The 72,089-nt window shown below is 40.3% G+C and overlaps 1 protein-coding gene across 2 annotated transcripts; it reads left to right on the top strand.

Annotated features, from left to right (window-relative positions):
* Positions 1-13,531: 13,531 nt before the first annotated feature.
* On the top strand, positions 13,532-65,272 carry Smpx (small muscle protein X-linked). Of its 2 annotated transcripts, XM_040744152.1 has the most exons (6): positions 13,532-13,847; positions 14,385-14,453; positions 17,519-17,575; positions 30,706-30,792; positions 36,140-36,291; positions 64,844-65,272. In XM_040744152.1, the coding sequence occupies exons 3-5, from the start codon at positions 17,537-17,539 to the stop codon at positions 36,272-36,274; spliced, it is 261 nt and encodes an 86-aa protein (XP_040600086.1). In that variant the 5' UTR covers positions 13,532-13,847; positions 14,385-14,453; positions 17,519-17,536; the 3' UTR covers positions 36,275-36,291; positions 64,844-65,272. The 2 variants fall into 2 exon arrangements, with proteins under 2 accessions (XP_040600086.1, XP_040600085.1); XM_040744151.1 differs by lacking the exon at positions 14,385-14,453 and having other exon boundaries at positions 13,537-13,847.
* Positions 65,273-72,089: the final 6,817 nt, after the last annotated feature.

Genomic DNA, 72,089 nt, shown 5'->3' with positions numbered 1-72,089 from the left:
ACAGGGCCCTAATCCATTTGTGAGTAAGTCCGGAAAACTGTTCCAGATGCCAGGGTGTGGAACTTGCCCTGAGCTCCCAGTGCTGTCACTGTGGCATGCTTTGAGCTTGGCTTTTATTCCTTTTTGTCCTTGTTGTTTATGAGTTTATTGACTTGTGTGTTCATATATTTCATTAATTCTTTTTCCTAAAAAGGCTTTCCCGGGCAGGAGGGAAAAAAGACTGGAGACGTTGCTCTGCATAGTATACATTACAGCTGAGAATCTCTTTGGTTTTACATATCCTCACCTTGAGGAAAAAGAATTGTTCAAGGATACATAGCTTTCAGTAATGTTTCTGGCATATTCCAGATTTTTGGTAGCTACTGTTATGGTTTCAGACCCTGCAACAAGAAAGATCCCCTCTTATTGTGTCTTCTGTATGTTACCAAAGGGACTAGAATTACTTCAGGTCTGAAATAAAGACAGGTTTTAGAACTTTTGTGGTGATATATTATTTATGATTTAATAAAGCTTGCCTGAGGGTTCAGGATGCAAAGCCAGCCACACTAGTTAGCTGTAGAAGCTAGTCTGTGGTGGCACACACCTTTAATCCCCGAACGCATGAGACAGAGGCAGAAGATCTTTCTGAGTTCAAGGCCACCCTGTCCTACGCAAGAGTGAATCAGTCTAAAAGAGAATTAGAACTCACACCTCTAATTCCAGCCCTAGAGAGGTGTCTGGATGCATTCTGAGATTTTTTTTCATTTTTTATTTTAATTTTAAATAGCTTGTTTTACATGTCAATCCCAGTTCCCTCTCCCTCCCCTCTTCCCGCACTCCCCTTCCCCCCCCTCCCACCCTATTGCCAAATCCTTCCACATAGGGGTTATCTAGAGTCTGTCATTTTACTCTTGGTAGGGTCAAGGCACTCCCCTAAGAGTCCAGGCTGAGAGAGCATCTCTCTTTGTGCTATAGGCACATGAAGACAGTTTGTATACCAGGGATAGACACTGATCCACAGCTCAGGGCCCCATAGGTTGCCCAGGCCTTCTCGCTGACACTCACATTTGGGGGGTCCAGATCAGTCCCATGCTGGCCTCTCCACTGTTGGTCTGGGGTCCAAGAGCACTCCCTGTTCAGATCAGCTGTCTCTGCTGGTTTTGCCAGCCCATTCTTTGCCAATTTGCTCATCACTCCTCTCTGTCACTGGGTTCCTTGGGTTCAGTTCAGTGATTAGTTGTGTGTTTGCCTCTGCTTCCATCAGTCACAGGATGAAGGCTCCCGGATGGTTATAGACATCAAGTTCATTATCAGGAATGGGCATTCGAGGTGGTCCCTCCACTATTGCTTAGCTTGCCAATTGATGTTATACCTTTAGATCACTCGAGGTCACTCTGGTGCCTGATCTGTCTTCGATCCTATGATTCCCTCTTCCCCCTATTCTACCCCCACCCCCTCAACTTCCTGTTCCCCCATGACCAACTCCCTTCCTCTTTACCCCCTCTATTCTTCCCAGGTCCCACTCCCCCTCCCCTCGCCGTGTTCCCTATCCATTCAGAGGATCTTGTCTCCATCTTCTTCTCTTGGGTACTATGCATATATGCATATCTTTTAGGTTCTTTCCTGTTTCCCAGACTCTCTATCTGTGGAAGTGCAGACTGGCACTATCCTGATCCATGTCTAAAATCCATATATAAGTGAGTACATACCATGTTTGTCTTTTTGCGACTGGGTTACCTCACTCAGGATGGTTTCTTCCAGTGCTATCCATTTCCCTGCAAATTTCAAGATTCCATTGTTTTTTTCTGCCGAGTAATACTCCATTGTGTAAATGTACCACATTTTCTCTATCCACTCTTCAGTTGAGGGGCATCTAGGTTGCTTCCAGGTTCTGGCTATTACAAACAATGCTGCTATGAACATAGTGGAGCAGATGCCCTTGTTGTATGAACCTGCCTCATTTGGATAAATGCCTAAGAGTGGAATTGCTGGGTCTAGTGGTAGATTAATTCCCATTTTCCTGAGGAATCTCCATACTGATTTCCAAAGAGGCTGTATGAGTCGGCATTCCCACCAGCAGTGGAGGAGTGTTCCTCTCTCTCCACATCCTCTCCAGCATAAATTGTCTTTGGTGTTTTTGATTCTAGCCATTCTGACAGGAGTAAGATGGTATCTCAGAGTTGTTTTGATTTGCATTTCCCTGATGGCTAAGGATGTTGAGCACTTTCTTAAGTGTCTCTTGGCCATTTTAGCCTCCTCTACTGAAAATTCTCTATTTAGCTCTGTACCCCACCTTTCAAGTGGATCCTTTGGTGTTTTGGAGACTTGTTTCTTTAGTTCTTTGTAAATTTTGGAGATTAGCCCTCTGTCAGATGTGCTTCTTGCCCCTCCTTAAAAACCCTTCTGTACCTGGCAACACTTTCCTAATTCTATTATCCTCCCAGCCCATATCGTCAAATAGCACCCACAATTTATTGACACTTTTATCTCTCCGAGGTTAGTAGTGACATTTTATGTTTTCATTTCTCTAAGGAAATCTAACTCCAATTCACATCCAGATTTTCCCAGTATATATTAACAATACGGATAACTTCTGTGACCTCAAAATGCATGGGTGTTTCTCATCACCCAACAGTGCAAAGCTTCTATGCCCTCCCTGAAACTTCCATGTGTTGAGCTAGCTGGAAGTACTCCCAAGCTTGACCTTTGAGTTTTTCTGGATACTTCATTGCAAATTCATGCTTGATAGAAGACTGATGAGGAAAGTTCAACAAAGCCTGTCTGTTCAGGTTCTCCTTAGCCTTTCTTTGTAGCAATCCTCCCTCGAAGTTATGGGGTGAGACTGCTCTGGAGAGAACAGGGTCTTCTGATCTAACATGAGACAAGGTAGATCAAAGGAGGTAGGTTAAGCCAGAATCTGTAGTCTGTTATCGAAATGTCCCAGCATAAGAGCATGCTGTGTACCAGACCTGATGTCAAGAACATATGAGTGTACATTATGGTCACTGCTATCTTCACACCTCTCCAGTGTACCAGTTCCTTCACGGCTCATGATCCAAGCTTTAGATCCAAGTTTAAGAGGCACTTGTCTTTTCCATTCTACCGTATCTATATTGACAAGAGATCATCTTTTTAAAAATTTAAGAAAACAATTATGTGTATAGTTTTGCCCACACATTTATCTGTGCACCATGCGGGTGTCTGGTGCCCACGGAGGCCTGAAAATGGCATCATATTCCATAGAACTACAGTCACAGGTGGCTATGAACTGGCCATGTGGGTGCTGGGAATTGAATCTGGGTCCTTTGGAAGAGTAGCTTTAACCACTGAGCCATCATTTCAGCCCTGAGAGAGATCTTTTGCGTGTATACCTAGAGGACATTTTTTACTTCTCTGCTCCTCTTCATTCAGCTTACCATCACGTACTGTAGTCTTTCCAACACTCTCTATGTCCACCTACCTTTTCTAGCACAGTGTTTTATATATATTAATAGCAGCAACGGTGAACTCATTAAGGCTCAAGCCAAGGCAACTCCACTGCTTGAAACCTTCTGTGGATTCTCACTGCACTTAAAAAAACAGTATCTTTTGCCAAAATGACCTACAAAAGCCCTGCTAGTACCTGCCTAGCTTTCTTACTTCATCTCATACCAGTCTCCCATATGTTTAGGCTTTCTGTTCTGGGATTGTACATTCCCATCCCAGGGCTTTGATACATATGCTCTCCTCTTCCTATAATGCTGTTTTTCCTGATCCCTTCTCACCTTTTAGATTTAACTTCTTAGAGAGATTCTTGTCCTACCACCCCTCACTCATTCTCTTCTTCAGGTTTTGTTATATATAACGTAAGAGGATTTAGAATCCCAGTTTGTTTGCTTAGCTCTCTCTCTTTCCCTTCCCACAGCGATAAGTTCTGAGGGCAGATAGTGAGCAAGCTAATCCATTTTGTGCCTTGTTTTCTTCCCCGCAACAGTGAGGATGGAAGTATGATGACACTTGGTAGAGGTTCAGTATATTAAGCTGGAAGTGTTTTTCCCTTGTAAAGCCCTTATCTTTCTGGTGTGGGCATCAGGGCACTTTCCCATGACCTCTATAGCAGTTTGTGTGGTGAGTTTTCCCATAGCACACAAAACCTACAACTATGTTGCTACTTGTTTTTTCTACCAGACTCTGGTGAGCAGGCTCATAGAACTGTATCTTGCACATTCCTAAGTCTTCAACATCTAGCACAGTTCCTAGATTATAATAGACAACAATAGCACAAGTGATGAATAAATGAAGTTATTCTTTTGTTAAAATGTGACTTCGGGCTGGGAAGATGTCTCAGTGCTTGTGCAAAGACCTGACAGATTGTATCCCATCCCTGGATTCCACCGGGTAGAAGGAGACCCAATTCCTGAAAGCTGTCCTCTGACGTCCACATGTACACTGTGGCATGTGTGCTTGCATACACACACATACATACATACAGAAAAATAATGAAAAATTTAAAAGATGGCTTAGTTAAAATCACAGGATAACTGAGAGGTGGTTGCCTGTCATTTTTTTAAGGACAGAAGGCAAGGTAGTGTGTTTTTGGAGATGTAGATCTGAATCCCCTTTCTGAGGCAAAATAACATTTATTATAGAAGGAGACTACTTTGGGCAATAAAGCTAGCAAACTCTACAAAGATGAAATAAAAATCCTTGTCTGAAATAGAGTTTGGAGGAAGAATATGCTAAAGTGCTGTAAGAAAGTACGTGAAAAGTATTTTGCTCCTGAGTAGAGTTCCAGTTCTACACATTGTTTCTTGCTTAAAGGAAGATTTCCTCTTTGTGTATGTTTGTGGAATGAAGCTAAGGTCTAAGGAGAGAGACAACATATGGCCACTGAATCATGGCACAGAACCAGGAGCTAAGGAGAGAAGTGGATTGGCTCACAGTGTCCCTAACAAGATTCAACTTTCATTTCCTGTTGGGCTTGGCATTTGCTGCTCTATTATTTTCCCAAATCATCAATGAATTTTTGATGAATATCATAATTTCATTTTGGTTTTGACTCACTCACACTCTGGGAATGTGATTGGAATTTTTTCAGTGCATTCTGTCACATTTAAAATGGAGATAAGTATTCAGGATCTTATGTACATGTGAAATTCTTAAATTCAATTATTACATACATAAATTGATTATTTAAACATTTTATTACACTTATTTATCTATTTGTGAAGGGGATATGACTAGAATCACTTACATGTGAAGGTTAGATGATATGTTTGTGGGGTTGATTCATTCCTTTTACCACATGAGTCTCAAGAATCAAACTTGGTTTATCAGGCTTGACAGCAAGTTCTTTTTTACACTGACCTATCTTGCTGGCTCTGGATAATTGGATCTTTGTATATCTTCCTTTCCAATAGTTATTTTAAGTATGTGCTTGTGTGTGTGTGTGTGTGTGTGTGTGTGTGTGTGTGTGTCTCATTTGTGAACATGTGTGCAGTACCCATGGAGGCCAGAAGAGGGCACTGGACCTTGAACTAAAGTTAAAGGCAGTTGTGAATTGCTCAACATGGGTGCTAGGAATCAAACTTGGGTCCTCTGTAAGAGCAGTATAATCTCTTTTTTAACTTGTTTTTATTTTTTATTTTTAAGTCTTTTATTTTTAAATATAAATTAGAAACAAGATTGCTTCACATGTCAATCCCAGCTCCCTCTCCCTCTCCCTCCTCCAACTCCTCCCACAACCTCCCACTAAACTCCCATCCCTCCTCCCCCAATCCCCACTCCTTTCCCCAGGGAGGGTGAGACCCACCATGGGGGGTTTCCATAGTCTGTCATTTCATCCAGGGCTTGGCCTAGGCCTTCTCCCAAGAGTCCAGTCTGAGAGGGCATCTCTCATTGTGGGATGGGCACCCAAAGTCCATTTGTATGTCAGGGATAAATATTGATGTACTACCCAATATCCCATAGATTGCCTAGACCTCCTCACTGACACCCACACTCAGGGGGTCTGAATCAGTCCCATGCTGGCCTCTCAGCCATCAGTCTGGGATTCAAGAGCTCCCCTTTGTTCAGGTCAGCTGTTTCTGTGGGTTAAACCAGCCCAGTCTTGACCGCTATGCTTATCAGTCCTCCCTCTCTGATACTGGGTTCCTTGAGTTCAGCTCAGTGTTTAGCTGTGGGTGTCTGTCGCTGCTTCCATCAGTCATTGGTTGAAGTTCTTTTTCCCAGACTCTCTGTCAGTGGGATTGTAGGCTGGCACTCCCCTGATCCATGTCTAAAATCCATATATGACTGAGTATATACTATGTTTCTTTTTGTGACTGGGTTAACTCACTCAGGATGGTTTCTCCTACTGTCATCCATTTGCCTGCAAATTTCAAGATTCCATTGGTTTTTTTTCTGTTCATGAGGAATATTGGTCTGAAGTTCTCTTTCTTAGTTATGTCTTTGTGTGGCTTATGCATCAAGGTTATTGAAGTCTTGTAGAAAGAGTTTGGCAAAGACCCTTCTGCTTCTATTGTGTGGGATATTTTGAGAAGATCTGGTATAAGCTGTTCTTTGAATTTCTGGTAGAATTCTGCACTGAGGCCATCTGGACCTGGGCTTTTTTTGATTGGGAGACTTTTGATGACTGCTTCTATTTCCATAGGGGTTATAGGTCTATTTAAATAGCTTATCTGTTCTTGATTTAATTTTGGCAAGTGATAGCTATCCAGAAAATTGTCCATTTCCTTTAAGTTTTCGAATTTTGTGGAGTACAGGTTTTCAAAGAATGGCCTGATGATTCTCTGAATTTCTACAGTGTCTGTTGTTATGTCCCCCTTTTCATTTCTGATTTTGTTAATTTGCATATTCATATTCTGCCATTTGGTGAGTTTGGATAAACGTTTGTCTATCTTGTTGATTTTCTTGAAGAACCAACTCATCGTTACATTGATTCTTTGTATCATTTTCCTAGTTTCTACTTTATTGAGTTCAGCCCTCAATTTGATTATTTCCTGGCATCTACTCCTCCTGGGTGAGTTTGTTACTTTGTGTTCTAAAGCTTTCCGCTGTGCTGTTAATTCTCTAGTATAACTATGCTCCAGTTTCTTCAAGTGGGAACTTAGTGCTATGAACTTCCCTATTAGCACTGCTTTCAAAGTGTTTGGGTATGTTGTGTCTTCATTCTCATTGAATTCTAGGAAGTCTTTAATTTCTTTTTTTTATTTCTTCTTTGACCCAGGAATGGTACAGTTGTGCATTATTCAATTTCCATGAGTTTGTATGGTTTCTGCAATTTGTGTTGTTGTTGAATTCTAATTTTAACACATGGTTGTCTGATAATATGCATGGAGTTATTCCAATTTTTTGTACCCCTTGCGGTTTGATATGTTGTCAAGTATGTGGTCGATTTTTGAGAAGGTTCCATGTGGCACTGAGAAGAAGGTATATTCTTTTCTATTTGGATGGAATGTTCTATAGATGTCTATCAATCCCAATTGGGTCATAACTTCTATTAGACCCTTTGCTTCTTTGTTAAGTTTCTGCCTGGTAGTGCTGTCTAGTGGTGAGAGTGGTGTGTTGAAGTCTCCCACTATAAGTGTGTGGGGCTTTATATGTGATTTGAGTTTTAGTAATGTGTCTTTTACGAATGTGGATGCCTTTGTATTTGGGTCATAGATGTTCAGAGTTGAAACTTCATCTTGGTGGATTTCTTCTGTGATGAGTATGAAATGGCCTCTTTCATCTCTTTTGATTGATTTTATTTTAAGTCTAATTTGTTTGATATTAGGATTGCTACCCCGCTTGCTTCTTGGGTCCATTTGATTGGAAAATCTTTTCCCAACCCTTAACTCTGAGGTAATGTCTGTTTTTGAGGATGAGGTGTGTTTCTTGTATGCAGCAGAAGGATGGGTTCTGTCTTTGAATCCATTCTGTTAGCCTGTGTCTTTTTATGAGCGAGTTAAGACCTTTAATATTGAGGGATATTAATGACCATTGATTGCTCATTCTTGCTTGTTTTGGAATGGTTGCTGGTGATGGAATTGTATGTGGATTTCCACCCTTTTTTTTCTTTTGGCTGTTGATGAGGTGGGATTATCTATGTTTTTCTGGCTATAAGTTGACTTCCTTGGGTTGGAGTTTTCCTTCCAGAACTTTCTGTAGGGCTGGGTTAGTGGATATGTATTGTTTGAATCTGGTTTTGTCAAGGAGTATCTTGTTTTCTCCATCTATAGTGATTGAAAGCTTTGCTGGGTATAGTAGTCTGGGCTGGCATCTGTGGTTTCTTAGTGTTGGTAGAACATCTATCCAGGAGCTTCTGGCTTTCAGAGTTTCCATTAACAATTCAGGTGTAATTCTGATAGGTTTGCCCTCATATGTTACTTTACCTTTTTCCTTAGCTGCTTTTAATATTCTTTCTTTATTCTGTATGTTAGGGTTCTTGATTATTATGTGGTGAGCGGACTTTTTCTTGTGGTACACTCTATTTGGTGTTCTGTAGGCTTCTTGCGCCTTCATTGGCATGTCTTTCTTTAGGTTGGGAAACTTTTCTTCTATGATTTTGTTGAATATGTTTTCTGCCCCCTTGAGGTGGTTTTCTTCACCTTCTTCTATACATATCATTCTTAGGTTTGGTCTTTTCTTGGTGTCCTATATTTTCTGGATATTTTGTGTTAGGGATTTGTTGGGCTTAAGATTTTCTTTTGTCGATATATCTAGTTCTCCTAGTGTATCTTCAACCCCTGAGATTCTCTCTTCCATCTCTTGTATTCTGTTGGTTATGCTTGCCAAGTTTTTTGATTTCCAGCCTTCCTTCAAACTGTGTTTTTTTATTGTCTCTATTTCACTTTTCAACCCTTGCACTGTTTGAATTGTTTCTTGCAACTTTTGCTTTGTCTTTTCCTCCATTTGTTGCGTTTTTTGGTTTGCTTTTTCTTCCATTCCTTGCATTTTTGGTTTGTTTTTTCCTCCATTTTAAGGGATTTTTCCATATCCTCTTTTAGGGCCTCTATCATTTTCATGAAGGTGGTTTTAAGGTCATTCTTATCTGCTTCATTTGTGTTGGGATGTTTGAGTCTTGCTGGTGTAGAGTCTCTAGAATCTGGCAGTGTCATATTTGTTTTCCTGTTGCTGAGTGTGTTTTTGTATTGTCTTCTTCCCATCCCTTCTTCTAGCTGGTGCAGAAAGATCCTCTTCCTGGTTTGGTGGTTAGGGGACCAGAGTTCCCTTTTGGTGGGTGCAGGCAATTCCAATACTCTGGTAGTTCTCCTCTTCTTGGTCCTAGTCCTGATCCTGGTCCCATGGGTGGAGAAGACCAGGAATCTGGGGTGTGTAGGCTCCCACCGAAAGGGGAGGCTCAGCGGCGGTCCCTAGGGAGTCCCCATGCACACTCTGAACTCTTAAATTCCTAGCCATCTCTCAATCCTTTGTGGTTCAAATTCAAGTTTATTGCTGCTTTTTCTCTTGATTAGAAAACAAGTTTTATATAAACAAGTTAATTCTATGACAGTTTGCATACAGAAAATGTACTTATTTATTATTCTACACAGGTGTTTTAAATTCTTACTTGGATTTTAAACATGGATCAGGAGAGTGCCAGTCTGCACTTCCACTGACAGAGAGTCTGGGAAACAGGAAATAACCTAAAAGATATACGTGGTACCCAAGAGAAGAGAAATGAGGCAAGAGTCTCTGAACAGATGGGGAACACGGCGAGGGGTGGGGGAGAGGAGGACCTGGGAAATAGAGAGGGGGAGAAGTGGAAGAGAGAGTACAGGAAGGTCGGTGGGGGGGTAGGATGGGGGAAGAGGGAATCATAGGTTAGAAGACAGATCAGGCACCATTGTGACCTCTAGTGATCTAAACAGATGACACCAATTGGCAAGCTAAGCAATAGTGTAGAGACCACCTTGAATGCCTATTCCTGATAGTGAAATTGATGTCTATAACCATCCTGGAGCCTTCATCCAGTGACTGATGGAAGCAGAGGCAAACACCCACAGTTAAATACTGAACAGAACCCAAGGAACCCAGCGACAGAGAGAGAGGAGTGAAGAGCCAATTGGCAAAGAATGGGCTGGCAAAACCAGCAGAGACAGCTGATCTGAACAGGGGAGAGCTCTTGGACCCCAGACCAACAGCTGGGAGGCCAGCATGGGACCGATCCAGACCCCCTGAATGTGAGAGTCAATGAGGAGGCCTGGGCTACCTATGGGGTCCTGAGCAGTGGATCAGTGTTTATCCCTCGAATACTAACTGACATCGTGTGGCCATAACACAAAGAGGGTTGCTCTCTCTGCCTGAACTCTTAGGGAAGTGCCTGGACCCTACCCTGAATGAAATGATAGACTCTAGATATCCCCTATGCAGAAGGAATTGGCAATAGGGTGGGAGGATGGGGGGATGGTGGGGGGTGCGGGAGGAGGGGAGGGAGAGGGAACTGGGATTGACATGTAAAACAAGCTATTTAAAATTTAAAAAATGTTAAAAAATTCTTACTTGGAAAAGGATATCAGTATTTATTCTCTGGATCCAATTTTTTGGTGCTAATAGTATACTTTAAAATCTCTTCCATATTTTAATATTCCTTATATTATTATTAGATTAAAACTATGAATAGGGGATGGAGAGATGTGTAGCAGTTAAGAGCTCACACACTTCTTGCAAAGAATCAGACTTTGAATCCTGGTACCCATGTCAGGTAGCTCACAACTATCTGTAACTCCAGTTCTAGGTGATTTGACACCTTCTGGCTTCCATAGGCATGTGGGTGCACACACACAATTAAATAATAAAATAAATCTTCAAACAGAACAAAACAGCAGCAATAACAACAAAAGAACCCCTGTCTTGACTTAAGTTATGTGTGATTCATGTTTTTTATATCCTGTGAAGTGTAATTCTAGTGTTTTTACACAGGCTTTTTCCCCTTTGAATTTATTTTAAAAATATGTTTCCCCTTACAAAAATATATATTTGTTTTGTAAGGTGGTGCATATTGGATGAGGACACATGTAGGAAAGTACACGTATATGAAGCCTTTTATATGTGTGCATATCTTATCTACATCGCTGCCATTCTCTCCATTTCTTGCTAAGTATATCCCAATTTTATAGGATGTTTGATTTTTGTTATCATTTCTACTTCATTCATTGTTTGCCATTTATGTATTTATGTATGTATTTATTTAATTTGCAAGTGTGGGGCCAATTCCAGTTTTTTGCTTGTTTGTTTGTTTGAAAGATGTAAGGGGAAGTTGGTTTGCAGAACTAGCGATTCATTTTCTTTTGTGTGAAGATAAAAGCCTCCTTTTCCATAGCTACCACTCCTCCTCCTTGTTTGGATGTACATGACAGATCCACATTCTTGGAGCTATGGCTGTCATCTTGGAAACTCTAGGATAAAATACTGGCTTGTTCAGAGGGGCCATGTGAACAAATTTGAAAAAGCCTGGGTCTTTTGACATAATAGTATTTCTAATCAAGTCCAGAATTATCTCTCTTCACATTCCTAGGTAGGTGAGATGACAAAATGACTAGTGATTGAACCACTACTACTCAAGGATGCATCCTATTCGATGCTGTACTTCCATGTCCTTATGTGAAGGGGTACATATGAGTGTGGTTCCTTGAGGGTGCTTTTGTATATAAGGAAAGAAGTCTGAGATTCAGAAGTTAGGAATAGGCCAGGTGTGTGGAACACATCATTATTTCCAGCACTTGGAAGGCAGAGGCAGACAGATTTCAAGGGTTTGAACCCTACTTGGTCTACTTAGTGAGTTTCAGGCCAGCCAGAGCTAAATGAGACCTTGTCTAAAAAATAAAAGCTGGGAAGGACTGACTGAGTTATTAGAATGAGTCTTCACTTGCTGTTTTCTTCAGTGAATGCAATGTCATTAAACTTACAGAGCTGTTGAAAGGACTAAATAAAATGATTCAAATGAAAGCACTTTGCAGCTGCCAAAGGGATATGTGGATGTGTTGTGTTGTTAGATAGCCTACTGCTCTTGGACTATAGTGTGTGTGTGTGTGTGAGAGAGAGAGAGAGAGAGAGAGAGAGAGAGAGAGAGAGAGAGAGAGAGAGAGAGAGAGAGAGAGAGAGAGAGAGAGAGAGAGAGAGAGAGAGAGGAGGGGTGAAGGTATCCTAGTAAAAGGGACTTTGGTGCATTGTGTTTATGTGAACAACACTGTGCCCTGGTCCTCTTAAGTGTTTTTTTCCTGAAATATGCCAAAAATTCTTAAGCTGTCCCTTCAATGTCCAGTACCCTCTGGCCTCCCATTTTCCATACTTTGAGTGAGATTCATTGTTTCATTTTCCTATTCCTCATCTTGACTGTCCTTGTCGGAAACAGTCTTATCTTGTACACTGTCTCCTTGAACCCCTTCATTGTCACTCAGCAAACCAATGTTGTGTGCCAGTGGCTTCTTGTACAGCAGCTGCAGACTTTTATGGGAGCCTTGAAATGACAACAGGAGTGGGAATTTTAAGAGTTATGGAATGAAGTCAAGTAAAGTGCTTGCCTTCTTGGTGCTTCTGAGAGGCCCCAGCTGGGATGGATGCTTTGATTACAACTACTTACCACTCCACAAGTTCGGACCCTGTTGATGTCCTCTATGTTTGATGAGTTCACCCCTGGCCAGGAGTGGGTGGTTGACTCAGAAAATGTAAAGCTGCTCTTTCTCACAGAGCAAGAATGGTTGATGATGGCTACTGCTGAGAACGCCCTGTCTTAGTGGTTCGAAGTGTGCTCACCTTGGTGTTGAGTTTTAAATTTATTCTGTTGAGTACTTCTTCTAAAGGGAAGTTGATTTTTGTTCTGTGTTTTTTGTTGTGGTGGTGGTTTTTGAGGAAGGATCTCTCTTCACAACCCTGGCTGCCTGGAACTCACTATGTAGGCTAGACTGACTTTGAACTCACAGAGACACACTTGCCTCTGCCTCCTGGGTCCTGGGGTTAAAGGTGTGAAGTTAATTTCAGAGACTGAAGAAGTTCAACAACAAAGTCATGTTCAAAATAGTGACCATGAGCCTTAGGATTTGAAAAATGTTTCTCCAGGTACCTAAGCTTGTCATTGCCAAACCTAAAGTACATATTTCCCTTTGTTTTGTTCTCTTGTGTTGTCTCATTTGTGCCAAGATCGAAGGTCAATGCATCAATAAAAGCAGTAGAGCCAAGTTAGCAAGGTCTCTGAGGCCAGCAACCATGCCAGCCTGTCCATTTTTAACCATGTTCCACCTACAAACTAGGATAATGTCTCATAGTTTGATGCAATGATATAATTCTATTATTTGGTGACTGCTTGCTGAGTACCGATTATTAAATAACTTTAATAGTTCCCAAGCAACCAGGCTTGGACTCAAGCAATGTCTGATATCAGCACCCCTGCTTCCCCCAATTTTTAATGAACCTTTTCTCATTTTCTGGCCTCTAGATAATACAGCTAAAGATAGACTTTTCCTACGTTTTGAAGTTCACTATACACCTCAGAAAATGTGAGAGAATGCAGCCAGCCTCCTCAGGAAGATTAGGAGGGCAGTAAGATAACACAGCCACCTCCAGGCTGATATTTGAGCCCTGCTTTCTACACGGTCAAGCCTTTTGGAGGCAGCCAGCCTATGGCTTGTATCAAACTCTATATTTAGGAAGAACAACTGTGAGCTATGACAGGAATTCTCTTTAACACTTAGCCTTAAACTGAGTTCCCCTCTAGCCCCAAGCCAGGAGCAGCTCTCAGGACTGAAGAGACACAGAGCACTCCAGCTATTTCAGCCACATGAAAAGCACTGGAACTGCGATCCTAGCTCAGACGATAACGGGAGTTCCTTCTACCTTCTAAGAGCTTTGTATTTTCGCACCTGACTGCCAGGGACTGTCCACAGGCAGTAAACAAATCCAGAGAGCAGGTAAGCAGAAGGACCCAGCTTTGGCTGGTAGCTTTCTAGAGAAAATTTCTTTGATCACTAACAAAGTGACTACTCATAACTTTGTAGTTTGCTAAGTAGTGGGTGTAGCTTCTTTGTCAATTCCCCTCTCCCTGGTGGTAACCCTGATTCTATAAAGTGTGTGTGTGTGTGTGTGTGTGTGTGTGTGTGTGTGTGTATTGAACTAAAAGTGTTTTCATTTACAGAAATGTTAGGAAAATGTCCACAACCCAGATATGATAACTGTGACCTTGAAGCTCTGCTGGCTAGTGTTACTTACAATCAGCTGTAGACTGCTAACAGGCTCTAAGCTGAGAATTAATCGGAAGTGTGGGCAGAGGAAAGGTGGAATATTAGGTTTGTGTGTGTGTGTTTGTTTGTCTAAATAAAACCATTGTGAGAGTGTTAGACGGTGTAAGTTTAGAATGCTTTCCTCCTTTCCTCAAGTGCTGGACTTGGTCTCAACAACAAGCTTGTGTAGACAGAATCATCTTTTTGAGAGCTTTGCTTTGTTCGCAGTTTTCCTGTACCCAGCAGGGTAGAGGGCAGCACTCAGTGTCCTTGTCTCCGTGGGCACCAGATTCCAAGGTATGGAACTGCAAAAACTCTCTTTCCTCCCAGCATAGTGAAGTGGTCAGAGCATCATTCTACACCCTCCTTGGGAATTATTTTTAGCTTCAGGATAGAAGATAAATCCCTTTGAGAAAGAGCTTTACTCATTTCTTTGACCTTTCAAAAGAATAAACAAAGCTCTTCATTCCAAAAAGTGATTGATTTTCCCCTTAATCTCGTCTTGGGAAGTTAGCAATATTAATGTTGATCGGTTTTAGTAAGTTGAAGGCTTTTATTTAGAAGCTAGGTATTAGGTGCTGCCCAATTAAAAGCAAATAGGGGTCTGTCATCCATGACTCAGCACACAGACAACTATAAAAGTTCCCACAGTCTGCCAGGAAAACTTACCTGTGCTCAGTTGGCAAGCCTCATCAGTTTATTAAACCAATATATGCCTTGTCAAACTTGCAGTGTTTCAAATTGTAGCCAGATCCAGGAGACAGACGTAGCAGTTGTGCGTTGTAAAAAGTATCTATTTGGATAAAAAGCAGTGGTCCTGAAGTGGGTGGTGGTGAAGTGAGTATAGAAAGCATAGCTTTCTGTTTCCATCCATGGAAGAGGCATGCAGATGTAGAGGGAAGGTGCACTACATTCTACATCCTGATGGAGGTGAATGCTCCGACCAGGGAAACAGCCAGGGAACACCGTCTATTTTTATTCATCACCGGGCTTTGCCCTGATTTCTCTGCAAATAATGAGGACAGCAGGAACTGCTGCTGAACTGATTTGTACAAATATTCTCTAGCCTGATGGTGAGAAATGGGAGCAGGAAGTGAATTGACTTTCTATAGGTGTCTCTATCAAAGATGGATGAAGATGTTAAGAAGAGATTCCTATATCAATGAGACGATAACAAAGCTACATAGGGGAGACAAGGTCCATGCATCTGTTAAGCTCAGAGTGTCCCAGAAAATACTGTAATCCAGTAGCTGGTGCAAACTGTCAGTGAAAAAAAATGAATCACAGACAAAACTCAGTGTAGTATAAGTAAAAGCCTTCATTGTTCTCTGCTTTTGCATTTCAACTTGCTACTGTAATCACATAAGGGCATTTTCCAATCCTCATGATTTAGATTAATATATAGTAACTTAAACAAAAAACAAAACAATGTTGGCAGGCAGTGGTGCCTGTCTTTAATCTGAGCACTCTGGATGCGAAGGCACGTGGATCTCTGTGAGTTTGAGGCCGGCATGGTCTACAGAGCGAGTTCCAGGACAGCCAAGGCTACACAAAGAAACCCTGTCTCAAAAGATATGTTAATTCAACTCTAGTTATATTGCACACACTGTGGTCAGGTATTTAAAGTCTTATAAGTATTATTTTTGCATTATTTTTCTTAACTTTTGGCAAATGTCAAAAATAAAGCCATTCTAAGCATATCATTTTGGAATTGAGCTGTATGCCCTAGAATGAATAACAAATTAGAATGGTCTTTATGTGTCTTTGATGCTGAACTTAAAACCTATCATAGAGAAAAATGTATCCTTAATTGTGCAATCTTACTTAATTTTTAACTATATTAAAATTGGTTCTTTGTGGAGCCTTATTGCGGAAGCAGTACCTATATCCTAGCAAAACATTTAGATGAAACTTTAAAAGTTCCGTTATTTTCATGGACATAGCTCCCAAAACTGTATATTGAGATACAATAATTGTAGATATTTTAAAAATAAATGTATAGTTATTTATTTTCATAGAGTAGAAGCTAAAATCTAAAATAAAAAACTCTGCATTTTTGCCAAGTTCTCTGGTCATTCATTTCTGTGTTGAAGATCATGCATCTGTTCTTCTCTATACTTAAGGCTTTGGATGAGCACAGCACTCAGAGGTCACTAGCTGTGGCCATCAGCAATAATGCAACAAACATTCATGTCATGCCCTAGAGTTCAGAAAACCTTGCCAGAGGCATCATGTCACTCAAATATTACCATAACCTGTGAAGTAGGGTCATTTTAGGAAGAGGAAACAGGCCCAGAAATAGTGAATGATACTGCCCAAGCTTCAGGTGATTTGTGTGAAATATTAATACTGCTCTGCATGTTCATTCAGCCACGTGTTAACCATATACACAGCACTCAATAGATAGAACTCAGTCAACTCTTTTAAGGTTCAGAACAGGGAATGCCTTTAATTCAGTGAGTTTTTAACTTTTTACTTGGTCTGGTTGATGTTTAACAGACAGCTATAAAAACAGGCCAGAGCTGGGTTCATTATTATTCTTTGTTCCTTTAGCTCCAACAAACCATAGCCTACATCCCTAGATGGGCTTTGGTCCCAGTGATCAAAGTTAGGTTTCATGTGTTTAAAGAAAGCTGGGGAAGAAAACACTTCTACATTTGGGGTGTCCATTATGTAGTCACAATTCTACTTGGCTTTGAAGATAGTTCTACTGAAAGAAGACAGTTCTAGAATATTCTGGTTTCCATTGTTCTGGAACCTAGGCTCGTTAGCAATGGTTGTGTGGGATACCTGTGAAGATTAAATAACTCAGCTCTTCAGAGAGTCTCCCAGGTCTCTCTGGGAGAAGAGATGTATGTCCTGCTGAGAGAGGGTATTTGGAGACATCTTTGAGTATTCTATTGAGAATGGTTGCCTCTGGTGAACTGAGTAGCTAGCTGTCTTGGCAACAGTTTGTATAGATCAAAAGTTCAGTTTCAAGCTGAGAGCCTCTGAGGCTGAACAAGGGTGTTTTATTCCCACCACCTCTTCAGTTTGCTGCTCTTGGCAGAAGGTCAAGAGGGCAGGCAAAGAGATGATAGGGCCTTTCAAGTTTCTGATCACCTATCATTTGCATCAGGGGCAAAGGCATCTCAGTATATCTCCTCCTGAATGATTTATCGAGGTGCTCTAGTGTTCCCTCTCCCTGAGGCATTGGGAAGGTGAGTCTCCAAGTAACTGCAGAAACTGAGACTGAAAGAATATATGGCCAGTGAAAGGGGCAACTGCCCAGTTGAATCATGAGTTAAAATTCTAATTTATCAAGACCTTGAATCTGAATGCTGCCACCTCTAACAGAGTCTTGTTTGTTTGTTTTTTTTTAGGAATAAGACCTCGTGAATATGTCAAAACAGCCAGTTTCCAATGTCAGAGCCATCCAGGTAAGTAGGTGTATTTGTGTTTTATCAACAACTCTGTGGCTTCTGGTCTGATTCCTTAGTAAGTCATAACAACTGTAGTTGTTCATCTCTAACTGATTATTAACTTTAAGAAGAAAAGACAGTTCCTCCTTATCAGACTTAGGAGGCAGATTTGAGAAAGGACTGTAGAACTGATAGGGTATAACTGAGAGACATAGCTACTTTTGATTGCTCTGAATCATGAGGCAATCAAAGTTCATAAATGAGAATTACATTCTACAAAACATATTAGATTCACAAGAACACATTATGTCCTTTATGAAGAACCAGAGAGAAGTTCCAGAAGGCTCCAAAATAACAATGCATAGGAAACACTACTTAATCTGATTTGATCAGTATATCTGGTATGCATATATTAAAATATACTACTAAAATATAATGTTCCCCATAAGGATATATGGCTATTACAGGTTAATTAAAATATAGTATGTTTGTCTATATAGGATTTTATATGTCCATTGATAGAGAATAGAACGTTACATTTTCATTTTTATAATCAACTGATGCATGGATATGGCAATAGGTCACAATTTGCTTGACTCATTTGTTTCAAATATATCTTTTTGGGCAGGAGGTTTAACTTCAGTACTAGGGCACACAAATAGTATGTGTAAAGATCTGAATTCAATTCCTAGCACTGATAAAATAAAATACATCTTTCTTTAAACAATGACTTAAGTCCTTCCAAAGTCTTCCAAAGCCTTGTGAGTTCAAGTTCATAAGTTATTAATTTTCCTCATGCTATTCCAACAAACCCTTTGGTTGCTTAAACTGACTTAAGTGTCATCCACAAAGAGATAGAGAAGCAGGCATTTTGAAATGTAGATACAATATGAAAATAACTTTCAGTATCGGTTTTTACCCAAGACTTAATCTTTTGTTTCTTTTGAGGGCTCCAAGTTTGACTGTCAAATAGTTCCCAGCCCGAGACTCTGGGTACAATACTTTACTCTCAAATTCCGTTTTCCTTTTGTCAGCACAGAATCTAGCTGTGCTTTCTCTGAAGAAATTTCTTCCCTTTCTGTAATTTTCTGAACGCTGCAGGGCATGCAGTGCTTCTCAAGTATTGTAATTCTAATATACCAAACACAACATAAACACAATCATAAATTGCCAATGGAGCTTTGGAGTGGTCTGTGAATATTTGGCTAGGTTGTGAACATATCATTGAAGGTTTGAGAAATTCCAGTATATACAGCAGTGGGGAAGGGTGCTGGAGAAACAGATCTTTACTTGTCATGACTAATGCATCCCCTTAAATTGATGGAGTTCTTAAGTGGCAGGATGGATACCAGTCTCTGGAAACCTGTCACTGAGCAAGTTCAAGAAGGGACCTATGCATTTGGCAAGGATTCCCTTCCACATGTCGACATTCAGCATTCTGGTATCTCCATCTGATGAGTTTCTGATATATGCTGACAATGGCAGTGGGCATTATTTTGTTGCCTGGATCTGTGAACCTTGAGTCATTGAATCTTCTCTTTTACATGGTATTCAAATAGCAGCTTGGACTCTGAAACAGACTTCAGGCCTGAATCCAGCTTGTGCTGGTGCAGAAACGTGGAAAAGGACTTCCTGCTGTTTTACCCCTCTGGACCTCCATTTTCAAACCTGTGAAATGGAAGTAATAGTAGTTCTGTTTAGGAATTAGCAAATGAGACCTCCAAAATAGCATAGTAAACTACCATTGGAGACCAGCCATTATTCTATTTATGACCACAAGGGTAGTTTGTATCAGAGTTGTGATTGCTGCACTCCAAGCTCTTGAAGTGCTAAACAGAAAATCTCCTTTTTATTTTTCAAAACATTATCAAGCTACTTTTTCATTCCTTCCTTTTAAAGCTAAAAGTGTATTGATTTTTCTTCCTTAGTGCCCTCTGGCTCACACAAATCTCCACTGAAAATTCACTAGCATTTTATTTGCTAAATTTGACCTTGATATATTTTAAGGTCTGCAATATTTAAAAAAGCCACTATTGACCATTCTCAATAGCTGTTATTATGTTGCATTACAAAAAAATCCATACACTTTACCAACAAGGGCAATCAGTGGTTCCTTATGGATGTGGTGTTGTCTCTTTCAATATATTTGATGTTTCACTGAAAGACCTATTTAATGCACTTTCAAATGAAATATTTTTTGTTGTGGCTAAATAGTGTCAGCACTATCTGATATTTTCCGATCATCCTTAAATTAACGTTAAACAGGGCACATTAAACAAAATATGAAAGTAGTGACACAATACAAAATGATTCATAGTAAGGACATTACAGTATGATGTTCTTTGGAGCAAACCTAAAATCTGATGAGAGAGCACTCTGTGTAAATACCATCGGAAGCTCTTAAATGGTCTAATCAACATACTTTAGTTACTTTTATTTTTTTAAAAATACTTTATTTTTATGTGTGTGGTTATTTTGCCTGTATGTATGTTTGTGCACCACATGTGTCCACAGAAGCCTAAAGAGGGAGTCAGATCCACCATGTGAGTCCTGGGAATGGAACCTGGGTCTTCTGAAAGAGCAGCCAGTGCTCTGAACCTCCAATTCTATTCACCTGACATTTTCAGGGGGCATAGTATGTGCCAGAAGTAGGGTACAAAACAACAAATTGACACCTCATCTCTGTACTTGATAAACTCATTGCTTGCAGTATTTAATAACTACATGACTTTGTGCAAGTAGTTTGTCCTCTTTGTCCTCCATCTTTTGTTTATCTGTTAATGAAATGAGCAGCAGGACATGTTTCATAGTGTTTCTGCAAGTATGAAATGAATTTAATACATGTATATATTAGGCCAGTGCCAGAATTATAGTAATTACTTAATAAATGGCTGTTACCATCTATCAATCAGTCTTCACCATCACTATCTACTTTTATCAATTACCAAAGTTTATGCCTTAGAATACCCTTACTTTCACAGGATATTGTTAATTTTGTTAAGTTTCCATAACTAGCTGGGCAGTAGTGGCATATGCCTTTAATCCCAGCATTCAAGAAGGAAGAGGGAGGAGGATCTCTGAATTTGAGGACAGCCTGGTCTATAGCGTGAGTTCCAGGGCAGCCAGGGGTACAAAGAGAAACCCTATCTCAAAAAAACCAAATCAAACCAACCAACCAACCAACCAAACAAGCAATAAAGGAGTTTCCATAACTGTTTGGGAAACTTTTTTAGAGTCCATTACTTCTTAACAGTATCTTATTCTTCTCATGAAGACAGTGTTCTCCAAGCATTTTGAACTTCTCAATGAGCAATCTTGCAGAATAGTGATTTGTAGTATAAATTTCTAACAGCTTAGCTTTAGATCTCTATTATGTTTGGATTGAGTAAACTGAGTCACCTTCATAGGCAGGCAATTTTAAGAGTGTGCCAGCCAGAAAATGTGGAAGTCAAGCATTTACAAGTCTCTGTGACTTTAAGCATCCGTAGTTTACTTTTCTGTAAAAATTGGGGCAAACATTACAATTTAATGGGACTGTTATGATGAATAGACTAGATAGCTTATGACAAATCCCTGGTTCCTAGTACACATACCCCTTAAAAATGAGTCTTCTACCTGTGCAATGTAAGGAACTCAGTTTCCCCATGCCAGAGAAACAGGGAGGTTAGACTTAGGCTCATCTTTACAGAAGTTAGATAGCTGTCTTTCATATTTGCAGAAGATGGGCTTTGAACTGTAAGGGGAGTCTATGTCTACCATTATTCCCTATCACATTTTGTCAGCCAACAGCACCAAAACATTCTGAAGGAGTCAGCCGACTTTTCCATAGACTAGATAAAGTTCTTTAAGCTGTTTGTAAAGTTCTGTATCAGATGCTGACAAAACATTTTCTAGAAAGAACCAGAAAGACAGTAAATATGTTAGTTTTTGAATTGTTTGGTCTGCTTCAATGATCATCTCTGCTATTATTCCCTGAAGCAACCACAGGGCCGTAGTGGATGAATGTGTCTGTTTCCCAATGGCTTGTTTAAAATTTAAACTTTAGGTGGTGGGTTGTATTTGTCCTGTGGATTGCAACTTGACAATCCCATTGTTGATTATAATGGAGCTGCAACCAAGGCAACATCAGCACACTCTGTACACTGAGTCTGTTCCCTTCAGTTGAAAGGATGTGACATGACAGGTGGCAGGAAAGTTAGAACTGCTAAGAAATCTAATGCCATCAGCCATCTGTGCAATGGCTTTTTCTAATGAGACCAAGTGATACCAGCCCTTGGTTGCATCTAATGGCCCTCCTGAGCACACCGGTTTTGGGAGTTCCCACAGGTCTCTGCTCACCAAAACCAGTAATCTCTGGGCTGACATTGCTCCATTCTTTCTGATATTTGTCCTCTCCATTGAGATCTAAGAATGTCATGACTGACTAGAAAAGAGGCTTATCTTCTAGTTGTGGATGTTCTCCATGATTTCTCTAGAATGGTCCTTATGATTTGCAAAAAGAAGATGTTGTGTCAAATAACCTTTAAGGCCCTGCCCAGCTTCTTATAGCCCATAAATCTCTCGAGAATAGTTTCCAAGGCTTTACTTTTGTATAAATAATAGTTACAATTATTCAACTACTGTGTACATGCTACAACAGTGCAGTGTAACTTTCATATATCACAAGTCAGGATTGGAAAAATTAACTTGTACCTAGGATTATCTAGGACTCAGTCGTGACTCATCATTCACTGTGATCCTAAAATGCAGTGTTCTGTGGTATTATTGTGAACTCTTCCCATCCTTGATATAGAAGTGAATGGCTGTGGACTATCTCAAGGATGATACCCCAAGTGCCAAGCCCACCTGAGATGCAATACTTTTTCCTGGGTGACTTGTGTTTTCCTCTTAAAGAACCCAACCAACATTCATAAGTGGTGTCTTTTTAATGAAGATGCTGATAGCCACTTAAAGTCACACTATAAACAAGCTGATTTGAAGTGAGGAGCACAAAGCAAAATAATCCCATGATGAATTTCGTCTTGAAATATAAGCAAGCATGGTCACTGTATTACCTGTGGCTTAACCAAGCTTCGTGTGATTGTAAATCTAACTCTTTTATCATATACTCAAAGGAGTAATTATCTAAGCCATGAATTGTTAGGGAGTGTGGTTTCTTACTATGGGAAAGCTTCCTTTGCTATGCAATCCACATGCAGAATGTAATATTTTCATGCCACACATTTTAGTACTTCTTTATTTTACCCACCCGTTACTATTGCTCTCTCCATAGCCCAGGGCACAGAGGCTGCATGGAAGCAGAAAGCAGCATCTGTCAAAGCAAAGGTTATATACAGGCAGGTTTTATGGACTGCTTTTCCTGGGTTGTACTTCCAGTTTTAAAAAAAGGATTCCATGCGTTTGACAGTCCTTACTACAAAAGAACAGACTACCATCCTACATGGCTGGTCAGTTAATCACTGATTAAGCTAAAAAGCCTAACAATGACACATACTTTCCTTCATATTTTATTTAAATTTAAAACAAAAAGTTAACTTTCGTTTGATGTTTGTTTAACTGTAGAGGTAAGACCTTTTCTTGATCATAGATCTACTGTTTCTTTCTCACATAAACTATTCAAACACACTGTATGTGATGCTGGTTTCTGTAAAGTGTAGCAAGAACTTGAATATAGTAGTGTAACTCTCAAGTGGGTTTGGTGTTACTCCAGCCAATGCTTTCTGATGCTTTGATGAAGGCTCCAACATTGTCACATGAGACAAGCAATCATACCCTGGCTACAAGATGTCATGTTTTTACTGGTGACATTTACAAGTGCTTCAGAAATATAACCTGCCTCCTAACTAATTATGCACATTGTCTTAAAAGCTGTACAGTACATTCTTGAAACCTGTTTTATCATGGATGACAAGATTATAGTTGAATCATTGAGGAAATTATTAAGGAGAACAAAAAATGTTGAGAACAGAGAATATTTGGGGGGAGACCTTACAGAATGAAGCATCATGGGTAAAGAAAAGTAACTGGGATTTTTCTCAAAACTGTTGAGTGGGAAAGTTTGGTGTTTTGAATCGATTCTACATTTCAAGAATTCCTAGATTGTTATGCATTGTACAGCTGTAGGATTTTATTTTAAAATGAATTGGCTATCTTTTAGTTGATAGAGGCATGCATTCTTCTGTTCCTCGTATTTTAGGCTAATATATCAAAAAAACAATCTCATTTTCTAGTCTAAAAGCACACTTCTTTCTGCAAATCTTTAGTAAAGATGCTATAAATCTCAAAGTGCCTTCTCATTCAGAGAAGGATAAGGCCAGAGGATAGGGCAAAGCAGAAAGAAATTCTGAAACATCCGAACCTACGGGATTTCCTGTCTGCCATAGGAGAATTGCACACAGGAGGCCTTCAATACTGGCAGGACATTCTGGGACATTTGAAAACAAAAGATAGAATCAGTGAGTGTGGGAACCCTCTCAAACAAACACACAATGTTCAGATAAATCACAGTAGTTTCTGTAAAAGAGATAGTGTGTGGGGACAAGTAAGGAGGGAGGCTAGATCAGTGGCTGTGGAATGAGGTTTAGTTGGAATTGCCAGAACCCAGTGAGCAGCATCTATCAAAATCTAACCCACTGGGGAAAGAAGATGTCATCCCACTGTAAGCCATATAGTAGTGACTGAGGAGGGAATATTGTTTCCAGAATCCTCCTGGCTCAAAGCCTAGAGCCAAGGAAAGAGAACAATACAAATAATTAAGGGAGTGGTGGAATTAACTTACAGGGAATTCTTTCTACTTTTCTTCACCTGGTGAGATCAAGAGCAGTATTAATTTCACATCAGATAGGTTTTCTATCAGGAAACAGTATCCTGCTTGAGCAAAAGATGGCCTGTTAGATTTTTTTCCATTCCCATTTTGGAGAATATAACAAATTATGTATAGATTCGGAAGGTAATGAACCAAGTCTATTGCACCAGGGGCATATTTCAAGATATCTACCATGCATAAACTTCAAACAGGAACAGCAAGTGAGAGTAGCAAGTTTGGAGGTGGTGGCACACACCTTTAGTCCCAGCACTTGGGAGGCAGAAGCAGAGGAATCTCTGAGTTTGAGGCTAGCCTGGTCTACAGAGGAAGTTCCAGGATGGCGAGGGATACACCAAGAAACACTGTCTCAAAATAACAAAACAAACAAATGACCAAATCAGAAAACAAAGCAAAAGAAGTAAGAGTTGCATCACGAAAGGAAACAAAAATCCCAAGGATCATCTTCCTTTGTATTTATAGAGACTGTATATAGATTCACATCTTAATATTAATTCTAGGTCATTCATGTCAAGCCTTTTCTGTGTTTGTTATATTATAAAAAGTACAGTTAGTCATGTGGTAGTGGTGCATGCCTTTAATTTCAACACTCAGGAGGAAGAGGCAGATGGATCTCTGTGAGTTCGAGGCTAGCCTAGTCTACAGAATGAGTTCCAGGATATCCAGGGCTACACAGATAAACAGAAGAGAAAACAAAGCATAGCTTACAATGGCAGCATGAGATCTGGACAGCACTATGGTTCCAAGTGTTTAATAACCTGTGTTTGTTTGTGCTTCAGTTGAATCCAGTGAACTTCCCCAGTTCATACCTGAGAGGGGTAGTGTGGATTGAGAAATGACAGGTAAAGATACTAAGGAAAAGATGGAGACACAGAATAGAGTCAGGAGGGTAATCCAGTGAATACCAAACACCGCAAGTTTATTCTTCAACTTTCTAATATACCCAAACCAAAAAGGCAAAAAAGGTAAGAGATTTCTTTATCAAGATACAAGGAATAAATAGACTTGCTTCCTTAATTTTCCAAACATTCAGTAGACTAAATCTCTCATTATGTGTTTTTGAAGGTTAAGAGTATCACACATTAGATCAAGTCTCTTGTTATTTAGCTAAGACATCTATACCTTAGACCAAACATCCTACCGTAGTCATACATTAGACCTTTAGGTCTTATGACTTTTACCTTGGAAGAATAAGGATAGTTTTGAACTCTCTGATCTTAAGTCAAAATGAAGCAAAGCCATTTTTATGGACCCCGATACAGGTAGAAGCTTAGGTCACCCACATCAATGTGCTCCCCTCCATGGCAGCATTGCTCATGGATGACAACATGACTTCAGGCTGCAGCACAGACTTCAGACATCTGTGTGACCTTTGGGTCACAGACATCAACACAGACCTATCCACAGTAAGAATGTTGGGGGTCCATGGTCGTATTGCAGCTGGGGTCTGTGTTCATATCTATGGCCTGTGTTTTCATAGAAGACCAAGCAAATGTCCATGATCATTGCAGCAGCCTGAAGCCATATTGATTGTCCATGGTCCCTTGCTGCACCCAAGGGCCTTGTCTGGGTCTGTGGCCCTGCTGCAACCACGAGCCCTGTTTGTGATCTGTGCTGATACCAGAAACCACGGAGAGGCCATGATCCATGTTTCTCTGAACCATAGAGCAAATAAGCTGCTTTGGCAGTGATATCAATGACTGCAGATGCACAGTTGAGAAAGAAAGACGTGGAAGACTTCTGTGGCATCCACTACTTCTACCCCACCCTACCCAATGAAAAGAAATAGTAACAGCCTAAATAGGAAGCCATGGAAGGGAACTCTTAAAAACTGTGATAGTATGCTGAAGTGTCACTCTCCACAATAGATGGTTTCCAGTAGGTGTGTGGGAGGGGAAAGACTCAGTATTTAAGAGGCTGGCCACTGAGAGTTTGACTATGCTCCAGTGAGTATATATATATCTATCACAAATTGAACTTTTTTTTGCTGGGGGGAGGTCACAAAATTGACAGTGAATAAGGAAGTACTGGAAAGCAAATGTGATAAGGATGTATGATGTGAAATCCCCAAAGAATAAATAAAAATAGTATGTTGAAAAAATAAAAAATAAAGCTCAAAAATATAGTTTTCGTTATACACAATTTGACTAGCAAATACCTTACCCAATTTGCAGATAGAAGTACTGAGTGATTGAAAAAGTATCTTATTTATATTCAGACATAGAGCAAGACAGTGAAAATGCAAGAATAGGACCCAGTTTTCTCGCTGATAGAAGAAAAAAAAACTGATCTACAGGTCTACACTTTCCCAACAAATTTAAGTTGTAAGGATTTTTCCCCCTATGGCTATAATGTAGCCTATAATTTGTCACTCAAATACCACTGCCCTACAATTATTATAATGAAGTCTCTCTAATTATCTTATTACTAGTGTAGTGCATGACACAGTTGACAAAGCACTGCTCTTATACTGCCTTACTGATGCACGGTAATGACGGGCCACTCAACATGTTTTCAGGCTACTTTTGTTCCCATCAATATTTGTTGTTCTAAAACCCATTTAGGTTCCTGATTTCTTGAGTGATGCCTTCAAGAAGAAAAAGTGTCATGTCATTGAGTTAATGGCTCATTTTTTCAATGTAGCTTTTGTTTGGCATCTATTCCAGAAGTATGCATTTTTTGTTCTCCTTTGCAAAGGTCACTCTCAAAGTGTAAGTCTTCGATTTTAGAGATGGCTAGAGCTAACTTTAGCCAAGAGAAAAGAACTCTTGGGAGACTGGATTGGTAGAGCAAAAATGTTAACTCTAAAAGTTTGATTTGGAAATGTGGCCTTTGTTTGTTGTACTGTATATGTGACCTTGATCATAAACTCAAAGCCCCTTGAGGTTTAATCTGTTTATTAGTAAAACAATGATGATCTTAACTTCACAGAGTGTTGCGAAGAAAAGCTTGTAAACCCTCCTTTCTACCTATTTTGCATTTTACTTTTTGTTCAGTAATATGCATCTTAATTAAAATGCAATTGCATATTTCTCTTCTTTCCTTTCCTCTCTCCATCCCTTGCTCCTTCTCCTTGGCCTTTTCCTTCAATTGCTATCGTTACATATATGTATATGTATAAATATTTAAATATAGCTTGTTGAGTCAAATTTAGTGTTACTCGTATGTATATAATTTCAGGGCTGACCAGTAGGTATCAGATAATCAATTAAGGGACTCATTATTAGGGAAGACTATTTTTCCTAGTCTCAACATTCCTCCGTTGCCTGTAGTTCTTTGTCTAGGGGTGGGAATCTCTCCTTTCAGTTTTAGCATGTCTATTGGTGTTGACCTTGTTTAGGTCTTCATTAGGCAGCCGTATTGCTGAGGTATCCTGGATGAAATTTCCCTGTTATTTCTGGGAGATACAATTTAACAGTCGATTTCCTGGTCCTTTTGTTCTTAAATCTTTCTTCACCCTCTTCTGTGATGTTGTCTTAGCCTTACATGCAGGAGTTGTATTGTAGATGTATTCATAAGAGTTGGACACCCTATGCTCGGTTGTTCTCTGCATTTTGACTAGCTGTTGTTTTCTGTGACGCTCTCTATCTGTAGCAAAGGGAAGTTTCTTTGATGAATATTATTTTGTATTTTTGACGTCCTTGCACTGCTTCACTTGAAGGAAAGTTTCCATGGTTAGGTGGCTTAAAAATTATTTCTCCTATAAATGCGACAATAAAGCATAGAACAGCTGTCACTTTTTCAATTACAGAGAATCTATAACAACTACCAGCTCTGCTTCGCTCTTATAAACTATCTATGGGGAGGCTACAAGAGGTTCCAAAATTGATCTTCAAACATGAAAATGTTATCACCCCATATCATAAACTATTATATTGTTAAGTATCACTTTTGTGTGTTTCCTTACTGAAAACTACATTTGGTTATAAAACATAATCTTGATTAAATGGCTTAAATATAGATTCTCCAGAAACAGTATTTTAACCCAAATTCACTCTTGGAAGTTACCTCCCATTGATTAATAATAAATTGGTTTAATGGGGTGCTTTAAAATAAACTTCTTTTTCAGAAGGGGGCAGTGTCTTTCCTTGTAGCTCAAATTTGTAATCCTTTTGCCTCAACCACCAAGTGCTGGGATTTCAAGTATGTGGCACAACAAATGGCTCTAACTGAACTTTTAATTAATTAATCTCCTCTCAAATAGTCAATGAGTCTTGTGGACAGTTTTTGGCCCGGCAGGTCCCACTGCTCTTGAGCACGCAAATGAACATACAGAGACTTATATTGATTATAAAATTGTTGGCTGGTGACTAAGGCTTCTTATTGGCTAGCTCTGTATTAATTATTAGCCTATTTCTATCAATCTATGTATTTCCATGTGGTCTTATCTTACTGGAGAAGGGTCCAGATCTTTAACTCCTTTGGCAGCTCACATGGTGACTGTCCTGGTGCTTTTCTGCCTACCTTTCCCAGAATTCTCCTTGTCCTAGTCCTGCCTATCTTCCTACCTTATTGACCAACAGTGTTTTATTCATCAACTAATAAGAGAGACATAAACAGAAGAACATCCCCCATGAGAGTCTCTCAAATGTTGTGGAGGAAGTAGTCCATTGGTCCAATATAGATCATCATCTCTGAGTCTGTTCACATTCTTTTGATCTTATTTCAAGCCTCTATGTGTGTCATTCTATCTAAATATTGATAAATGTGAAATGCTATTACTATTTTATTCAGTTTTGACTCTTTGTGGTGCCGGATCTAACTGAGAGTCTCATGAGTCCTAAATGGGTATTCCTAGTGAATAGCATTATTTTATGTCCTCCTAAGAAATAAAGGAATTATGCCTACTAAAGTTATAAGAGGTGAGCTGGAGAGGTGATGCCTTCCTGATATTTCAGTTGTTGAAAGCCGATGAGGGAAGGATGACTTGAGTGTAGGAGCTTGAGGGCAGCCTAGGCAACATAATAAGATCATGATCTCATGAGATTCATGAAATTTTGTTCCATATTTGCCAGACTATAAGCTCCATCTTTCCCTTAATCATGTGTGTCTCTCTTATGATATATGCTGATGAAAATACTTCTTGGAATCAAAATGATGTATCTTTCTTTCTAATTTGCCACCAACATTTCGAAACTTGTTTCCTTCCTGTGGGATCAGCATTATTCTAGCACAAAGGAGTTTTCAAGCCTGCTTTCTTTGGAGGTAAAACGTAGACCTGCCATGTCATGTGAACCATGAAACTGGCTATTTCTTATGTTATGGGTTAATCATTACTCTGGGACAGAGCATATAACAGGTGACTCCAAATGGACTTCTTAAGTTCAATGGTGTTTTACCCAAATAATCAACTCTGTTTCATAAGTTAACAAAACATTTTGCTCCTTTTCCTTAGGCATCATTTTCACTCATATCAAAATGAAATTTCACCTTTTAAAGCCCATGTATCCAATTACTTATAAGGCAGCATTTAATCTTCAGAGGAAAAATTCAATCTAGTTTTTAAATATGACTAGTTTTAATACATTTTTGGTATGTACTAAACATTTTCACCTTTTGATGTCTGTAGAAATATGGGTAAAATTTAAATTTGCGTATTATCTTCTCAAGTTCAAATTACTGTGTCAACATATTCTTAGATATTTTAGTATTTGAAATATTTCATGTTTACAAGAAGGTATTTTATGCTTGGCACTGAATTAGATTAGTGCTTCTTCTTATTAAAGGACAATGATTGACTTTTTATTAAAAAAGAAGTTGATTTTATAGCACTGTCCCTTTACTTCACTGTCCCACACATGATAGTGTTGGGAGAAGATAGAATGTCGGCTCAGAAACCTGAGGGGATGCTAGAGCCATGCCAGAATGATACAGAAAGGAGGTGCCAATTAAGGACGCGTGAAAGCACCCTCATCTTTGTACATATATAGGAAACTGATGGAGAACGAAACGTGATCTAACTTCTGGGGATGCTCTTTCCCCCTTTCCTATTATTATGTGTCCCTTCCTCATCACCGAAAGGGGAAAATAAAATGCATTGCAGGAGGGCAACAGCCAGAACAAACTGTCTTCAAAATTTCTTCCATCCAATCAGGAATTATAAAATCACAGCACAGACCTAAGGATGAATGCCAGGAACGTGTGAAAGTGGAAGTGAAATTTTCCTTTGCATATTTTTGTGCTGTTGTTATAGCAATTTTCTTTGGATCAAAAGCTTTGAAGATGTACTTTTCAGAACCATTTCCCTCGCGATGATTGCTGTCTTAGAATGTCAGTGCAATTTCTTCCTATTCTTAAGCTAAATTTACTCTGTTTTCTCTTTTAGGCAAATATCAATATTCCGATGGGAGCCTTTCGACCAGGAGCTGGGCAGCCTCCTAGAAGGAAAGAGTGTACTCCTGAGGCAGAGGAGGTGAGGAAGACAGCTAACAGAGATAAGCAAGGCCTGTTTCCTCTGGAGTCTTCCCAGAGGCAAGGTTTCTTAGTTAACAGGGAAATTCTGGGCCTCCCTTCCATTGCAGCCAGGGCTAAGTGTCTGACAAAGTTGCTTGAAGATCCAAGCTTGTCTTCCACTTGTCAACTGATTTTGTGCACAGGTGCTTTGAGGCTAGCACGAGTCACTCGTTTGGTAAGTTTTACGAAGGGTCTGATTAAACTGAGCTGGCTGTGTGTGGTGCAGCTTCTAATGCGAGATTTTAGCTCAGTAAGTAAGGGCATTGTATTACTTTCAGATTCAAACAATCATCTTGATCTTCCTTTGAAAGGAAGTCTTTCCAAAAGCATCTATCTAGTCTCCCTCCCTGTATTTCCCTATCCTTTAGCTCCCTGCCCAATTCAAATATCTTGCTAAATAGAGACAAAAACTAATAAATGCAACAAAAAGAAACAAGTACCCTCCTCGGGTCTATGCATTTACTTGCCTGTGATGTCTCTGCTCAAATGTGAGAAGGCTGACTCTGAGGGAGGTGGGATTAAGATCATTTCACTAACACAAAAATCAGGGCATTTTAAAAGGTAAGGGGTTTTTATGGCTTATATATTTGGTCCACTACTCCAAACTTCCCTAAAATGACCTTAGTCCTAAAGCTAACCTTTTCATCTATACAATTTCCTGATCGTGATCTTAGCTCCTTGGGTTTAGCCTCCAAGCAAGCCATTTTTTTGGAGAGGAAGAAGTGAAGTATTGGAATAGCATCACCAAAATTTGGGATATTAGCTACTAATTCTTGTGTCAGGGACTTGGGTCTATATGAGCTGGTGTGAGCCAAGCAGGATCTCCTCCATCCCTCAGAGGGCTGCTGCCAGGAAGGAATGAATGGAATAAGGGATGAGGTATAGTCTGGTAGGTTTCTGATAAATAAGCAGTTCTTCAGAAATTGTCCTTACTATCCAATTTTCATGAAAGACTACAGGCCTCTTGCTCTGCAGATTGTAAAAAAGAAGCATGAGGAGTTTAATGGATGGCCATGGGACTCTGCCTTCACCTCCCTTTATTTGCCATTGTATTTTTCCTTTCTCGCCTTCCTCTGAAGCTGTGTCTGTCACTATGACAATAGATAGTCAGAGGGTACCTTTGTCCTCTTTTCTCATGAAATTGGCTGATGTCACAGTGGTGTGGGGCTCACTTATCTTCCCTCTGTGGAGCAGTCATCCTTGGGTTCTTTCCTGTACACATGAGTATCTTGCTTAGGAGGCTAGGGAAGCACTTTTTTTCAATTGTTTATTGTCCCTAGTCTGATGGTTCTGACACACTGTATAAAACCACCAGGGACCTATATCACTTGGTTTGTGACGATATACTTTCTAACCACTCGTGTATCCAAATGGCCAATTGATATTCCTCTGACGGCAGAGATAATGAGCTATCCACAGAGATCCCAAGACCCTAGAGATGTCCTATGCATTGTACCACTCCTTGTTCTTGGGGTTCATTGGGTAGACCAGAGAGCTAATGCTGTCTCTTATCCAAAACAAACGGATAGGGACTCTTAGTGTTTATGGGGTTTGAGGGAGGAAGTGACCTCGTAGCTCAAACTCTGGCTCGGTCCTCAGAATAAATTTCCCAGAGAAACATTACAAGAGGAGTAGTTGGGTAATTTGTCTTAGCTACAAGGTGCATTAAGTAGGATTTTTGTGGGTTGGCTTGAGGCCCTAGCTACCTTCTGTGGTGTAGTTTGAAGGAGAAACATGAATGTGAATTCAGAATAACTTCCATAGCCACATTTATTACTGTAATCTCTATTTACAAACTAAGAATTGCTTACATTCATAGATTTAGGATGTATTGCCAAGTCTCATGCTAACAGAATTATAGTATAATGTATGATTTGTAGCACACCATCAGTAACCAGAACAGTTCACCTCCAGCCTAGCCAGTTAGACTCCCAGGTAAATTCAGAAGATATTTTGATCTTGACATCCTCTAAGAAGGGAACAAATGGATGTATCCCAGCAGAAAAAAGAGCCTGGGTCATTGGCTTTCTGACAAGGTCTGGGACCATTGGCTGTCTCTTGTGCACCTGTGGCTTCTGACCAGCCCTTTGCTTTGCCTACAGATATGGAATGTACCTTCCATACTTGGCATGTACCAGATACAGGGGTCTTCTATCCAAATCCTCTTGCGTAAGAAAAGTAGCTGCTTATTTCAAGTCATCTGAGGGTTCTAATGAGCCATTTCTAAGCCTCCAAAGCACTCTTTAACTGAAATATCATTATCCTTATTATGCTACATAATAGTACATTGGGACTCTCTCTTAAATATTTCCTTTCATCTTGTCCCTTCACAAGATGCAAACATATTATTTAATTCTAGTCCAGTCACTTCTTAGTTGAGAGGCTTTGGAAAATTTTTTACTTTTATTTATTTATTTTTTTAGCTTTTCCATACCTTAGTGTCACTGGTGAGGTGGGGATAAAAGCAGATGTATGGAGTTGGTGTGAGAATGAAATGAGTTAGCGTGTGTATCTTAGAACAACTAGTAGTGATTGCTGATATCAGTGAGTTTTTAGTTTTGAACAGGAATGAGTAGGTCCAACTCTGTTGCCTCGTGTAAGAGCCTGGGGAAAAACTCAGTAGGATCTGGTAGTAAAGAAGGGCTTGCAGATGGGATAGCTTGGAAATGCTTCACCATTCTGCAAAGATCGGCAAATCCTCTGTGATTCCCAAGGCAGGCATTTCCCTTCACAGAGCTGTCACTGAAGTGGGGGAATGATGCTGATAAGGTTTCCTTCACACTGTCTTCATGTACACCCAAGAATAAATAGCCTCTAGTTCCCTGCTAAGTTGAGATACCTGTGAAAAGGGCTAGCCTCCACTATTTAAGTAGAACCCTCTGTATTCATGCTTTAGTTTACTGTAATTCTTATAATAGGAAATTCACAGAAGTAGAGGAATTGGATTTTCATTATGTTTTTAAAAGGTAGTGGAACTTCAGTGTAAAAATGTGTCCCGTTTCCTAAACAATATCACTACATATAGTAACAATCTCCATTATATGCCACCTTAATAAATCAAATGCCAAGCCTTATCTTGATTAAAAAATGAAAAAAAAAACAGTCCATTGAGGTCTTAACAATGTGATAGCATTAAATGTTACCATTATCAATCTGTGTAAGTTCATCTTATTAATCTGCCCCCAGACTCTCAAGTGTAGATATTGGCTATATGTGTTAAATGTGCCAGCATGGAGGTGACTCACCTGGGAACTTAGCAGAAGGATCTGGAAACATTTTTCTCTTCATGCTTCTTTATTAAGATCTGCCCACCTCCAGCCGTGGGAGCATTTATAAGTGCTGAAACATTTTTCATTTCATTGCTACACATATTTAAGAAGAAACAACACTTTACAGCCTTGTAAAAAATTCCTTCCTGAAAGCCCAGCAAAGAACATTCTGGAATACCTGGTTCTTCAAGTGGGTATTTTACAGTTTTAATGATCTTTTCTGTATCTACACTTACAAATGATGAATGTGTTTGCATGGAGAAAAGAAGCCAGGCTTAGGCTCTGTACATAGACCTAAGTGAACAATATCTTCCAGGGATTTGCAATAGATACATCCTCATTGAGTTAGCTTATCATTTAGTGTGGGTGATATATTAGCTATTTAATCAGCACTGTATCAGCTTCACAGCAAATAACTATAGGAAGTCCCATTAACCCTTACAAGAAGAATAAAATCTCTGTCTTTTATGCCTACTCATCCTCTCTAATAAACAATTTAAAAGCATTTCTATAAGGAACACATCTACCTAGTGATTTTTCAGGGTTCAGGGGAGCTTGAACACATTCTTCCTCTAGGTGCTAACCAATTTGAGAATGAGACACAGGCAGGCACTAAACTTGGACTCATAGCACTAGCTTTAGCACTGTCCTTCACAGGAGGCAAATGTGGACTTTCTCATCACACACACACACACACACACACACACACACACACACACACACACACACTGGTTTACCCAATTCTTGGTTAAGCAGATGGAGCTATAACAGTTCTGCACTAGAAACTGTTATTTAGGACCCTTTAAGAAACAGACATTTAAGGTGCAGAGTATTTATTGGGGGAAAACACTTGTAAGGAAAGATGGGGAGGAGAGCTACAGGAGAGTTCCTGAGACACAGATACAGGGGAAAAGGGGGAGAGGCTTGGTGGAAGAAACACAGACCTCAGTGTGGCTTTAAGCCCAACTCTCCAGCGTAAGTTTTTCCTGGGAGGAGTCCCTGTCTACCAGGTATGTGGGGTCACCTTGAGGATGCTGCTGTATTCAGTCATTTGCTACCATCGCCTATGGTAAACATGACCAGTGCATGGTGATGGATAGATTTTAGTGACAAGTAATTAGGGCAGTCACTCAGTTACCCCTGAAGTAATCTGATTCAAGGATTGAAATCCTGGCTGTTAGGGTGATCAAATGCCCTCCAATATCTCCCTTTCAGGCAAATAGGAAGAACAGACTAGCATGCAGTTTTCTTCTCTAGTAACTAGATGGAGCTGCACACAGCAACTGATCTTAATGTTTTATAGTCCTTTTCTATAATGCTTGGTGCATGCGCATAGAGGTGCGGGCTGATTATGGGATTAGGTAGTTAAATGAAAATCATCAAGGACACATTCAAGCCTCTGTCATCAGGCACTAGAGCAGCCACACAAAAAGAAAAGGCTGTGTGTCCCTCCCTAAAATTGAGATTGCTTTAATGATAGGAAATTTAAACTGCTCAAACAGCAGGCAAAGGCTTGCCTCTCTCATATTCAAAGATGTTTTCCTATGTCCTTTTGAGTTTATGTTTTCCAAAGGAGCCATAGGACAAAAAGCTGACAGCCACCGTACTCTGAACAAATTTTTGCAAACTCCTGGACTAATTAGGGTTAACTGTGCACTGACATTTTACAGATTTCTGCCATCATAGTATGATACTAAGTTAAAGTCACTTTTAGAATATGCTTTTGTGAGAAACACAACTCCTTCTAACTGTTGGCAGTACTTATTATTTACCAGGCACTGAACTGTTGCCTAATGTGTCCTAAGTCATGTGAAAAGAACTTTCCCCCTTACAATATTATTTTACATTCCTGTCCAAATTTCAAGCAATTTTGTTGAAACACTAGGGCTATCTGAACAATAAATACAGGAGAAAGTCACCAGGCTAGAATCGCACTTTGACTTTCTTCCTTTGATATTTGTTTTCCTACTCTATGCCATGAACCAGAGAATTGAAACATCCTTTTGGTGAGTTGGATTTCTTCCCCTTTCTTTTCAGGGGGCTCCTTCCACTTCGGAGGAAGAGAAGAAGCTAATTCCTGGAGCAAAGAAACTCCCAGGACCTGCTGTCAACCTGTCCGAGATCCAGAATATTAAAAGCGAACTGAAATATGTCCCCAAAGCAGAACAGTAGTTCAAAGGGGAGAAAAGGTGAGTGGAAAAGCAATCTCTTTGTCTGAAAAAGACCATCATCAAAAGGAAGCTTTCTACAGGAGGAGTTTACCAAGAGGGTTCAGTTTAGACAGCATTTTTGTGTATGGTTTTCAGGGAAAGCCACACCTTCGGGTTTATCTTATTCCACAACTACTTGGAGAGATGGTGAGGCTGCTAGCCTATTGGTCCCTTTCTGATCGTTCTAGTAGGGAAGGATGAAGTTAGGTGAGGGCAGGTCATGGTATGTGTGTTTTTCCACCATATTCCATAAAGAACAGTGAGCTATTGCTTTGGAACTAGGATCTGACGAACGAGTAGCTGTGTAGATTTGGAAGAGAGAGGAGGCAACACTCCATGCATTCAGGCATCAAAAATAAGAGGACACCAAGATAGGTGCTAGGCTGACCAAGAAGTCTTGGGTCTGATGGGAAAAGAGTAGGTGTGGGTGTATATGGAAAAAGAGTAGGTTTGAAACCGTGCAGGTTGTTCCAATAAGGTGCTAAAATACTTATTTTCATTTTAATTGTTCAGTAATGATCTCCTGGTAAGAACTCAGCTAACTCTCTGTCTTCAGATCTGGTTCCTATTAACTGGAATAGAAATTCTGCCAACAGACAGTATGGGTTCACCAAATCACGGGTTTTTTCACTTAGAAGACACTAGGAGTAAATCTGTCCTTTACCAGCATTACCAAACTCCACCAAGCACAATCTTCTCCATCCCTTAAACAGAAGTTTAGAGGAAAATCTACATGGGAACGTGCAATAGGCTTTTTATTTTATTGATTGTCTATTCACTTGTCCTTCCATGTATTTAATCAATATTTATGGATGGTAGAAATATTCATCACTTGCTACTGTGTGAAGAGCATTATATACACTTTTGTTTCAAGACAGGGTCTTAATTTATAGCTGAGTCTGAGCTGGAAGTTTCTGCAATGTAGGCCAGTCCCAAATTCATGGCAACCCTCCCACCTCAGCCTCTCTAGCACTGAGAGTAGTAGAGGCATGGGCCAGTATGCTTGGCTCCAGTGTTTCTTATAAAGTTCATAATACTCAGTTATCACATTCATTCTTGGAATGAGTCTTAGGGAGAATGATTCTATTAGTTATCTACTTGTCACACTGCTTCAAGTCCCACATCTCACCACATCGTACACATTGATTGCAATACCCTCCTTTGCACTGGGGTTGAATATTGCCTTTATAGATAGCAATAACAGAATGTCTGTGAGACAGACCAGTGGGTTACCATGATGCTGTTTATGTCGTACTTATCTAGATCTTCTAAAGATATTTTCAAACCAGTTTGGTTGAAAAGATTTCCTGCAGGAAAAGAAGAGCTGGCTGGTCTCCCTCTGTCCCTGCCTCCCCCTGCACGTCTTTCATTCCCCCTCCTCCATTTTTTTAGACAGATTCTGACTATATTGCTCAGACTGGCTTCAAGTTACTATCCTCATGCCTCATCCTATCAAGTGCTGCGATGGGAGGAATGTACCACTATGCTCATCTTAGAATCTGGTTTGAGTTAAAGTAAAATAACAACAGGTAATGGTTTTTTTAGCACAATTACATAAGTGAAGGAAGAAGTGAGAATGAAACAAATTATATTCCATGGTCACAGAATAAAACTCAGGGACCTGGATGGGGACAGAGCTATCTGAGTGGGAATTAATCTGGCATATAACTGCATGAGCTTGTTATTTATAAAACAGAACAAACTCATGACTATCAGGCTCAGTTCAGTTTGAATTGCCAAACTGATGTGAAATCTTTGAATAGTTTTTTTTTGTAAAATTGTGGAATTTATTGCTGAGAAAGACCAGAGAAGGGATTTGACCTTTTTGTAATATTTATTATCATTGCCCAACCAAAAGTGTTTAGTTATACAAATGAATGTGTGTGTGTGTCTGTGTGTGTGTGTATGTATGTATGTATTATATGCATATGTGTGTGTGGATGCAAGTCAGTGTTTGTGCATATGAAGGTCAGGGACAGATACGTGGTGTCTTCCTTAATTGCTCTTCACCTTATTTTATTTACTCATTCATTTATTTGTTTGAGATAGAGTCTGTCAGTGAACCTGGAGCTCATCAATTTAACTAGACTGCCTAGCTAGCAATCCCAAGGGATTCACTTGTCTTCACCCTTTCCCCCTGTGCCAGGGTAATACATGTATACAGCAGCTCTGTGGCCAGCTTCTATATGGGTGCTGAGGATCTGCTCTTCATGCTCCTGTAGCAAGCACTTTACCCACTGATCATCTCCCCAGCCCCTAGAATCGTGTGCATGCGTGTGTGTGTGTGTGTGTGTGTGTGTGTGTGTGTGTGTGTGTGTGTAAGGGGAGGGAGAGGTCAAGGAAGAGTACCTTCCTCTACTGATCTTTACTTGTGAAGTTTTTAAACTTTCATTTATTTATTACTGCTGTGTGTGTGTGTATGTGAGTACCCACATGCATACCATGGTGTATGTGTAGATTACAGAAGAACTTTGTGGAATTGGTGCTCTCCACCTTTACATGGGTTCTAGGCATCAACTGTGAGTTATGTGGCAAGTGCCTTTACTCACTTAAGAATCTTACAGACCAAACTGCCATTGTTTTACACTAACATTTTGGTTTTATTCACAATTTCATATATGTACAATATGTATTTTGGTCCTTCTTTCATCCTCTCCCTTTTCCTTGCCAGCTCAACCAACCCTTTCTATTCATTACAAATCTCTTCCCCTTATTTCTTAGTTTTGATTTTGTTTGGTGCCCCCAGAGTTTCATCAGGACCTTCTTGTGATCCCCAGTTGGATCTAGCCATGACCTGGTAGGCTCTCATGGATGCAGAACTTGATACCATGCTTCACTCTCTCTGAGACTCTGTCACATCCCTGCTGTTCAGCTATATGTGATAGGGACCACCATGTTTCTTCCTCCTCTACAGCCGACTGTTAACAGAACCTGACTTTTGTGAATCTGGTACCAGTATGCAGAGATGATGTGAGTTCATGGTAGCCATTTCAGTGTCCTGCTTGGAAGATGATATCTCACAGTCCTTCTCCCCATCCTCAAGCTCTTACATTCTTTCCACCCCATTTTCTGAGCCTTAAGGGGATAATGTAAACCTTAATGGGCTCTTAGAGCTCAACTATTCTTTACTGTCAACATTTTGTGCAGTCATTTGCTGTAAGAAGAATTCACTGTAAACTTCCCCCATTTAAAGCTGAAAATAGCCTTTATTTGTAGGTATAAACATAGATATTTAGAAGGTTGTTTGTGAGAGGGCCTAAGGCCTGCCCCAGATGATATGACAGACTTTGGAGGTGTTGGTGGGAGGCGAGGGAGGAGGGGGAGGGAGAGGGAGCTGGGATTGACATGAGAAGCAAGCTTGTTTTTTAATTTAAATAAAAATAAATAAAATTACAATAGGGCAGATATTAAGATAAAGTTTATCTTTCTTTAAAATGTCCAGCATTCTTTCTAAATTAAAGGTCATTTTTGTTATATACAGAAACAAACAATGAGAAGGTGGTTTGTTGCTATGTCAATTCATCTAAGCAGTCACCTTAGCTGCTTAATATCCACTGAAGGATATTAAGACCTCTTCTGTCATGTTTTCTGGACCAGGTTTACATTATTAAGCATGTATTTTTCACAGAAAAAGCCTCAAATAGGAAGTGGTTGGTTACCCCCATAACAATTGTGTCATCATTACATAAATGGGCATATTTTTGCCTGGTATTGTAATTTGTAAAGTTCGCAAATGGGGTTAGATCTCTTATGCTTTTATTTTATAACATCCTGCATGGTGCCATCTGGCACCATAAGAGCAGACCCATCAGGGAGGAAACTGGCTCATGCTTGATTTCTTTGTATTGCACCTCACCTTTTTAAAAGTTGCAATTAACATAGTCTCTATTTATTGTAGACTTTTACCAAGAATATTAAAGAACATTCACCAAGTATATTAAAGAACAGTGGCTAATAGGCAGGCATGTGTTGCTTATTAGCTAAATCTTGGGTAGTATCTACCTGTCATAAAAATTAAAAACCAAGATTCACCTTGTTTTTTGAGTCAAGATCTCCTCACTGAATCTGAAACTCATCATTTTGATAGACTGACCAGTCAGTGAGTTCATGGGATTCACCTGTCTCCACCAAACCTAGTGCTGGGGTTATAAGCATAAATGCTCCATGTCTGAATTTTCCATGGGTAAACCTGTACTCAGGTTGGGAATCAGACCAGACATAGCACATATCATGTCTAAACCAAGAGACATGGGAGCATCTCTTAGAGGGTTCCCAAGCCAATGTAGGGCATAGGATGGGACAGTGAAAGTAGGGTATTCAGCTATCCCAATCTGAGGATTCTTTTAGATGACACTTAAGGTAGTCAGTTGTTAACTTAAGTCCCTTTGGTTTTTTTGTTTTGTTTTTTAGACAGGGTTTCTCGGTGTAGCCTTGGCTGCCTGGAACTCGCTCTGTAGACCGGGTTAGCCTTGACCTCACAGGTATCTGCCTGCCACTGCCTCCCAAGTGCTGGGATTAAAGGAGTGCACCACCACTGCCCAGCAGTTGTTAATTTAAGAAAGTCCAAGAGCCAGATAAAAAGACTGGCAGAAAGGTGTGAAAATCATGTGTTTTCTGACCACCTTATGCCTATTTTTTTGCTGCATTAGTGGGAATCCCACAGAACCTGAGAAATTACTTGGGTTTGGAGTCCAAATAGATTCTGTCCATTTTTCTCCTTCTTAGCTTTCCTGTCATGCTACAGGTGTTTAATAGAGAACCCAAAACTAGCTTGTGGAACTTGTACACTTTCTCCTCTTTGTAATAAGATGTACAGATAGAAACTTTGGCCCTTGTTGTCAAGATACCTAAGTCTTGGTAGAAAGATAGAGAATGTCAGAGGGTAGATAAGCCATGAGTTAGCGGATTTGTTTTGAAGATATCTGATGACTGCTTTGACCCACTAAGTAGACAAAAGATGTGCTCAGTAGTATTACTTTGGAACAGGAGACAATCAGTGATAGGGACAATTTTAGGACAGTGGGAAGGGATAGCCTCTAGATATACTAGATATGTGGAATCTGCAGGACCTTGTTAATAAGCTACCTTTTTAGGATAAACAGTTCCTTTAACTCAGTACTGCAAAAACTTTTAGGGCAATGCAAAACAAGACTCTACAACTTGTTTATAATATCTGTTTTTCCCGTGGTAAAAGAGCTCACTGCTAACAAAACATTAGAGAGGAACAATGGAGGTATTAAGGTAGAAACACTGTAGCAATTACAAGAAAATAAATGATTAACAGGGGTAAAACTTAAGAATTCTACAATCATGCAAATGAACAGTAAGATAGCAGCAATTGAAAACCCTGAGACTGATGAAGCTCTAGAGAGAAACCATTATTTTGAAGTCGTAGGCATTCTCAGTGGTGAACAAGGCAACTTAGCCACAGGCTTTGTGGCAGGCAGACTTCATACATTACTATACATACTAAACTAGGGACTCTGAGAACTGCAAAACATTTTTGTGGGTTGTCGGGGTTTTTTTTTTAAGACAAGCTTTCTCTGTGTAGTGCTGGCTGTCCTGGAACTCACTCTGTAGATCAGACTGACCTGGAACTCAGAGATCTGCCTGCCTCTGTCTCCTGAGTACTGTGACTAAAGGTGTGTATCACCACCGCCCATTGTGTCCGCGTGTTTAAAGCACTTAACATAAAGTCCTCCAGTTCTATCCATATTGCTTCAAATCTCACAGATGTTCAGTTTTTTATGGCCAAATACTATTCCACTGTGTATATATGTTATCTTTTCTTTGTATATCCATCCTTCACTACACATATCATTTCATTTTAAACATGCAAACTAGGGGCTGGAGAGAGGGCCCAGTAGTTAAGAGCACTTGCTCCTCTTGCCTAGGACCTTGGTTCAGTACCCAGTACCCACATGACAGCTTTCAATGGTCTGTAAGTCCAGTTCCAGGGATAACCCTCTTCTTCAGGCATACACATGGTGCACATATATTCATGCAGGCAAAACAATTATAAAATAAATACATCTTTTTAAAAAAAACTTTTTAAATTCTTAGTAACTCACTTAATAGAGTTTGGTAATGCACGACAGTAATATTTTGTGAAATTAATCCCATTTCAATTACTAACTAAAGAAGACACTTTCATTTTTGCTAATGCAAATGTATCTACTATGTAAATGCATAGCAAGATATCTAAAATCAAAGAAAATTTAATTTTTAGCAACTTGTTGGCTTTAGTTTTAAAAGAGTATTTAAAGACATATTTGCTAACCAGTCATCCAGAGATATGTCATCTCCTAAAAAGGAGAACATAAGGTACTCATTACTCTTAAATGTTAAACATTATGCATCACTGTCAGTCTTGTTTATTCAAGTGCTAATTGTGAGAGTGCTGACAGGAGAGCAAATTGATGTACCCACATACTTGATAAGAAGTACACTTCACACTTAACAGACCCCCAAAATGCCTGAAACAAAAGCTGGCAAAACTGAACTGAGAAATAGACATTTAATAATAGTAATAACTGAGGACTTAAATTTCCCATGTGCAGTAATAGATGGGTATGGTGGCTCATGTCTATAATCCCAGCAATAAGGAAGCTGAGGCAGGGAGATTGCCATGAATTCAAGGCCAGTGCAGACTACACAGTGAGCTCCAGGCCAGCTTTGGTACAGGATAAAACCCTGCCTCAAAAAGAATCCCACTTTTAGTGAAAGAGCAACAAGAAATAGAAGATGCGAACAGCAAAGGAAACCAACTAGACTTTATAGGCACTCTACTGAACAAGTCAAGAGTATACATACTGGCCGGGCGGTGGTGGCGCACGCCTTTAATCCCAGCACTCAGGAGGCAGAGGCAGGCGGATCTCTGTGAGTTCGAGGCCGGGCTGGACCGACAGCCTCCAAAACAATACAGAGAAACCCTGTGTGGTAAAAACCAAAAAAAAAAAAAAAAAAAGAGGAGTATACATACTTCTCTAGTACACAAGGAACATTGTCTACAATGTACTCTATGTTGAACATAAAACAAGCCTTAACAAATGAATAAGAGGCCGGGCGTTGGTGGCGCATGCCTTTAATCCCAGCACTCGGGAGGCAGAGGCAGGTGGATCTCTGAGAGTTCGAGACCAGCCTGGTCTACAGAGCGAGTTCCAGGACAGCCTCCAAAGCCACAGAGAAACCCTGTCTCGAAAAACCAAAAAAAGAAAAAAAATGAATAAGGATTGAAATCATGCACAGTAGATCAAATTATTTGAAATTAAGAAACTAACAAACTTGTGGAACTCCAAAAACATTCCAAAAATAACTAAGGAGTCAACAAAAATCCCAGAAAAGAAATGACAAGCAGCTTATTGAAATGTATGGGATGCAATGAAATCAGAGCTTATAGAGAGAGCTTCCATGTAGACATTTATGGTTAAAAATGAAGATCTCACATCAATAACCAAATCAACAATATCTCTGTATTTGGCAAATGTGATTAATATTAGTTTGTGAATGGAAGCATCCTTGTCAAATGACAGAGAATAATGGGTTTCAAATCTGTTTATATAGACCTTAAAACAATGCCTGGGTGCTCATGCTTGTAATATCAACACTTATCAACACTTGAGAGGTTGTGAGATAGGAGAATTATTGTGACTTCTGGGTCAGCTTGGGCTAAAGAGTGTGACTGTCTTAAAACTCAGAACAAGCAACCAAAAATTTTAAAAGTCCCAAAAGAAACTAAGAAGATAATGTAACAGAATCTGGGGAGTAAAAGGTAATTGCAGAAAATAAGTGGCCTTTTTAGTATAAAACTTTGATCTCCTTCTCTCTCTACATGTAAATATGGTGTACACTATAGCCAAGTTGCTAACAATATGGAGATTTGGGGTTATAAAGACATGGTCCCATTTTCTTCTGCCATTAAAACTTTGAGTTAAGTGCCTCTTTTGTTAATTTTCTAATAAGCAGAAAAAGGCATAGCCTGTTTTCAGTATCTTTGAGGCATAGGGAGCTGCTTTTAGAAAAGTGTATGTAAGCACAGTGCCTGTGCTAGGCAATGACTCCAGCGGCAGTGAGAACTTTTAGCCTCTTTTTCCTGACACACCATCATTCAGAGAGTTTCTACAGTTTTGCATCTTGCTTTTTCTACCATACAGTTTATCCTAAGAGTCATTTTATCATGTTGCTTTGCAGCCTCTAGGACTAATATGATTTATTTTTCATAGTCTGACTTATCAGGATTTCAGAGCCCAGGCCCTCTGCCAGAAGACAGAGGAGTGATTTATTGATTTATGTAGAACTGCATGTTAAAACAAAAGGAAAGAAAAACCTAAAAGCTCCTTCTAATGTCTTCCTGTATTTTTCTTGGGCTTTTTTTTTGTCCTCAATTTTGATGTGTTCTCTGCTTTGACCCAATTCCATAGGCTCTATTGTCTCTCTGTGTCTCTGTGTCTGTCTGTCTCTGTCTCTGTCTCTCTCAGAAATGATTGGAGAAGGTTTTTTAAACTCCAGTGAAACTACTCTTTTGATTTGTAAGCCTCCTTTTGCTACTCTTCACTTAGGAGAAGGAGAGTTTCTTCAGTGGTTCTGAGCTACATCAAAGTTTCATTCATTTGCTTTGCTGTCTCGCAAAGCTTTTGTGCTAGGACCTGTTTACAACTTGCATAGACACAGTTGGCTCAGGACCACATTCTTCAGATCTGTGTAAACTGGTATATAACTTTTTCTGGGCCAAAGCACAGTCATGACTGACCCATGCTTTGCTTTAAATATTGTAGAATGCTTTCCTCTACACAGTGGTTTTACAACCTAGGACATAGGAGTGATGTGTGTGTGTGTGTGTGTGTGTGTGTGTGTGTGTGTGTGTGTGTATGTGTGTGTGTGGGTGTCCTTCAGAGGTCATTTGGTAATATCTGAACACATTGGTGTGTAGAGATAAGGATGTTTTTAAACATTCCATAATGTCCAGAACAGCCCCCTACAACAAATAATTATTCAGCCACAAATGTCAGTAGTTCTAGCAAAGAATAAACCCAATTTTCTACTTGAGGGATTAATGTCACATCCAGCAAACTTCCCTTTAAGACATCAATAAAAAGAGTATAGGAGTTAACTATGTAGCATGTATAGTTTTTCTTTTTACCATAATTAGATTTGTGGAAATAAGAGACTCAGATACAGTTCTTTTTATCTATTAGTAAATTAGATATTTATAATATATGTAATATACCTACCTGGGTTATAGTTATTATCTCAGCGGCTCTCTAAACTGTTAAAATCTGTGTTAAATACTAGTAACAAATATCTGTAGCCAATAGCACCATTATGATTTCCTCATCACCATTTATTATATGCTTGGGAATGTCGGATGAAGCATCCTGTGTTTCATATCCCTTGACTGCAAGGGATAGCCAGTTAATTTATGGCAGAGTCAAAGCTAAGAAAGGTTATACAATTGTACTAGGGTCACCCAGCCTGTAAGTCACTCTAGCATCTGTAATACTTCCCACCCAGTCCTTTGAATCATGATCACCTGCTCCATTCTTTTAAAAACTGTCCTTATAGTCAGCCATAGTTCTTTTGAATACTTTACTGTGCCAGCTCAGAGTGAAACAAGCAAAGGCTACATGAGTGTAGGAACTGCTCCCTCCCACCAACAGGGGTACCCAGCCACAACTCTCCTGTGTTAGCTTAGTTGTTTCTATGCTTGTCTGTTCATCCATTTATTCAATCAGTCAGAGATGATAGAGTATCGGGGGTCAGAACATGCAGCCCAGTTCATCAGAGATAATCGGGCACTGGGGGTCAGAGCATGGAGCCTGGTTCACTGGTTAATAGGTGAAATGTTGCATTGAAAGCACAGAATTCACTCTCCCTTAAAGGTTTTAGGAAAAGGGAATGGTTATTGTCTGTGCAATGTGAGAGAAATCATGAAAGAAAGAGAGGAGACTGGAAGGGATGGAAGTGAAGGAAAAGCAATTTCAGGGGGAGGAGAGGAGACATAGAAGAACAAGATTATGACCACACCGACATGGTATGGGCCCTGGCTAGGTTCAACACAGCTGCTGCTGAGAAAAGCTAGGCCTCTGTGGTGGCCGCCTTTGCTCCCAGGATGAGCAAGGGCTTATCAGGCAGGGCTGTGTTGTTCTCAAGTGTATCTGTCTTCCAGCCATGAAGCCTTTTCTCTCATCCCCTCTCACGCTGTGTGCAGCCCACGCAGAAAACTAGGAAAGTGAATTCCTGGCTGTCTAATCAGACTTGGCTGCATCGTGACAACGCTGCTCGTTTCAACTCCCCGCACACGCTGTGGCATTTAAGAAGGAGGAATCACGAGGAACAAATCAAGACTTGCAGATTTACTTGTGCTCCCTTGCCAGTGTCCCCTGCCTGTGAACTCATCAATCCACCTGCTCTGGTTTATGTCTTTATGCAGATGGTGAGGTGGTAGCTGGTTTAATCCCAGGCAGGGATGGTCAATTGGCTTCCCACTGAGTGAATTTTCTATTAAGCAGTCGACAAATTAGAGTTTCTTTCATCCAGGCAGGTGGCACCAAGGCAGCTCAGAACAATTCCTCTCCACTGCTGGAAAGCAGCAGAAAGCAAGCATGCTCTATTGCCAGAGAGTCACTGGTGGCCTTCTGTTAGGACCGGTGACACTTCCATCCAGCTCAGAAAATCTGCCCTGACAGGCAGCAAGGGGCAACTTAGTCCTAGGCAAGCACTATACCTCTTACTATCTAGCTCTTGCCTGACTCCCGAATAGTACAAAAGGAGCCTGGCCTTTAGTTCCAGAGACAGTTCCTGAGAACTTGCCAAGCAGGTTTTCTAAATGCCAAGTGTTCGAACATTCATTTGTTCAGACTCTGTTTTCATTTCTTAATCATGCCATACGTGGGCTAGATAGAATTTACCTTAATTGGATTAGCATTTCTCCTTCAAAATGCCTGTTATCACCATGGACTACGCGTGACTAGAGAAGAATTAAAGTATGTGTGTTTCTATTGTGTCAGACATGAGTAAACTAGACATAGATAGCAAGAATTTGAAGTAGTTGGGTACGGATGTGAGAAGGGACATTTGCTCTTAGGAAAAATGAAGAAACAAGGTTTTGAATCTGAGTAAGCAAAGAGTGTATGGGGGGATTATAGCAGTTAGTTGTGATGGCACAAGATGGTGTGGACAGGCTCCTGCCACAGATTTGACCTCCTGAAAGAAGCCACTAAATGCTACATGTTTTGGAACACATGGGACATGCTTGTACTCCATTTCCACTTGTGCTGTATTGTGACTCCATGACCACTCTGAGCTGAATCTACAAACAGGAATAGAAATGGTGGATAAGGACAGTCAAGTGTTTCAGATGAGGCACCCAAGAGAAACAAGCATTGAGAAAAAACATTCATTCCCTTTGCTGTCCCTGCACTCTGTCCCTTGCTTCCAAAGCTGGGGATTGTTTTTGCTTTTAAATAACATACCCTCTAAAGAGTAGCTCAGCCTATTTCTGTAGAGATCGGGAAGAAAGTGTGCTGAAAATGAAAAAGCACTAATTATCTGTGACTAATCTGAGCTCACCCAGAGGCTCCTAAGCATCCCAGAGGACCTTTGTCTCAGGCACCACCCACTTTGTTCTGCCAGAGCTTCTGTTGTCAGGGAAGCTGATATTCAGCCTGCAAGTATCCTCTTTCTCCTGGAGGAGGCATTGCAGCTCCATTTTTCAAAACCTGCTCAGTGGCAGTTTTCCAAAGCCCTTTTCTCCAGACGGCATTGGCAACATTTCACTAGAGCACTTTCATTTTATATTGGAGACTTCAAGGGATTTTTCTCCTCTTCTCCCAGTTTTCAACTAGTAAGTGGTTTGTAATTTCTGAATTTTCCTCCAAAGAGAATCGGTGTTAGGAACATTTGGAGATTGAGCTGCTGTTTCTCCCATGTCAAAGAAAAGTTGATGAGTTTCATTGACCCCTTGCTGTGCATTTTTGGATAGGCCTGGTAGGCAGAAAAAAGACATCTCGCCTATTGCAATAATTTCTCATGCAAAGACTATGTACTATTGAAGTCTGGTCCAGGGAAGAAAATGAGAACCATGTCAGTCTGAACATTCAAACGGACCCTGATTGTTTTCTCTATTACATCCTGCTTTAACCTGAAGCCCCACTCACACCCAATTAGTACCCTGCAGGAGGGCTTCCTCTCTCTTTCTGCATTACTTCATTTGGCAGTTAAATTATATTTCCCTTGCAACAAGAGGGAAACGGGCAGGCAGTTACAAACAAATGCAGGTGATAAATCGTATGGAAACCTACAGACTTTGCAAAATGGCTGCTTAAAGAGGCATCATTAGCAGGCAATACAGAAAAAGCAGAAAAAGATGTTAGGAGTTTTATAGAAAAGACCCAGATCATATCTTTTAACTAGGATCTGGCAGTAAGAATAGCATTAGCAAGCCTCCAGACTAGGTTTTGAGGATTCAAAAGTATTTTCATGTTCATTCCATTTCAAGCTGCTCATCAGTGCTGTAAGATCAGTCAGACAGGAACTGGATTTGCAATTCATTCTTATGTGACTTCCAGCTTCACAGGGTGGAAGATTGTGGGATGTGTTGTCATTTCCCATCACTGAAAGGGAATTTTAAGACTGCTTATGAAGTACATCTATTTAAGCCCACATGTAATAGGGGTAGTAATTCTTTCTAATCAATTATGCTGTATTGTGACAGATGTACTTCAAAAGAAATGAACTCTATCAACTTCTATGCATATTTAGTGTTTATTTGCTTCCTGTGTCTAGTGCTGGTAATCAAACCCAGGACCTTGCACATGCTAGTGTTCCAACACTGGGCTTGGCATATAAATTAAAAATAACTATAATTATGCCAGTGAAATGGCTCACTGGATAAAGACACTTGCCTCCAAGCCTGACAACTTGAGTTAGTCCCCAGGACCTACATGGTGGAAGGAAAGAACAAATTCCTTAAAGTTGCCTTTTAACAGTCGCATGAGAATGTGGTGTGTTCACACAAAACAAACGTAAAATGTCATAGTTCAGCGGGGTGGTGGTGGCGCACGCCTTTAATCCCAGCACTTGGGAGGCAGAGGCAGGCAGATCTCTGTGAGTTGAAGACCAGCCTGGTCTACAAAGAGCTGAGTTCCAGGACAGCCTCCAAAGCCACAAAGAAACCCTGTGTCAAAAAGCCAAAAAAAGTCATAGTTCAGTACAATATTTATTTACATGCAAGCACCAAAGCAACACACACACACACACACACACACACACACACACACACACACACACACACTGACACAAAACATCCAGGATTATGGAAATTAGGCTGAATGTCTTAGTAGCAGAAGTACTATATAGAAGACAATAGCTCTAAGGGAAAGCTTTACTTTAAAATGCCCTAAATCACCACCCTATAAGTGAATTCTTCTGTAAAGCTCTCCATCATCAGCAGCAGACAAGAAAGGTATCTTAGATTCCCTGCAGCATCATATACAAAGCTTGCTTCTTATTACCTGTCAGGAAGCAGAGAGCCTGGAAGTCATTTTGTGCCAAATCCAATCCAATAATGAGCCAATTATAGGTCTGCTTCTACTGCCAGGAGCATGCCACTCCTTCAATCTGACTGGTTTCAGAGCCCCTGGTGGTTAGGAAGAAGAGCTCATGGCCCAAATGAGTCCAAATTGCTGATAATGCTCTAGATCAGTGGTTCTTGACCTTCCAAATGCTGCAGCCCTTTAATACAGTTCCTCATGAGATGGTGACCCCCAACCATAATGTTATTTCCATTGCTACTTCATAACTGCAATTTTGCTACTGTGATGATTCATAGGTGATTCCCATGAAAGGGCCATTTGGCCACACCCAAAGGGGTCGTGGCCAACCCACAGGTTGAGAACCACTGTTCTAGACCAATGAGGATGGCGAATGCAACTACATCCCAATGCTTCTGGAAGTCCTTATCACATCCTGCTTCCATTGCCCCTTTAGCTGAGTTTTGTCTCTTGGGTAGCACTCTTTCTCACTAGGTAATCAAATCCTGAACTACCAGGAGGTAGTTGCCAGGGCTTCACCTCTTGCACCACAGGTCGACTTTGCATAATCTGCTGCAGTTCTGCAACCCTTATCATGGTATGAAGAAAGGCCACAGAGCTTGTAGCCCAGCCTCACTACTGACAGCCCTACTGCACACATAGGAGGTAAAATGCCAAGAAACTTGTGTTAGGTGAAATATAAAGCTGTTTCCATTAAAAACCGAAATAGCTCTGCGAATTTTGGCAGACACTTTCAACCTGCCAAGATCATTGCAGGTTTAGATTCTAGAATCCAATAGTGTAGTTATTCTTCCTGGCTGACTATGCATGGATGGCCTGCCAATTCAAAAAGCAAGCCTTTTCCTATTTTTAACCGAGATCCCGAGGAGAACAGGGGCCATGGCAGCACCAAGGACAGCATTCTTGTCAGTGGTCTTGAAGTATGAAGAAAACTCTTAGATGAGAATGACAGTTTTCAATTAAAACAAAAATTTAAGTTAGTATATGAAACTGTGGGGTTCATTATGGCATTTTCATACAGATGCAATATTGTGGTTAGATCACATTTTCTCCTTCCTTCCTACATATGCCCTCTCTTCTAAGTTTCCTTCATTCCCCCAATCAGTCTCTCAAAAATTTAATGTTGAAATCATCTGGAGGAATTGCTTAGTCTTAGACTTCTGGCTAAACCCAGGCATTCCTGATTCAGTAAGTCTGGAATGGGTCCCAGAATATGCTTCTGTGACAAGTTTCCATGGTGGCCACTGTTACAGCTGCTAGTGGTTTGGAGATTACACATTGAGAGCCACTGACATACAACGTGCCTATCCTTCCCCCACCCCAGTTTTATAGCCAAGATTCAAATATGTAGTAAGAAAGTTAGCTAGGCTTCTTCGATGAAATTCAGTAAAGCAGTGACCACAAATTCTTGTTATAGTGTTTCCAATGACCAGACACTGTTCTAAGTACCGATGAGACTCAAATGAAAAATGTATGTAAGGATGCCATTGTATAAGTGAGAAAACAGGTCTAGAGCAGGTACATGCTTTCTCTCAATATGGCACAACTAGACAGTGGACAGCCAGGATTCAGACTGTGCAACACTCAATCATATCCTAAGCTCATTTTTCATGTGGCATATAGGAAAGCCACCATACGGTTTAATAGGCTTTCTATATCACAAGAGACAATGTTTAGATTTATCTACCGGCCACTTTGACTCACAGATACAATCTCAATTTCTACAATGTTTATTAGGTGCTCGCGTTGTTGTTATAGATCAGAGGTTGGCAAGTCAGGGCTCAATATGCCACTGCCTCGTTTTTTTAAATAAAATTCTCCAGAGTGTTCTAGATTTATATACACTTGTAAGAAAATAATACAGACAAATCTCCGGAAAAAATGATTGAGGAGATGAGAAATCATTTTTGCAACCTCTGTGAAAATATTTCTTTAATTATGCATGTGTGGTGTTTGTGCAAGTAATTTTGGAGGTCAGATATCAACACTGGGTGTCTTTCTTGATTATCCTCCATCTTAGTTTTTTGACACAAGGTTTTCTCATTCAACCCAGAGTTCATTCATGAGGCTAGACTGTCTGAGTAATGATCTGGAAGGATCTACCTGTCTCTGCTCCCTCCTGCCCTCAGGGCTAGGGTTATACCTATTCCAGTTTTTTATGTGGGTATTGGGTATCTTGGGTCCTCAGGCTTGTGAAATAGCTAATGCTATCATCCCCCCAACCCTATATGAAAATATTTCTAATGAAGGCTTTGTCAAGTTATAGGTATACATTAATATGAAAGAGCTGGGTGTGATAATCTTCACTCAAACATTCTTTTTTGGATGTCCAACTAGTGGAAGTAAAACAGAAAAGAGGTTCTAAATTTGAGCACTTTTCATGTCCGAGAGCAGACAGAACCAAAGGATCATAGATACTTGGATGAGTGATAGCCAGCTTTGCAACTTATTTAAATATTATGACATAAGAACTGAAGTTGATTTCTGATCAATTGGGTTGGACAACCTTAGGTTCTGAGCAAGAATCACCTATTTTTATTCTAATTGTTTTTTACATCAGAACAAAATGCTCAACACAGTGGGAGTCTTGGTCTGTGGTACTGACTGAATGTTAGAGCCATGGGATCTTCTTGGTTACCAACCACCTCTTTGAGGAAAAGTAGATTTAGGGATCAAAAGGTGATTTTGATACTTGTCCAAGAGAAACTGAGTTAGAGGATGTTTATCACATTCTTTCTTGACAAACAGACTGAAATCATTCCGGATTTGGAAAGTGCTTCTTTGGCTAAATATCAAGGCTGTTGGGATGAAAGTCTCCAAATGTGAAAAGCGACCACGCTTTCCTGGTATAGATGTATACTTCTGTATACAGTGACTCATTGGTGAGCCATGGCTTATTCTTGGAGACATGGAGAAAGATATTAAGCCATCCAGATTGACACAGGAGTCCAAACAATAGCCATATTGTGCTTAGAGGGGAGCTGTTCATTCCAGTTCCCACACTTTTGCTGTGCTTCATCAACATTATGTCACACGTTCATTCAGCAGTGCTCATAAAGTCACAGCCTTATAGGTCAGAGTGCCATTCATTCCAACCAAAATCCAAGACCCAGACCTAGGCTGATGTTCTCTCTATACTCTGCTTTCCAGACCATGTCTCCTACCCTGGAGAATCACTTGGCTTTAACCACAAACCTGGCAAATTATATATATATATATATATATATATGTATATATATATATATACTTTTTAAATTTAAATTAGAAACAAGGTTGCTTCACATGTCAATTCCAGGTTCCTTTCTGTTTCCCTCCCCTCCTCCCATGCCCTCCCCCCAACCCCCCCAATATCCCCTCATTTCCCCAGGGAGGGTGAGGCCCTCCATGAGGGTGTCCATAGTCTGTCATTTCATCCAGGGCAGGGCCTAGACCCTCCCCCAAGAGTTCAGGGTGAGAGTGCATCTCTCATTGTTGGATGGGAGTCCAAAGTCCATTTGTATACCAGGGATAAATATATTACCTAGGCCTCCTCACTGACACCCCCATTCAGGGGGTCTTGATCAGTCCCATGCTGGATTCCCAGCCATCAGTCTGGGATTCAAGAGCTAACCCTTGTCATGTCAGCTGTTTCTGGGGGTTAAACCATCCCAGTCTTAATGCCTTTGGTCATCAGTCCTCCCTCTGTGTCACTGGATTTCCTGAGTTCAGCTCAGTGCTTAGCCGTGGAAGTCTGCCTCTGCTTCCATCAACCACTGAATGAAGGTTCTATTTCCCAGACTCTCTGGCGATGGGATTGTAGGCTGGCACTCCCTACATCTATGTCTAAAATCCATACATGAGAGAGTACATCAAACTTGGCAAATTTTAAGCCTTATTGATACTTATTTCCCTCTAACACAAAGTAAATAACTATCTCATTGGAGTCTCAGTTTTCTTTCTTTTTTGTTTTTGTTTTTCAAGACAGGGTTTCTCTGTGTTATAGCTTCGACTGTCATAGAACTCGCTTTGTAGACTAGGTTGGCCATGAACTCAGAGATCATCCTGCCTCTGTCTCCTGAGTGCTGGGATTAAAAGTGTGCACCACCACTGCTCAGCTATGGAGTTTCTTTTTTATACACCCAGTATAGGTGTCAAACAAAAAGCAGATTGTGTTTTCAACATGATGTACTCAGAACTAATAGCCAGGGGGTGAACTATTGTTCTGTAAGCTTTGGGTCAAGGTCAGCCACTCAGGTTGGCTTGGTTTTACAAGGCTAAACTTTTCAGTTCTTGGAAAGCTGGTTCTGTACAATTTGACTGTCTCTTTCCTCTATCCCTTCAAGAAGTGCCCAAAGACAAATGATTCTATCTTGCAGCTAGGATTCTGACCCTTGGATGTATAATCAGCTTTTTATGATTCTTATCAATAATACCTATTCAGTGACAGAAATTATAACAACTGGATCCAGCTAAGGCAACTATATTAGTTATTGCTGTGCAACAGGGAGCCACAAATGTAGAAACTTAAAGAACAATACTTATTACCTCATTTAGAAGGGCCTGATTTAAGTGATTGCAGCCTAGGCTCCTCCCCAAATGCTAATCAGGATATCAGCTAGAGCAAAGTCTTGACAAAACCGGATGGTCCAGTCCCAGGGTGACTCATTCATTTGCTGGCTAGCTGGCAATGACTGTTTATCAGTAGGTTTTGGTGCCTTCCCTGGGGACCTCACCCATTGGGCTGCTTTCCTGCCATGGCAGCTGACTTGCCACAGAGCATGTGATCCAAGAAAGTGATGTCTTTTGTGATCTACAGGTCACACCGTCACTTTTGTAATGCAATATTGATTTTCACAAGTCAATCCTATTTTGTGTTGAAGGGAACTACATACGAGTCTGAATTCCAGGGGAAAGGATCATTGGGGCCTAATTTGGGGGATGTTTCTTTTTAGAGATGACAAGACTGAGTTCCAGAGAAATTTGCCCAAAGCAATACAGACACATTTGCTGTGCTTTCGTCTCTATAATCCTTAATCACTACCAGCTTTACCAAGGACTACTTGTTCTCCAACCTCCTCCTCTTCTTCCCCCTCCTTGTACCTTTTCCTCATCCTTTCCTTCCATTTCCCCATCCTTATCCCCACTCTTTTCTCCTTTGTTCTCCTCTCTCCTCCTCACTCCTCTTTTTTCCTCCCCCTCTTTCCCACTCCTCCTCTCCTCCCCCTCATTCTATTTTTGGAATAGGGTATCACTCTATTGTCCTGAGTTTTGTGTTGAAACTAGCTATGCAGACCAGGTCAATCTCAACTTGTGCTGATTGTTTTGCCTCTCCTTCTGCCTCATAAGTCCCAGGATTACAGGCATGTGCCGTTATGTCAGCTTTACTATTTCATATATGTATTTAAAACACTAAATTCTGTTTATCTTTATGAAGATGGAAAAGATTATTTCTAAGCACGAAGCTGCTTTCCCTGATGCTCCTAGCAGATGAAACCACTGCAAACCATATCCAAACAGTAGGGGATATGATTTCTTCACTTATTTGAGCCTTTTTGGAACAGGAGCTGAGAGAGAGGGAGAGGGAGGGATGGAGGGAGGGATGGAGGGAGGGAGGGAGAGAGAGAGAGAGATGAATTAAAAATTGTACATGTGAGAGGTAGATTTTCACTTTTCCTTTACCTTATTTAACTTGCTTTCTTTGCAGTTATTTTCTTACCCTCTCTTTTGATTTACGAGGGCAAAAATCAGAACAACAAGCAAAATCAGTAAAATCAAAATGATGGCCCAGTCCTAGGAACTCTCTACAAGAAGCACAGCATTGTTTTTCTGGAAAACTTATTTATGAACACACCCAAACACAGTCATACCCACTCATACACAGGTTTTTAAGGACAACACTCAAAGCTGTAGTAAATTTTATCAGTTCTCTCCAAGACTTTATTTGCTATAGATATCGTCTAAGAAAGGAAACAAGAACACAACCTCTTGTATATTCTCTAGCCTTTTCCAGTAAGTTTAAAAATGACAAGGCCTGTCATCCTTGATCAACTTATCTAGTCAAGAGACATGACACCTTTCTTACTGCATGCCCTATTTGGTTTAATGGGGCTGTCTCCTTTGCCCTCTGACAAGCTACCTTTTCTCTGAGTTCCATTTATAGCAGGGTTTTATTAATGACTAAATCATTAGGAATGGATCTGGCTTCCTCCCTCACAAGGCCTGTTTCCCCATTCAAAATTAAGCCATGGCATCCAAGAAAATGTCCGTTTCTACTTTATTTAAAGTCAAATCCCTCCCAGGACATAAAGTGCTTTTAAGTGACAGGTGAAGAACTTGGTATTAGTTCTAACTGGGTGCCCCAGAATCTGGTCAGGATTTGTCTTGTATTTACTACTCCAAGTAATGTTACCATGACCTGTAGGAATTCTCTTCAGCCTTCCATGGAATCTGGAGATCTAGCATTGAAATGCTTTTGTTTTCTGAGAAATCCAGTTTTCTACTGAGTCCTCAAGCCCTTCTTTTTTCCTGAAACCTAGTTTTAGCTCACTCATTTTTTAAAAAAATATAATTCTATTTCAAATATTACTATTCCTATTGTTGTGGTGACGTATGTGCATGCACATTTCATGGCACCCATGTGGAGGTCAAATAGTAACTTTCAGGAATCTATTCTCTCCTTCTACCATGTGGGTTCTGGGCATTGAACTCTGGACAGCAGGTTTGCATGACAGCTAAGCCACCTTGATGACTGTCAAGCCCTTGTTAATGCTTTTCAGTTCTCCTCTCAGTACATTTAGAACTCTCGCAACCATCAACATCACTAAAAGCTTGAAGATAAGATAACACAGACTGAAATTCTTGCTTGGAAGACAGATGAAAGATGTGCTGATTTCTAAGCTTTGTGTGGGTCTTTGGACGTAGGAGGCAGTCTGCTGAATGTCTTAATATGTTATCCTCACAACTATTAGATGAGCATGACACTATTATTTTTCTATCAATAAAAAAGTTGAGACTCACATGGTTAGGTAACTCATCCAAGGTGCACAGGAAGAAAGCAGGAGAGCTGGGATGTGAAGGCTTCATATGATCTTAAAAATAGGCTCACAGAAAACATGACCAAATCCACAGTCAGGAGCTCACTTGGCACCTAGCTGAGAGGCAGGTTGGGCTAAGGCTGTTGAAGTAGTTTCTCTGATGCATTGATTACAGGCATTAATCAAAATTTTATTTCAGAGTTTCTTAAAGAGGCTTCAAAAATCCTGCTCAAATTTTGGAATCAGAAAAAAATGGGGCTAGCAAACATTGTGAGCCCAGGTACAAGTGATCATTAAACTTTGTTACAAGGAAAATTTAGCAGAGCAGGTAAATCTAATTTCCCAGAAGGGACTCTTAATCTCATTATGTTTATCAGAAAAATCTCTCAAGTTGTATTGGCAGTGCTTCCCAGGAGAAAGCTTTTATTACACCAGAGACCAAATGCTTTGTTCTTGCTCAAGTTTGGAAGTATGTCTTTCACCAGAAACAGCTCTCTCTAGATATGGGTTACTCTTCCTCCATACTGTTAACTTTGGGGCTAGAGAACTGTGCTGTGGGGATTGCTCAAGGATGCTTACTTATGTCACTGGAAATCCTTCCTCCTGGTTGTAATAATGAAATATCTTTTCACACATTGTCACATGTCTGCGGTGCCAAGCCCTGTCGAGAATCACTTCTGTAGTCCCTTTGTTTTCCACATAGGGTCCATGGAACAACAGCACCACCTAGGAAGGTGGGGGGGGACATACACAAGATCAATTTCCATCCCCAGACTTTACAAAGTCCAAATCTGCAGTTTAACAAGATCCCTAGGGCATCTGGACATTGAAGTGTGAGGAACCCTTCTAGACCTGTGCTTCTCGACCTTGGCTTCACATCAGAGTACCTGGGAAACTGTGAAAACTACTGATTGTATCCCTGGAGACTCTGATGTAATTACTCAGGAGCAATCTGGGCTCTGGGGTTACAAACAAATCTCCGGGTGATTCTACTGTACAGCCAACTTTGATATCCCATTTTGAGTTAGGAGTGATTTATAAATAAGCCCCTTAAGATATGATACTTTTCCTTTCTATGACCATCTATTTCTGACCCTTTAACTCTTAAGATTATGTAGTTAAAACATTTTGGTGACGCTGGGCATAATGGCATATGCTTTAATCATAGCAGTCAGAAGTTAGAGGCAGGTAGATCTCTGTGAGTTCAAAGCTTTGTAAGTTCAAGGCCAGCCTTGTCTAAATAGCCAGTTCTAGGACAGTCAGAGCTACACAATTGGGAAACTCTGTGGCTAAAAAAAATTGTGACGTCTTCAAAGGTTAGGATTTTGCCATAATTGGCTTTTTTACTTTTCCTTTTTTTATTCATCATTTTTATTTATTTTACATACCAACTTCAATTTCCCCTCCCTCCTCTCCCCCCCACCTCCCTTGCACCCCTTCCCCCATCTATTTCTCCTCTGTCTCCATTCAGATGGGGTAAGGCCTCCCATGGAGATCAACAAAGCATTGGGGAAGGAGCTTGGTCCTGCCTCAATTTGATATGCCATAAATTAGCTTTTAAAATAGCAGTTGAGTAATTGTGGGTGGGTGGAGAATAAAAGCATTGACTTAAGCTTCTTAGATGGCCATCCAAATCATCCTTGATAGTTAATTTTTGCACTTAAAAACATTTAACAGACAACCCTATCAAGAAAAGGAGCTGGGGGACTAGAGCATAGGTGGTAGAGTGCTTGTATTAATTAATCCTCTGGTTCCATTGCCACCACCATATAAACCAGGCAGGGTGGCACATGCCTGTAATTTATTGGGGAGGTTGGGCAGAAACATCAGAAACTCAAGGCCATTCTTGACTCCAAGAATTCAAGCTAGTTTGAGATGCATGAGAACGTCTGAAAAAAAAAGTTTTTTTTTCATGAAATACGTGGTTATATAAACATCTCCTGCAAATAGGGATCAAAACACTAACATCTTAACCTATGGTTAAAAAATATAAACTCACAATACTGTATGTATTTTTTTCATTTATTGTTCATCAGATCATGGTATCTCTTATATTTCTTCAGTTTGCCTAATAGACCTATTATTGGATTGATTTCTTAATGTTTTTCAAAGGCCTAAAAGGTTTACCTCTAGCAAGCAATCATTTTTATAGCATTGTACATTTGAACCAAGTCACTGTAATTTGGGGATCAAGGGCAAATTAAGAAAAACCTCATCAAACAGGATAGGGTGTAATTTAATGGTAGATCATGTGCTTATCCTGTGTGTGGCCCTGGGTTCAACCTCTAGCCTCAAGAACAAGATGAAGTGTTATGATGTTATAAGAAAAAAATAACTAGAAGACCCCATCAAACTATTCACCTGCTATTTGTTTATTTGTATAGTTTTAAATACACTGCTAAACTTTAAGAAGGCAAGAAACTTATTCGTTAAATATTGGTATTCATTAGAACAAGTACAAAAACATTTAAGTCAAACATGAACTGCAGCTAATAGGCAGTTGAGGGCTTTCTGGTGTGGGTGCGGGAACCCCAACTCAGATTATCCGAACTGAACCTGGATCTTCTGGATGGGCAGCAAGCACTCTTAACCACTAAGCCATCCCTCTAGTTCTGTTAGCCATATTTCTTTGTATCTCTTATCCACACATACATATGCATGTCTTTGTGTCTGTTACTCTACTGCTGCACTGATGAATGAACGAAATCTGTATATTTTATTGAAGGGCTGAAAAAGCATTTAGTGTAGGGGAAAGGTCTCTCAGCTGTTAACTAGCTACAATGCAACCGTTCTTGATTTAAACTTCCCCCAGCTTTGTTGCCTTACGGCCTTACTTCTCATTTGAGTGCTGAGACTTTGGACAGCAGCTTCTGATCATTGTTACTGTGCAGTCAGTCTGCATTAGGATGATCCCTAGGACAATTTTGATTTTACCCATGCACTGAAAGAAGGCAGAGATGCCTGTGTTTTTTTTTAAATCCCATTAATTATATGTCAAGACATTGGCTATCCATTTGGGTTGTTCTAGAGTCCATGATTGCCACAGACCTTTGCCTGACAGCTGTAAGAGCATTCTGGGTATTTTTGATATAAACACCTTTGTCTCTAGGCCTAGGATGTTAAGAAATATACAAGATACAAGGGTTTCTTCATCTTTGGAAAAGTTTTTGTTGGGACAGCAGTCCCCTCAACTTACCACTGAGCTCTGCTTTGCTACAGAAGTGTTTTGTCACATACTTTAGTAAAATACTTAATAATATTTGCCTTAGAATTTTGTTTACCTGACTTTATGAGTCTTACAGATTTGAAAAGATTCCTGGGCTTGGGGTTGCCTACATTGACTTGGCACATGCCTTCTTCTCTTTATGTGGGTCTGTGATATTTTTCTTATATGCTGTTGTAGCTTGTGCTGCCAACCTCATGGTGTGATCATGATGACTACATAGGACAATATGTGTGAATGTGCCTTGCAAACTCTAGAAGGCTCCACAATTGGCCAGGACCTTGCCTTAATCTGCTAACCCCTAATGAACTTTAAGGCTTGAACCAGTGTGCTCTGAGTGTATGCTTGGCTGTTGCAAATGAAACTGGAGTACAAGGCACTGTCTGTGTCTGAGTGTCACTATTCCTGAGTGTCACTGTGTTTATGGTTGTATGACTTGGCACCACATAGGAGGGAGTAATTGCTGCACCACCCGCAGAGTGTGTGGTTAAAGGAACAAATGCAGACAAGTGTTGAGTGGACTCCATTTCCCATATGATGTATGTGGGACCACAGTGACTATGAGTAAGACAGCTATAAATGGGTCATGGTGAGGCATAAACATCACATGATCCTCAGCCTGGACATAGAGCAACACAGGGGAAGAATTTGGTATATTTCTTGCAGCAGCCAAAATGTGCCTTGGCCAAAGGGAAATTGGAGAATGGGCTTCTGGCTTTTAAATTTCAGTGGAGAAAAGAAGTGTTGGGTAATTATCAAGTGACTTTTCAGCAGGGTATTTCACCTTCCCTTTATGAGGCTAGGACATAGCAGAGTCACTGACAACTGTTTTCTCAGTGGCAAAGCATCGTGGCCCTGGTGATTGCCCAACACACTTGCATTCCAACACCCTGACAAACAAGTGTGCTTTACAACATGGGCAATTTTAGCTCTGGATAGCTTCCCATTGATTCCATATCTAAATCAGAGCCCTGACTCAGAGACGAGAGCCCTGGTCTGTGGATTCTTGACTTTTTGTATTCTTGTATCAGCTAGGTAGTCTCAGCACATAGTGAGTCCCATAAGATCAGCGATGCAGACTCTACTCCTCTCAGACTTCGTAGTTCAACATTATGTTTGACCTTATCCATGAACAGAGTTCTGTGCCTGGGCTTACTGGGCCATCTCAAATTCTGTGGGAAAGGGAGATGGGTCGGCTACAGGATGATCTTTAAGACAATTGGGAGTGTTTCTGCTGTCATATCTATTACTTCCTGCCTGGCTCCTACAGGAAGAACCAGGCTCAATATGTAGATAGAGGGTAGTAAGTGGAGTGCCTAGCCCATAATAGGTAATTAAAACTGGGACCATAGCCATCGGCTCTTTGTCTTCTCACAGGGTTTTGCAGACTGCTTTGGCTTGTAGGCACAGTGGCTGAGGGGAAGGAACTTTTTTCCTTTAAGGCTAGTGCCACCGAAATAATATTTCTCAGGAAAGCCACAATTTCATCCAGTTGGGAAGATGCCTAGTGATCAGAGTCCACATCGAGCCTGTCATATAAATGGTACCGTTTCTGGTTTGCAGACAGTGCTTCACTGTCTGGACATTTCACAGAATATGCCTCAGTGACAATTTGCTATGGATCATCACCCCTTTTATGCTGTTCAGAGAAGTCCAAGGAATGTCTGAGCTTCAAGGTCAGCTTGTCATGGACCTCTTACTTAGCCAGAAAAGCTGGCCATATGTCACGCAGCACAGCATTCACTGCAATAAATTGAATATAACACCCTCTAGTCATGATGGGACTCTGTCTGGGATCTAGAGAAGAATTGACAGCACAGCGGGGACATAGCACATCAAATCATCAGTCTAGGTTTATTGAATCTCTGACCCCTTGCTCATTCCTGCTGCCTCACATTGAAGAATGTGAGGTTATCTGTAACTCCAACTCAGCTCTCATTTTTTCCAGCAGTCCTATTCATCAGTTCTGAGGTTCCTATGTCAGGTGCACTCGATAGGCAATAGGATAGAAATGGAAATGGATAAGGCATATGCATACCCTTCAGAAAGTTGTAGCCCATGGCAGGAGATTTCTAGTGAGAAATGTAAGGGAAGAGGATGGTGCACATCAGTAGACTTACACCATTCATGGGTCATATGGAGAGAATCATGGAAAGGTGAGCTTTTAGTCTAAATTTGGAAGTAAAGGGCAAGAAGTCTGATGGCCTTCCCATGTTGCAGAAGCAGTGTGTATTTACTTCAGAGAACTCAGAAGGCAGAAGTAAGAGAGAGAATGGCTACACACAGGACTGACGTGGTGCCCAGCGTGAGGCTGTGAGACTACCAAATCAGTGATCTACTTCTCATCTAGAAACCCAGGACAGGGACAAAAGTGGCATCTTACTTCCTCTTGATGACTTTTGAAAATTCCTGGAAAAAAATCCCTTAATTCTTGCTAGGGGCTGATGGGATGAAGAAACAAGGGATTACATAGTAATGGACATAAAATTTCAGTTAAACAAAATGAATTAGCTGTAGGGATCTACTATACATTTTACCTAAGCCAACAATAACATATAACACACATACATATAACATACATACATACATATAACAATAACATACATACATATATATAGATTTTTCAAGACAGGGTCTCTCTGTATTGTTTTGCAGGTTGTCCTGGAACTCCTCTGTAGACCAGGCTGGCCTCGAACTCACAGAGATCCACGTGCCTCTGCCTCCCTAGTGCTGGGATTAAAGATGTAAGCCACCATTGCCTGGCCAACTATAACATATTTTACACTTAAATGTTTGTTGAGAATAGATCTCGTGTTGTGTTCTTACTATAATAGAAAAATCAAACTCTACACAAATTCATGAGGCCATTTCATTTTACAACCATTAAGGTACTCTGCTTTTCCCTCCAGTTCTAAGAGCCATCCAAATCATCCTTGTTGACAGATTGGAAAGAGCCTCAGTTAACCTAAGCTAAAATCCATTTTTTTTTTCATTTAGAAGATGTGAGACTTTGAACAAGTCACTTTGCTCTTGGAAGCTCTCAGCAAGGTGAACAGTGCAGCCAACATCACGGACATGCTACAAATGTTCAGAGCCATGTAGGGCTCTGTGAACTCTATAGATGCATACTGGGAAAAAGCTGTACGCTTCTCCTCAGGTCCTCAGGGCTCACAGGTCATATATGGGTTCCTCGACTCCCACTAGCTACAAGAAAGATGGAGAAATATAGTACGGCTTGCCAACTTTTGAAGTAGAGAAGAAATCAAGGGCCATGGATGAATTGTGAATACTGGGAAAAATTGTGCATACTGGGAAAAGGCTGTACGCTTCTCCTCAGGTCCTCAGGGCTCACAGGTCATATATGGGTTCCTCGACTCCCACTAGCTACAAGAGAGATGGAGAAATATAGTACGGCTTGCCAACTTTTGAAGTAGAGAAGAAATCAAGGGCCATGGATGAAACCAAGCCTTAGTTTTTGCCCCAGCAGACACATCACCTTTGCCTGCAGATTTTATTTTAAATCCAGTCGTTGTTTCACATAAGTAAAATACTAATGGAAAACAAATGTGTCAGTAATGTTTGAGACTTGCTGGGGAAGAGCTTTGGAGAGAAATGGCACCAAGTTATTAGATATTGCTGCATAACGAATAGCTCCCGAATACAATGGTGAAAACAAAAGATGTTTTCATTGTGGCGCATGTGTTTCATGTTTAGCTTATCTTGGCTGTACTCACTTATGAATCTTCAGGTCTTTTAGCGCGTTGCTACAGGTTTCACATTCTTGCGGGTCAGAAGGCTTGTGTGACCATACTCATGTTATATCAATAGTGGAAGATCAACTAAGCAAGCAAAAGCATGTGATGCTTTTAAAGAAACTTCTGTTCCATTTCCTTGGTCAAAGAAAATCACATGTCCAAACAGGCATTAGAATTTATACCCTACCCACAATGGTAGGAAACTATAGTTACATGGCAGTGGAAATGGATAGAGAAAGGGATGAATTAGAGTCATCAATGCAAATTTGTACCAGACTAGGCTTTATCAAGTCCATAGTTTTAAATTCATCATACATTCTAGTTCTTCAGAGGAACACCATCCTAATTTAGTCCGCAATTACTTAAATCACTGAAACCATAGTTGATGGTTATACTATAACTTTTGTTCACAATTCACATTACGTACTTAGAATTGAGAGATGCATTTGTAAGTAAAAATGTGGTATTATATCTCATTTGACTTGTGCTAACGATATTGATATATAAGCAGTTCCTAAAAATATCTCATGAAAACTAAAACCAAACAATGAACTTAGAAGACATTGCATTAAGTGAACTAAGCTAGATAGAGAAAGGAGGATACTGTATGACCTCACTTGTATGTGAAATATAAATATCAAGCTTGCAGAAGGAAGTAAAATTGTTTCTGGGGCCTGAAGGAATGTAAAAATGCTGAGAAGGCCCACAATGTCTGTTACACGGTCGGAATGTTGTCCAGTATGGTGACTACTATTAATAATGTAGTACATATTTGAAAACTGTTGAGAGTAGATTGTCAGTGTTCTAACCATGAAAAAAATACCTGAGTTGCTACAGATGCTAATTAACTTGATTTAATCACTTCATGGTGTATGCATTTATTAAAACATCACATCAAATTGTACATATACAGTTTCTGTTTGTTAGTCATATCTTAATAAAATTAAGGAGCAAAAGAACCTAATGATATGCTTGCTTTTTCTTTTGCAGGGTTGATGTGAAGAATTAAAGGAGAAAAAATGAATTAAAATAAACATATTCCTTGAAAAAATTTTTATATATTTGTATGACAATTATGAACCTCATGAATGTCCAAGGCTCTAGCAAAAAAATATCCTGTTTGTACATTTATATTTCTTCTTTCTAGTTGGTTACATTTCTCACTTTAGCTACATTTTCAGCACCTTGCAGAGCAAATCAACCCATGAGTTCACCAGCTGGAGAGTGTGGTTTTAAGGAGATATGTGATTGTATGGAGGGGGTATAGCAATGTGCCTGCAGTGATTTTGATGTTAAGTTCTTTAAGTTACTTCCCACAGGCTTTTGGTCAATATTTGAGAGGTCTTTTAGTTCTTCACCTTTTAAATTACCTCAATTAAGTTTTTATGAGTTCAAATAAATATTTGAGTAAATGTAAAATATGAATCTAGACTAAATTAATTTTCATACCTTCAGATAGCTACGTGTTTCCTAAAGTAGAGAGAAATATGATATATGAGGCAGTCAAATTCCACACTGCCTAAGTGGAGACTTCTGAATTATTAGGTACCATGGGAAACACTATGGCTGGCTGATCATGGCATATGAGCTTAAATATTGCATGAGTAATTTTGTATTGCTGTTACTTCCCATCCAAGGATGACATGGATGGTGAGTGAATTTTAGTTCCGTGGAGGCTCAGAAATCTCATAGTCCAGAGGAGCAGAGTTCATTTTAATACCCAGTAAAGTAAAGCTGAGTGATGAGATCAGAAGAGAGGGCTTGATCAGATGATAGCTGTGTAAAGGAGGCAAAATATATATCTTGCCAAGATGGAGGCTCATTCACACACGGGCCTATAGTACCAATAACTTGCAGGCTGAGGCCAGCATGATCACTAGATCAAAGTCATCCTGTGCTACATATCAAGGCCCTACCGAGAGAGAAGAGAGAAGAGAAGAGAGAGAGAATAAATTTAATTAATGCTTAATACTATTATAATTTAAGAAGAAGCATGTAAGTAATTTCACAGTGAGTGAGGGTCCAGATTATCAAACACCAGAATATGTGAAACTCAAGCATGTCACCCTACCTGGTAGGAACAGACCTAGCATTATTTCTGGAGCTAAATAGTTTTTAATAGTGACTCCACAGGAAGTCATTGTCAAAAGTCCAATGTGCTTTTGAACACTACAAGTAGAAAAGACTGTCCTGCATTTCCATTCCACAGAATTTGCTTTCTGAAAGGTTGCCTATTATCTAGTTAACTCCCGCCTACTGGTGTTTTGCCAGACTGTGGTCTAGTTTGCTCATCTACATCTAGGATACACACATTGGGGAGTGGGGGAACATCAACTGTGCTAACCTATCTTCTGTGAGCACAACAGGCTCTAAATAATATGGGACTGTGATTCTCAGGCTGTCTCACTCCTTTTCTGTATGGTTGGATAGGGCTATAACATTTACCTCAGTGCTCACTTTGTTTAAATATAGATTACTATGTTCTGGTTCAAAATTAAGGTCTAGTTTGATGTTATAAAGACTATCTTCACATTTTAATAAGTCTCTCAAGGCACATTTGCAGCACAATACAAAGTAAAGCTATGAGACAAGTTCAATGGATTTAGGAGAGCTTTAAATTTAATATGTATGTTATTTTGTTAAGGCTCAAATTCGCTATCTTTATGATATGGAAAGTTCCATATTAAATTAGTCATTGGACAGTGAATATACTATAATGTAGGAAAAGAAGATTCTTTGCTTTCAGTGAAGTTTTTGTTTTCAAAATTCACATATTTCACCCCAAGTACTTTAAATATTCGTCTTGAGATGTGTATGCGTCCCAGTGATAGAACATTTGTCTCCTTTTGGGTTTGGTCCCCAGCAAAACAAACAAACATGACTCCCACCTATACACCAACCTGATAGGGTGGCTTGTGCCTGCAGTCTCAGACACTTAGGAGACTGAGCAGGAGGATTGCTGGAGCCCAGTAGTTGAGTACTACCCTGGACAACATACTGAGATCTCATCTCAAAAGAGAAGTCCCATATGTCATGTTGAATTAGGTTTATTCATGTTAAGTCTTTATAAGAAAAACACATAAGCCTTTTCTACAAAAGATAAACAAGGTTCAAATAGTTGAAGATTTTGTAGGAGAAGATGAAAACTGAAAACAGCACTGTGTGCAGTAATGCATGAGGCACAATGCCCAGTTTTTAGTACACATTGACAGTGGTGTGATTTCCATTTGAATCTGAATATAGCATTCACTTTACCCACATCCTGGTGCCCAGGAATCAATTTCATCCACATGAACACCTTGCTTCACACACCCTCCCACTTGCCCCTTTCCTCCCTATGGAGCTTGAGACTGGACCCAGGACTGCAAGGGACACTTGGAAATTCTCGCTTTGTGGAACAGCAACTGGCAAAAACCTAAGTGTCTGCACAGAGTCGTTCCCACCACTCATTTTGTATAATCTTTACATTTTGAGTGAAGACTGCAAGGTAATTATCTTTGTTTCCAAGGTTACTTCCTGAATACTTGACAGTATTATTTTAGCAGCAAAGCCCAGGGCATGGGGGTGTGGTGGGGGTGGGTGACAATTACCCAAATGAATCCCTTGGTTTTTTACAGGAGCAGTTAGAGGATTTACAAAAAGCCTCCCATTATGATTAAGCCTGTGGAAAGAACACTACTAATTTGAATGTGTCATCCTGTGAAATATACTCTTCTACATTCTTAAGCTGACCTAGAATTAGGGTTTCCCCCTTGGGAATGAGAAGAGGGCTCATTTGGATTCAAGGACTACAGGTTGATCAATTAAAATGCGTTCCCTTTAAAGGCCTGTGGCATTATCCCATTGCTTTGTAATCTAGCTTGAAATAGAAACTGCATTTAACTTGCTAATTGGTGCCCCCTTGAGATTTTAACCTGATGCTGAATGCATGCATCACTGTGGCCCTTTGCTGTTCTTTGACTCACATGCCATTAATGAAATTTCTGTGCTCCTTTGAAGGAGGGGATATATTATAACGTTTAGACACAATCATGTATTCATTCAGCAATGCACACTTAGAACATTCACTAGAGGAGACTGCAAGCCACCAGCATGTTGTCAGGCTAAAAAAAAACCCACGGAGCTCATGGACAGAGCTCTTCTTTTTTTCTCTCTGTCTCTAAGCAAATAACCAAATTTGTTTAGATCCTGTAGGAAAGCAAATCACACTGTCAAACCAAACCAAAACAACAACAAAAAACCCCACAAAAAAACCCATGCTGATTGTAAACCAGAGGATTCAGCCATGAAGTAAGATTACAGCCTTAACAGCATCATCACCTAAAGGCATTCTTCAGAAAGAAAAACCACTTCAATTAAGCAATTGTTTTCAGACTCTGGGATGCTCTGGACCTCACAAGACCTCACAACCTTCACTTCTGTGCTTGTTTATTAAAACAAAAAGATCAGTCCGTTAACATTTGACTCCTGAACAAAATAATTCTGGGACATGACTGACTAGAGAAACCACACTATCTGCTAACAAGGCTCTTTTTTATGACAAGCGAGGATGTATTAAGATGCAGATTCCAGAGGGAAAGAGACTGTCCCCTTGGCCTTCAAATGCCTGCAGTTGACAAGCACCCACAGGCCTGCACTCTGAAATCTCTTTTGCAAATAGGGTCTTGAGTTCAGATTAGCAGGGCAGGCATGGGCAGGTTCTGTCCAGTTGTGTTGTGTGGGTGGCTGATGGGCTCTAGGAATACAGAAGTGGGAGGATCTACACTTCTCTGGAAGCTATTCTTGCTTCTGATCATCAAAGGGAGACAGGGAAGGAGGCAAAGCTCCACTCTATCGTCTGCAGCAGCCTGAAGAGTTCCTTTCATCTTTTAGGGACCTCAATTCAGGCCAAACCAGGATTTGTGGTTTTGACAAAGCAGAGTATCTGAGGACTAGCCAGAATGAAACAGAGTTGGTGTTCATTTTAATGATATTTAAGATGGGCTTGCACACGAGGAGGCACTCAGGAAGCCAGTGAAGGCATACTCAAGAGCATAGTATGATCTTCTGTAAGATAGTCATACTTCATTTTAGTGTTACAATAGTCATATTAGGGTGTTGGAAGCATTTGAAGCAATTATCTTCAAATTATTGCTAAGGAACCTAAATGAAAACTTAGGATGGTTCCAAGGGGCACTTGACATGTTTATAATTGATAAGGGAACCATCTAGATCTCAGGGATTCAGGAAAGTAGACGTTTTACCAGTAAACAAAGGTCTCAGTGTCTGGAATAAGGAATGAGACCCTACTCAAGATTTTATCCATTTCTGCCTTAAGCCTGGTTTACTGCTATTTCAATATACAGTATCCCTATTGATTCTAGCTTGGCAACCTTCATAACAAATGGTGCCATAGTTCTTGCTTCTTGGTTAATGAAAATCTTTAAACTAGACATGGGGGCGAGAGGCTCTTTTTTTTCTCTCTGGGTCCCCATAATTTGCCCTGTCTTTCTACCCTGACTTATCAAGGTATTTGCTCATCTATAGTGCTCTAGATTGGACAGTGTTCTGAGAAATTCTTTTCAACAGCCTTGTAGAACACATTAATATGCCATCCACGCTCCTATACACGCCACCTTCTTTTATCTATAATGACAAACTTTAGAAAGATACAACAAAATGCAACCAGGAAGGTTTCACTCTGGACTGATGAATTTGCTTTGCTTAGTTTTCTGCTGTGTTTGGTCTCTGGCCACACACAATGGTTCTTGGGCTCAGGTTGCGTTTTCCTGCATCTGATGGTAGGTAATGAGCATCAGAAGATGCCAAGAGACACATTGCAACTCCTAGAAGGCCCGGCACTCAGCAATACCTGGGAGTTTCTGCTTATTATTGGAAATCAGGACTTTGTTTAGTATTCTAAAAATTGTATAGATGAACCCAACTTGATTGTAATCTTAAAATATAGCTTGCTGTGTTTATTTGAATTTGCAGCTGAAGAAATAGTAAATGACATAGTTGTCGGTAGTGATAAAATAACAAGAATACATAGACAAAGAATCTTTATGCCTTGAACAATCAAAACACCAAAACCAAATCTCAATCCTCAAACTTCATGTTTTTCCTCTGGGCCATCGTGGCACACACCTTTGATCCCAGCATTCGGGAGGGAGAGGCAGGAGGATCTCTGTTAGTTCAAGGCCAACCTGGTCTACAGAATGAGTACTAGGTCAACTGGGTCTATGCAGAGAAACCATGTCTTGAAGAAGGAAAATAATAATGATACTACTACTATTAATAATAAAACTAATGTTTTTCCAAGTCTCGAATTCACTGCAAACAGTAAGGCTATGATAATGGTGGCCCAGGAGGAAGGCACCTCATTATCACTATTCACACATCTATGGGTGGAGTTTTCAGGGGCACACTTAACCAGGAGAAACTACCCAAAGAAGGAGAACCACTGGACTCCTTGATCTAGAGCTAGGTCCTCTTCTACTAAATGGTTGCCTACCCATAGGCTCCTCTTTTTTTTTCTTCTTCTTCTTTTTTTATTTTATTTTATTTCCCAGTTTAAATTTAGATAAGAAACAAGGTTGCTTCACAAGTCAGTTCCAGGTCCCTCTCCCTTTCCCTCCCCTCCTCCCGTGCCCTCCCCCCCAACCCGCCCTCCGTTATCCCCTCATTCTCCCAGGGAGGGTGAGGCCCTCCATGGGGGTGTCCATAGTCTGTCATTTCATATAGGGCAGGGCCTAGACCCTTCCCCAAGAGTTCAGGGTGAGAGTGCACCTCACATTGTTCTATGGGAGTCCAAAGTCCGTGTGTATACTTGGGATGGGTACTGATCTGCTGCCCAAGGCTCAATAGATTCCCTAGGCCTCCTCACTGACACCCAGATTCAGGGGGTCTTGATCAGTCCCATGCTGGATTCCCAGGCTGATGCCTGGGATTCAAGAGTTAACCTTTGTCTGGTCAGCTGTTTCTGGGGGTTAAACCAGCCCAGTCTTAATCCCTTTGATCATCAGTCCTCCCTCTCTGTTACTGGCTTTCTTGAGTTCAGCTCAGTACTTAACCAAGGGAGTCTGCCTCTTCTTTGATCAGCCACTAAATGAAGCTTCTGTTTCCCAGGCTCTCTGGCCATAGGATTGTAGGCTGGCACTCCCCAGATCTATGTCTAAAATCCATATATGAGAGAGTACATGTCATGTTTCTCTTTTTGTGACTGGGTTACGTCACTCAGGATGGTTTCTTCTAGTGTCATCCATTTGCCTGCGAATCTCATGATTCCATTACTTTTTTCTGCTGAATAGTACTCCACTGTGTAGATGTACCACATTTTCTCTATCCACTCTTCGGTTGCTTCCAAGTTCTGGCTATTACAAATAAAGCTGCTATGAACATAGTGGAACAGACATCTTTGTTGTATGAATGGGCATCTTTTGGATATATGCCTAAGAGTGGAGTTGCTGGGTCTTGTGGTAGGTTTATTCCCATTTTTCTGAGGAATCTCCATACTGATTTCCAAAGTGGCTGAACCAGTTGGCACTCCCACCAGCAATGGAGGAGTGTCCCCCTTTCACCACATCCTCTCCAGCATAAATTGTCATTGGTGTTTTTGATTTTAGCCATTCTGACAGGAGTGAGATGGTATCTCAGAGTTGTTTTGATTTGCATTTCCCGGATGGCTAAGGATGTTGAGCACTTTCTCAAGTGCCTCTCAGCCATTTTAGACTCCTCTATTGAAAACTCTCTATTTAGTTCTGCAGCCCACTTTTTAATTGGGTCCTTTGATGTTTTGGAGACTTGCTTCTTGAGTTCTTTGTAAATTTTGGAGATCAACCCTCTGTCAGATGTGGGATTAGTGAATATTTTTTCCCATTCTGTGGGCTGCCTTTTTGTCTTGCTGACTGTGTCCTTTAGCTTACAGAAGCTTCTCAGTTTCAGTAGGTCCCATTTATTAATTGTTGTTCTCACTGTCTGTGCTACTGGTGTTATGTTCAGGAAGCTGTCTCCTGTACCAATTCGTTCAAGGGTACCACCCACTGTCTCTTCTAAGAGGTTCAGTGTGGCTGAATTTATGTTGAGGTCTTTGATCCATTTGGACTTAAGTTTTGTGCATGGCGATAAACATGGATCGATCCGCATTCTTCTACATGGCAGTCTCCAGTTATGCCAGCACCATTTGTTGAAGACGCTTTCTTTATTCCATTGTATATTTTTAGCTTCTTTGTCAAAGATCAGATGTTCGTATGTGTGT

Source organism: Mesocricetus auratus, unplaced genomic scaffold (assembly GCF_017639785.1).
Source record: "Mesocricetus auratus isolate SY011 unplaced genomic scaffold, BCM_Maur_2.0 Super-Scaffold_100003, whole genome shotgun sequence".
Lineage (NCBI taxonomy): Eukaryota > Metazoa > Chordata > Mammalia > Rodentia > Cricetidae > Mesocricetus > Mesocricetus auratus.
This window is presented reverse-complemented; position numbering and strand designations above follow the sequence as displayed.

Coding starts and splice junctions, on each gene's coding strand:
- Smpx (XM_040744152.1), top strand. CDS start 17,537: ATGTCAAAACAGCCAGTTTCCAATGTCAGAGCCATCCAG. Junction 17,576..30,705: donor CCAATGTCAGAGCCATCCAG/GTAAGTAGGTGT, acceptor TTTCTCTTTTAG/GCAAATATCAATATTCCGAT. Junction 30,793..36,139: donor GTACTCCTGAGGCAGAGGAG/GTGAGGAAGACA, acceptor CTTTCTTTTCAG/GGGGCTCCTTCCACTTCGGA.